Source organism: Macaca nemestrina, chromosome 2 (genome assembly GCF_043159975.1).
Source record: "Macaca nemestrina isolate mMacNem1 chromosome 2, mMacNem.hap1, whole genome shotgun sequence".
Classification (NCBI taxonomy): Eukaryota; Metazoa; Chordata; class Mammalia; order Primates; family Cercopithecidae; genus Macaca; species Macaca nemestrina.
The window spans coordinates 49,491,416-49,563,504 of NC_092126.1; positions in this window are offsets into that span (position 1 = coordinate 49,491,416).

Sequence of the window (72,089 nt, forward strand, 5' to 3'; positions counted from 1 at the left end):
AGCAGGCTAGGTTAAAGAGTTCCATCTTTATTATAAGGGCAATAAGTAGCCACTGAAGGGCTTTTAACTGGAAAGTGTCATGTTCAAAAAACCGGTTATCTTCAATTAGCTTTAATGATGATGAATATGTAGCCATTGTTTTAAATAATTTAGGTAATTTTCCCCAGACTCCTGCCCCTCTCACATGATAAATAATATATGCATGATTTACTCATATAGTTTTAGTAAATCATTGTATGCAAAACTATAGGCCATCTTTTTTTTTTAGATGGAGTCTCGCTGTGTTACCCAGGCTGGAGTTCAGTGGCGCCATCTTGGCTCACTGCAATCTCCTCCTCCCTGGTTCAAGCAATTCCCCTGCCTCAGCTTCCCGAGTACGGGGATTACAGGTGCACGCTACCACGCCTGGCTAATTATTTTGTGTGTTTTTAGCAGAGACGGGGTTTCGCTATGTTGGTCAGACTAGTCTCAAACTCCTGACCTTAGGCAATTCAACCCCCCTCAGCCTCCCAAAGTGCTGGAATTACAGGTGTGAGCCACCGTGCCCAGCCTCATAGCCTATCTTGATACAGATAATAATCATAAATATCTGGAGTTGAAAGGATTTAATAGACAATTTTCTCATAGTCCATTATTTAACAGAAAAAAAAGAACCATAAAGGTGAGATGCTCAAAGTCACAAGGGGTTGGTAAGAGCAAAGTGTTAGATCAGGAACTCCAACCAAGTTATTTTGCAATCATTCCAAGGCTTTTTACACTTTGTTTAGCTGTTTTAATTTCTTTAGCCCAAGTGCTTGAAACCTATCAGATTACTCAGGGGACATGAATTAGAGGATTAACCACTAAAAAGTTAAAGTGTTGCACTAAAAATAAGTAAACTCTCAAGTCGTTACAAGACATGGAGAATTCTTTTTTTCCATTTCTGTAAAAAATGTCACCGGTATTTGATAAAGAATGCATTAAATCTGTGGATCTCTTTGTGTGGTGTGGCAATTTTAGCAATATTAATTCATCCAAACTATGAATGCAGGATATCTTTCCATTTATTTGTGTCCTCTTCAATATTTTCATCAATGTTTTACAGTTTTCACTGTAGAGATCTTTCACACCCTTGCTTAAGGTAAGGTATCTTACTTTTTTGTAGCTATGTAAATGGGATTTTTAAAAATTTCTTTTTCAGATGATTCACTGTTAGCACATAGAACCACAAAGGAGACAGAATAGCCAAAGAAATCCTGAGCAGAAAGAACAAAGTAGGAGGCATCACACTATGTACTTCAAAATATACTACAAATCTATAGTAACCAAAATAGCATGGTACTGGCATAAAGGCAGATACATAAACCAAAGGAGTAGAACGAGGCCCCAGATTTGGATTTATACACCTACAGCCACCTAATTTTTTACAAACATGCCAAGAACAAACACTAGCCCAAAGATAGTCTCTTTAAAAAATAATACTGGGAAAATTGGATACCCATATGCAGAAGAGTGAGACTAGACCCTACCTGTCATCATATACAAAAAACAACTCAAAATGAATTAGATTTAAATGTAAAGCCCAAGACTGTGAAACTAATAGAATAAAATGTAGAATAAATGCTTTATGACTTCTGGCAGGGATAATAGACTTTTGAACATTCTTACCACAAAGAAGTTATAAATTCATGTGGTGACAGATACACTAAATACCCTGATTTAATCATTATACAACATATATACATTCTGAAACATCAAATTGTACTCCAAAAATATGTACAATTACAATGTGTCAATTTTAAAAAATAATAAATAAGAACATGCAAGGACATAAAAAAGCAATTTACAAAAGAAGAAATATGCTTACTTTATAATTTATTACCTCTCAAAGAATCAAACATCTATTCAAAGCTCAATGAAAACCCCTCAAAAAAGACATGGAGGAAATGTAAATGCATATTAGTAAGTGAAGAAAGCCAATCTGAAAAGCCTATGGACTGTGTGATTACAACTATATGACATTCTGGAAAAGGGAAAACTATGGAGACCCTAAAAATAATCAGCATTTGCTGAGGAAAGAGGTAAAGGAGGGATGATTAGGTGAATCATAGAAGATTTTAGGGCAGTGAAATTACTCTGTATTATACTATAATGGTAAATAAATATCATTATACCTCCATCCAATGCCAACAGTGAATGATAATGATATGTCAGTGTAGGCTCATCAGTTATAACAAATGTACTACTCTGGTGGGAGATACTGATAATGGGGAGGCTATGTATATGTAGGGGCAGGCAGCATATGGAAAATCTCTGTGTTGTATTCTCAGTTTTGCTGTGAATCAAAAACTGCTGTAAAAAATAAAGTTGCCATTGCTTTTGATGTTTTAGACATGAAGTCCTTGCCCATGCCTATGTCCTGAATTGTATTGCCTAAGTTTTCTTCTAGGGTTTTTGTGGTTTTAGGCCTAACATTTAAGTTTCTAATCCAATTTGAATTCCTTTCTGTATAAGGTGTAAGGAAGGGATCCAGTTTCAGCTTTCTACATATGGCTAGCCAGTTTTCCCAGCACCATTTATTAAATAGGGAATCCTTTCCCCATTTCTTGTTTTTCTCAGGTTTGTCAAAGATCAGATGGCTGTAGATGTGTAGTATCATTTCTGAAGGCTCCGTTCTGTTCCATTGGTCTATATCTCTGTTTTGGTATCACTACCATGCTGTTTTAGTTACTGTAGCCTTGTAGTATAGTTTGAAGTCAGGTAGCATGATGCCTCCAGCTTTGTTCTTTTGGCTTAGGATTGTCTTGGCAGTGCAGGCTCTTTTTTGGTTCCATATGAACTTTAAAGTAGTTTTTTCCAATTCTGTGAAGAAAGTCATTGGTAGCTTAATGGGGATGGCATTGAATCTGTAAATTACCTTGGGCAGTGTGGCCATTTTCACGATATTGACTCTTCCTATCCATGAGCATGGAATGTTCTTCCATTTGTTTGTGTCCTCTTTTATTTCGTTGAGCAGTGATTTGTAGTTCTCCTTGAAGAGGTCCTTCACATCCTTTGTAAGTTGGATTCCTAGGTATTTTATTCTCTTTGAAGCAATTGTAATGGTAGTTCAGTCATGATTTGGCTCTCTGTTTGTCTGTTATTGGTGTATAAGAATGCTTGTGATTTTTGCACATTGATTTTGTATCCTGAGACTTTGCTGAAGTTGCTTATCAGCTTAAGGAGATTTTGGGCTGAGATGATGAGGTTTTCTAAATATACAATCATGTCATCTGCAAACAGGGACAATTTGACTTCCTCTTTTCCTAATTGAATACCCTTTATTTCTTTCTCCTGCCTGATTGCCCTGGGCAGAACTTCAACACTATGTTGAATAGGAGTGGTGATAGAGGGCATCCCTGTCTTGTGCCAGTTTTCAAAGGGAATTTTTCCACTTTTTGCCTATTCAGTATGATATTGGCTGTGGGTTTGTCATAAATAGCTCTTATTATTTTGAGGTACGTTCCATCAGTATCGAATTTATTGAGCGTTTTTAGCATGAAGGGCTGTTGAATTTTGTCGAAGGCCTTTTCTGCATCTGTTGAGATAATCATGTGGTTTTTGTCTTTGGTTCTGTTTATATGTTGGATTATGTTTATTGATTTGCATATGTTGAACCAGCCTTGCATCCCAGGGATGAAGCCCACTTGATCATGGTGGATAAGCTTTTTGATGTGCTGCTGGATTCGGTTTGCCAGTATTTTATTGAGGATTTTTGCGTCGATGTTCCAAATGTCCATCAAAGACAGACTGGATTAAGAAAATGTGGCACATATACACTATGGAATACTATGAAGCCATAAAAAAGGATGAGTTCACGTCCTTTGTAGGGACATGGATGCAGCTGGAAACCATCATTCTCAGCAAACTATCACAAGAACAGAAAACCAAACACTGCATGTTCTCATTCATAGGTGATAATCGAACAATGAGAACACTTGGACACAAGGGGTGGGGGGAGGGGGGAGGGATAACATTAGGAGATGTACTTAATATAAATGACGAGTTAATGGGTGTAGCACACCAACATGGCACATGTATACATATGTAACAAACCTGCACGTTGTGCACATATACCCTAGAACTTAAAGTATAATAAATAAATAAATAAATAAATAAATAAAGTCAATTTTCTAAAAAGTTATAATTTTGGCAATAGCATTACATTTAGGAATTTGGAAATATTTATGGAATTTTAAGAATATACAAATAGAATGAATTATTTCTTCTGCCTTTGATTTTCATTGGACTAAAATGGATGATATATTTTTACACCTACATCTCCTTAAAAACAACATCTCTACATCAGTTAAAGAAAGCATTGTGATGACCATTTTCCAACTTTGTCTTTAAAATGTTACGTGTTCATAATCTGACTCTTCCTGTACATCTTTTTCAGAACTCATTTCCTAGTCTTGAAGGGAATTGCCACAGCCCTTAAGTGTTACTCTACTGCCATTTGTAGAATACCTGATGTGACTGAATTGACTTAGATTGGCATTTTACCTGTGCTGCCAAATAATAAGAACTAAAAGACACTCTGTTGAGGAAGTTGCTTTTTAATTTTCCTGGAGTAACTAAAAGCCCATGGCTGTTGCTGGTAAGAATGATAGAAATATATCCATCTACAAATATAAGTATAAGAGAATTGAATATATCAAATAAAAATGAAGGAACATTAGAGTACCTTACAGATCAGTAAATGAGAAACTATAATAAAGCACATGCCGGCACATATTAAGAAAGTATTAGCCATGTGGACATTTTCCTGCAATTGATATGAATTTGATGTCAATACAGATCCAAAGAATGAAAAACAATCTCAGTCTCTAATGGCAAACTGGAAACTAATGGAAATAATATTTGTAATGTATGTTAGAACTTCTAAATATCACAGTTGCATTTAGCTATTTATCTTCTAATCTCATAAACACAAAAGTATAAACTATAATTAATTGTAAACAAATGAATCAGTCTACGTATATATTTAACATATATAGTATAAATATTTTTAAATTATATATACTACATATTTTAAAATATATATTATATAAATATATATTTATATTAACTATAATATAAATATATCTAATATAAAAATATCTAAATATATATTTATATTTACTATAATATAAATATTTATATTTATATATTATATAAATATATATTTACTATACTATAAATATTTATATATATTTATATATATAAATAAAATATATATCTAAAAATGGAATATCCACCTTTAATGGTGCTTTAGGTTATATACTATACATATATGTAGTATATTGTGTATACTTCTACCTAAAATAATGACTATATGTGTGTGTACATAATATATAAATAGAAAATGTACATCTCTTTGAGTAGGGATCTTTCAGTTAATCTACGTGTTAATGAAATATCCACTTTTACTGGTGCTTTAGGTTATATACTGTATATATCATTATATGTAGTATATATATATCTCATCATCACTATATATCATTATATATATTGTAACCTAAAGTATGTAACGTATATATATATATATATATATATAGTATATAACTAAAGCACCAGCAAAGGTGGATATTCCATTAGCCTGTAGAAATCATTTCAAAGTAAACTTGAAATAACAAGTGATTCTAGTGTTTCAACATCGTATGGTTCATGATGATAGGTTCAAGAATAGGTTACACCCATCTGCACATTGGACATGCTTTTACAAATGAACATTCAATACATTAGGAATGGCAAACATATTGATAAAATGTATGACAGCCAAATCTGAGAGAACAGGGAGTTGACCTAGGATAAGAGGTGTAGGAATTGCAGAAAGAGAACCATCCAGTGTAATTCTAACTTTGGGTGAGAAAGCTGTCGATTCCTCATTTTCCTTATGTGTAAAATGGTCATGATCATAACTATCTCACAAGTTTTATGTGAGAATTAGAAATTGTACACACCCACATACAACACATGATGTCTGGCATTGTATCTGGTACATGGTAGGCATCTAAAACATGGTAGCCTAATTACCATTATTAATATTATTTTTGGATTACTGTTATTGTCACTTTAAGTGCCACAGATCAAAGTTCTCATTCAGTTCATCAATACAATGTTTCTTTCAGAATGAATGGTAGATGATATGAATATTTAACTGAAAGATTACTACTTGAAGAGATGTACATTTTCTAATTATATATTATGTACACACATATAGTCGTTACTTTAGATAGAAGAATATACATATTCTATTCTACTAGGATTAAAATAAATGATATTATGCTACAGAAGTGTGGTTACCAATTACTTGCTTATTTCATAAGGAAAAATATAATCTGCCACAGTTGTTATCTGAAGTTTGAAAACTTTCTGTGAAAACTAAGAAAGTGTTCTTCATTTCACAACAATGAATAAAAGGTAGTTAACTTAAAAGAAAAAAACAAAAACAAACAAACAAACAACAACAAAAAAAACGCTTCAAGCATATTATTTCGTGGTGGCCCTGGAGAGTATTGGACAGAAAGTTCAAGATAAACTATAAAAAGCAGTGTGAAGAGAGGGGGCTGGTGAAAGGGGCCAAGGGGCCATGGGGCCATGTGAATCCATGTGGAAAAATGATCGGTGCTGGAGAAGGTTAAATTCTCAGTCCCTGAAGTCTCGCTGTTGTGGCTACAGCCCAAGAAAGTTAATGAAAGAAAGGAGCACTGACAACTCCTGCTGCTTCGACAGGAGCTTACCACCTCATTACTGGCCAGATTCTTACAACCAAAAGAAAAGAATACTTCTGCCAAGAAAAAGAGTAAGAGCTAGAGTGAGAGAGTCATCCAAGCAAAGCATTGCTGATATTGGGTGAGGATCAAAGTAATATCAAACAAAGGGAACTGGACAAGAAATAGCTGAGCCAAGAGCTATGACCAGACTAGACAAGTATCCAAATCCTAAGCAGGAGACATGGAAAGGACAGTTAAATCTCTTAGTCCTCCCTGCAGCACAGGAAAAAGTAAATGAAGTGACACCATCTGCTCACTTTCCCAAAAGAGAGAGTTTCAACTCCTCATGGTTAGCAAGGCAAACACTTTCAGAAACATTATTCTAATTGCAAATGATTAGAAATGATTCCTAGAAGTGAAGACTTAATTCACAATGTGCCTGATTAATGAACGTTTTCTGCACATCCCACTGCACTTTGAGCTTACTTTGAAAGTACTGGCTAGAGACAGTTTCTGAGGCTTTGAAATTATCCTCTTAAAGATAATACGATGCTACACTTTTTTTCTCTGTTTCTGTAAGCATACAAATACATGATTTTTTTTTCCCCTAAAGCACCATAGGAAATCACAGTGTTCTTTCAAGACTAGCAAATGTAGTTTTTATTTCAGGTTTGGCGAAGGGGGTTTTGGGGTGTGTGTGTGTGTACCAAACTGGAGATGTGAGGGGGGTACAGATCCACTAAAATTAAATGTTAGAACATAAATTTAAATGTATACAGTAATACCTTCCATGGAGATATATTTCTTGCTGTAGATTTAGATACTTAACTCCTAGTGTCATCTCTGTTTAAGGAGTAAATCATTATTATACCAAATTAAAGACTGACAATACCAAGCCTTGGTGGAGAAATGGAGCAAACAGAACTCTCATACATTTTGGTGGATGTAAATTCAGAAAGCTGTTTAGTAGTATCTAGCAAATCTGAACCTAAACCCTCTCTGTCCCAGCAATTACTAATTCATTATAAGCATAAACAAAACATACATGTTTAGGTACCTCAAAAGACATGAACTAGAATGTTTTTTAGCATTATTAATCAAACTGGAGACAATGCCAATAGAAGACTGGATAAATGAACTGTGGTATATTTTCAAAATAGAATACTACACAGCATGGGTTGGCAAAATATGACCCATGAACAAAATCTAGCCCATCACCTGCTGTTTTAAATAAAGTTTTATTAGAACACAGACTTGTTTATTAAGTTATATATTGTCTACTGTTGCTCTTATAACATGTTACAAGGGCAGAATTGAGGAGTTGTGATAGGTACCACACAGTCCCCAAAACACAAATATTTACCATATTTACTTTTTATAGAAAAATTTTGCCGACTGCTGCTCTCTGGCAAAAAACATAATGAGCTATTGCTATAGTTAACAACATGGATAATCCTCACAAACAATATATTGAGTAAAAGCAGCCAGATATCATGGTGAACTTACTGTTTGATTTCATTTATATAAAATTCAAAAGCATACAGTTAATCTATGGTAATGGATATCAAAAAAAATGATTACATTTGTTGGGGGATTAAGGTCTAAAAGGAGCATGAGGCACCTTCTAGTACTGCCTTTATATGAATACTGGTTTCATGACTGTGTTTATTTGTGAAAAATGACTTACAACCTGTGAACTTTCCTATATATTTCAAAAACTTTGCCTAGAAAAGTGAAAAAAAGAAGTTAATCAAAGTAAAAATGAAGGCAATTTCAATTCTGTTGATAGTTACTTAAGATATTTTCAAAATTTTACCTGTCTCTCTTAAAGGTTGTTTCTACTAATGATAGAAAATAAATGTTAAATAACAAGAAGAGAATATAAAGCCATAGATATTAAAGACAAAGCTTATTTTAAAGTTGAGAGTTATAAACTGAAAATGGACACCTTACAATGCATGCCTACTTAGCTTTATGTAACCAAAATATATAGATGCTACTTTTTGCCTACAAATAATTTTTGAAGTTTTCTACCTGTTTGGTAAACAACAGAGAAAATAACCCTCTAAGGGCCAGGCACGGTGGCTCACACCTGTCATCTCAGCACTTTGGAAGGCTGAGGTGGGCAGATCACAAGGTCAGGGGATCGAGACCATCCTGGCTAACATGGTGAAACCGCGTCTCTAGTAAAAATACAAAAAAAAAAAAAAAAAAAAAAAAAGAAAAGAAAATGAGCCAGGCGTGGTGGCGGGTGCCTGTAGTCCCAGCTACTCGGGAGGCTGAGGCAGGAGAATGGTGTGAAAGTGGGAGGCAGAGCTTGCAGTGAGCGCCACTGCACTCCAGCCTGGGTGACAGAGGAGACTCCGTTAGAAGGGGAGGGGAGGGGAGAGGAGGGGAGGAGAGGGGAGGGGAGGGAAGGGAAGGGAAGGGAAGGGAAGGGAAGGGAAGGGAAGGGAAGGGAAGGGAAGGGAAGGGAAGGGAAGGGAAGGGAAGGGAGAAGGAAGGAGGGAGAAAGAAAGAAAGAAGGAAGGAAGGAAGGGAGGAAGGAAGGAAGGAAGGAAGGCAGGAAGGAAGGAAGGGAAAGAGAGAGAGAGGGAGGGAGGGAGGAAGTAAGGAAATAACCCTCTAAGTTGTTCAGTCACTACATTTCCTCCAATAAAACACTTAAACAGTAAAAACAACAGGTTGTTTTTCATGTTCTTTCGTTGATTTCACTCTACCATATGTCACTTAAAATATTTAAAGTTATTTAATCTTTATTTTCTTTCTCAGATTTAATTAAAAGATACCTTTTAATTTATTAATTCTAATTATGCACTTTTATTCTTCTCATTGACTAGGTGAGTAGGAGTAAGTAAAGTACATGACATTTCTAATTTGCATTACTAGAAATTGCAACTCTATTTAGAATTACTTACCTTTTTAAATTATGAAGTGACACAGGTATAATCAAGAAAGATCAACCATTTTTGGAAATCCTTATGAACGGTTTCCATTTGTGCCCTCCCTCTCTCACTTATCTTTCCTCTTTATCATTGAATCTTTAATATTACTAAGAAATGTCACTTAAAATATAGCAGAAGCAACTAGAAAACTTTTTTATGGAATCAAAAATCAAATGACAAATTCTCCTTTAATCAATTTTATTGTGAAGAGAGTGTTAGAAAAGCAGCTCACAGTTGCAGATGTGTATCTGATTTCCTGAGATTGACTTGGTTTGTTTGTTTTCAACTTTTAAAAAAATACAGCCAGGCGCGGTGGCTCACGCCTGTAATCCCAGCACTTTGGGAGGCCGAGGCGGGTGGATCACGAGGTCAGAAGATCGAGACCACGGTGAAAACCCCGTCTCTACTAAAAATACAAAAATTTAGCGGGATGCGGTGGTGGGCACCTGTAGTCCCAGCTACTCGGGAGGCTGAGGCAGGAGAATGGGGTGAACCTGGTAGGCGGAGCTTACAGTGAGCTGAGATCGCGCCACTGCACTCCAGCCTGGGCGACAAAGTGAGACTCCATCTCAAAACAACAACAACAACAACAACAACAAACAGCTAGGACTATAAATACAATTTCTGTACATAAATAGTGAAATTGAAAAGTGAAATTCAATGTCCTAAGTCCTTGAAAATCCATAAGTTCTTCTAAAATAAGGTGTTCTGATACTAGATTGTTTAATGAATCAGTAACATGTCAGAAAGAAAATCAAATAATTATCCAATCTTGTGGAGGAAGAGTACTTAGATTATGGCTGGAAGGGTTTAGGACAGCTAGAAAGTTGCAAGTACTTCCACAACATGATCAGAATAAATACACACACACACACACACACACACACAGTGGCAGATGTTCAAATACAGAAACCTACTGAATGCCACATAGTTTTTGAAACTTGTAGATTATCTATGTTTTCTTTTTCTCATCCCCCTAGAAAAGAACTCACACTTTTAAATTGAGTTCTAAGCCTTCCCTTTTGTAAATACTCTCTGTTATAATTTGCTCTCCTAACTATGAATTCCAAGAAAGCAGAGATAACATGTGTTTGCTCAATATTATGTTCCCAAGACCTGGCATTGTACCTAAAACATAGCAGGAGGTCGATGAATATTTATCGTATGAAAATAAATAAAAGAATGAATGAAGGCAGACAAAATCAATCCTAAATAACTGCAGATGAGAAAAACTTCAAAAAATGTAAAATCAACCAGAAGTGAAATAAACAGCAAGGACAGGGAAAGGGAAGTTTTTGAGTTGCAGGTCTTGTTTATTCATCTTAAACCACAAGTTAAATTCAATTAGAAAAATTAAGACACTAATGTTAGCAATGGCTGTTTCAAGATAATAAAGTTAAGAACAATCAATGTTCTTTATATTCGTAGATGTCTATCAAATATTCTACAATAAAGTTTATTATTTTATATTCATAAAAAGGGAAAATAAAGAAAACAAAACACTTATTTTAGCAAATATTTACTTATGGTCTAGTATATGCTAGGCATTGCCCAGATGTCTAGATATGGATATGAGAAAGACAAGGTTCCTGCCATTCAGAACCCAGATGTATGCAGAAGACAGACAGTAAAATGAAATATTATAAGCAGTATAATGAGTGCTACAATCGGTGTGTTCATTAAGCACTAGAGAGAAAGCAATCATCTGTGCATATATATAGCAGAGTGGAGAGGCCTGAGAAGATTCACAAAGCGGGTGAGCTGTAAACAGTTTTCTTCTAGATTATATTTAAAGAAATTATTAAATGAACTATTATCTTTAGTAAAACTGATCTTAAAACCACTCCGTTACATTTTTTAAGCAAAATTACAAGAGCTTGAGAACATAACTATAAATAAACTAATCATTTATAATTTAAGTAATAATCACAAGCATGAAGCTAGAAAAGTACTAAGTGATGGAAAGTATTTATAAGTGGAGGAGAAAAGGGATTTTCCCTTTTTTCAGAGAACACCAATTTTAATAAAAAATGAATGAGCTTTTATAAATCAGTAGCTCCAAAATCTTTTCCTTTCAGAAAATAATAACTCTTTTTTAGTGATCTCTTATAATAGAACAGTCTGATAATCTCACAACTTTGCCAGAATCAGAAACTAAGAGGTAAGTACTGAATTTGTTCATTCAAACAAAAACAATAAAACAGAATGAGGGGAAGAAAGAAGCCTATGTTTTCTTTATTTGTCCTGCTTGTATATATGTTTTTAAAAATCCCACGATAGTGGATTAGTTTAGAATAATACTTATCTCCTCTTCCTCCTCTGGAATCTTTGAAATCAGTGGTAGATGTGCACACACACACACACACACACACACACACACACACGCACACAAAGAGACTGAGTATGAGAAGAATAAAAAGCATCAGTGTTTTGAAGCCAAAACTGCATTTATATCAATGCCCATTTCAAATACACTCAGTTTGAAAAAGTAACCTTTTTGAATATTTAACTGGTTAATGAGTTAGGAGACTCTTGATTTTAGGCAGTGACTTTCTACGTTTTAAGTGCTTAATAGGAAAATCTTTAAGAATGATTTTTACTATAAATCAATTTCTGAGTTTTGTGTAGGTTTCAAACAGTAAAACAAAGGCAATAAGATGAAGTCCTCATTGCTCAACTGATTAAAAATAATGTTTAATACTTATTTAGTATATAAAAGCTGTGGCTATCCAATATACGAAAGTGATCAAGTCATCTTGCCCAAGGACCCTATTATTGAAATGTGTCTGGTCTTACTCTCAGAACATCTGAGTGATTAAAGTTCAAATAAGCTATGAATTGGAGTTTTTTCGAGAGTGAAGAGTCTCCAGTGGCAGGGAGTGTTTTGGAAGGATTATCCTCTCTAAATTTATTTGGTAGGTATTGGGCACCTTCCTTATCATGTATGCCACCACATGAGACATCTGCAAGATGTTTACCAGATAATCTATACCAGATAACAGGTATATGTTATCAGATATATTAGAGGAAAAATCATGAAGAGTGTGAGAGAAGAGATTTTAAAGGAGATGAACTGCATAATTATATACTTATTCTATAGAACCAAAAATAAAATAGATTAAAACTAAATAAATAAAATAATATGCATAACAATATCTACCCAACTAAGGGTAAAGATAGTGTAATAAAAATACTTGGGTCCATTCTTCCAGGTTCAACTATAAATTAAACTTATCTATCAGATACGCTACCAAAACCATTTTTATTGAAACATTATGTGATTTGCAGATGAACCATATTCCCCAGCTCTTCTTCTAGTAACAGATTTTCCAAGATGTGTTTAATAATCTGAATTCCAATGAAGAATACTTATAGCAATCTGCAACATTGAGGAAACGTCTACTATGAACCTTATTTTAGTTGCCTATTAGGAGAGGATCATTATTAGACTTCTACTCTTCAGAATTTCATGAAGAACAGGTTCTTCTATTACTCCAGAATATCATGAAGAACAGGTGCTTCTGTAATACTTCTAATACAATATTACCCTAGTCTCCGCTCCCCAAACTTAGAAGAATGAACCAGAGGCCTGGACATAAGTATATGTCATAAAATGCATTTTTTAAGAAAATCAGGATTTCAAGTAAGCTACATTTTAAAATAACTGCCATTTTTTTTCAGAGTGAATTGGAAAATCAACATGCAACAAGAGTGAAGATATGAAATTTAGGAACAAAGCATTAAGACCTGTGCCAGAATTGTAGTTTAAAAAAAAAATTAATTAGCTGTCACATACCAGAAAAATGTTCATAAAGTAAACTAATCTCCAGGCAGGGAGCAAGTCTTGAGGGAATTCCCTCTCCCACTCTGCTCCATGCATCAAGAGAACTATTGGTCCAGATCCTCATTCAACAGGGACCTCATCTGCCCTCCTTTCACTCCCTAGGTTCCATCATTGCTATGGGGACTACAAAAAGGCATTATAAGGTAAGGTCACGTATTAGCTATTCCCATTTCTAGTTGTCTTTATTTTTATCACAGGTACATATAATTATGAACGTTGTGCTGTGGATTTTTATTGTAATTTACAGCATAATTTTTTCATTGCTAACTTGAAATAGTAACTATTATCACAATTGCAGCCCGTAATCATGATGGACAGCTTCCTACTGTAATTTATCTGCCCCAATCTCTTGGTTTCATACTAACCTCAGGTTCCGTTTATTATGCACCTGCTACATGACAAGGGTGAGGATAAAGTTGTGAGAATGTAGGCTTATGAAGCTTATGTTCTTCATGGGAAGATGGAGAAGATAAGTGAATGGATAAATAAAGATTTTGTGATAGGAATTCTGAAGGTAACAAAACTGTGTGATGCTATTCAGCATAGAAAGTAACTGAGTTGGGAGGGGAGGAAGACACTCCTCAGACTGAAACATCAGAAAAGCCTCCCTGGAATGAAAAAGTGGACTGATTTCGAAGTGATGAGGAGGAGGTGGTTATGAGCTGATCTAGAGAAGGTGGGGGCAAGCAGAGAGAAAATCATGAGTGTATTGGTCCTCACTGCTGATAAAGACGTACTTGAGACTGGGAAGAAAAAGAGGTTTAATGGACTTACAATTCCACATGGCTGGGGAGGCCTCACAATCATGGCAGAAGGCAAGGTAGAGCAAATCACATCTTACATGGATGGCAGCAGACAAAGACAGACAGCTTGCGCAGGGGAAGTCTTCTTTAAAAGCCATCAGAGACTTATTCATTATCATGAGAACAGCATGGGAAAGATCTGCCCCCATGATTCAATTACCTCCCACCAGGTCCCTCCCACAACACATGGAAATTCAAGATGAGATTTGAGTGGGGACACAGCCAGATCATATCAATGAAAAAACCCTGGGGCAGCTCCATGCTTACTATGACCTAAGGATAGACAGGCAGCAAGTGAGTGCAGAGAGCACTAGAAAGCTTGACATGAGATTTAAAGGAGAGAGAGAAGGGTCACAGAGAAATTATATAGGGCTTTTAGGCCTGAAATTCAAAATGTGATGAAGTTATTGATGTATTCTATGCTCATGTATGGTGTTATCTAACTCATCTCTCTGACTGAATGTGCAGAATAGATTATAAAGGGAGCCCAGTATGGAAGGTAAGGATAATTAAAAGGCTCTGGAGAGGTCTAGGTGCCTAGGTGACCCATGTTGGAGGTTTGTACTGAAGACAACAATAGAAATGGACAGTGTGCATCCAAGTTACTGGTTAGAGAGCATCCTTTCTTAAGGCTTTCATAGATCCCAAAGCCCTTGCCTCGTTTTTTGCAAATATTGATGGTAATAAAGAAGGGAAGCAATTATCAAACAGCAAGGAAATACACAGTATATTTTATTTTTCTCAAAAAAATGTATTTGAGTTAAGCAGTTTGTAAATGTTTATCCTTTCTTCCTTGTAATGCTGTGAGATATTAAGGAGTATTTATTTTAGAGATGGATTTTTTCATTAAAAAATTATAGTAATTATAGATTTGTGGTTTAATTTTTACTTGATGAAACAAAATTTCTTCAAATAACACCAATACACAAGAAAAATTAAGCAAATTCACACACACTCAAACACACAGAGAGAGAAAGAGAAGAGTTGTGGACCTCATTTTTATTCCTATGTCATGAAACAGCCATTATATAACTTTTAATTTATGTTTATGTGGGCTTGAAAATTTAAACTTTAATTCCTTAGATGAAAAAAACTAAAAATTATTATTTTGGAAATATTGGTGTTTGTGAACATTTGGCCTTTCCATTTTTTCATAAATTCAAAGAAAATATTTTAGCAAGAAAACTAAATTAAAACATAACAATTTATAAATATTCTACGAAGATTTCAAGGTGCAATATGTTCCAAAAATAAACTGTAAACAACCTTGCCATTACAAAGCTGACTTTTCTAAATCCAAACTCTTGTTCTCTATCTTCTACCAACTGAATAAATGAAAGACATATTTAGCAGTGTCTGTAGCTATCATATTCTCATGCTTTCAAGAAACAAAGTGTGATAACACATGAAAACACAGCAAAGCAATGGAGTAATGAAAATTTGGTGGAAAAAGGAATTAGCTATTCTGGAAAAGCTAGAATAAGAAGATAGGAGACTCTCGTATTCAGTTTATGAAAAGGTGTAAGATGAAAAAAGTGCCCCTGGGTGCATTGGTTTAAAATCATGAAAACAAACCATTTACATGTAAAAGGCAAAAATAAGTGTGTATCCTAGAATAAACTTAAGTCCAGCCAAAAATAAAAATTTTTCTGTCGACGTTTTGTATCATATACTCATTTTATTACACACCATCTTTTTTCATACTGTTTATACATTCTAACTTGGAAATAGAAAAAGTATGGAAACATGATAGGCAAAATCCTGGAGAATTTAGAAAGTTTTCATTTGAAGAGATAAATAGCAACAAAAAATGTTATAATAATAAATTATCATCTTGCAAACTAATCTTAAAGGTAGCAGGCACTCATCAGTAGCCTTTGCCACCATGAGAGCTAATATTATCTGTGATGGTAAAGCTTACTGGGATTTCTCTAAAGGAACACAGTTGGGACTTGTTCCTAGCAAAATGCAGTATGCTCTGTGAAAGGTAGGGGTCCCTCCAAAGGGGATTACATCCTGCCAAAAAGCTCATTTGTATAAGCATTCCCTCCTCCCAGGCTCCCCAGCAATTCTCCCCTTTGCTTGGCACCATGCAGCAGCATCACGTGACTTTTTGGATTGGCTGATTGAGTTCATTGAACATACAGCCTTGGCAGTGGCAATTATCCTGGCAGTGTCAGAAGCCAGGAAACATATACCAGTAAATGGATCTCATTTTAATCACTGTACATAGGGTTTGCTTGATTTATCCCATATCATACCAAGCTCTAATGTGGCAGCCAAACTCTTCACTCAGTTGCCATGCTCAACAAAATGGTTAACGTTGAACTTCTATTACCTTGCCAATGTATAGTTTTCTGTGGTTACCTTTTCCTTTTTAATTGTTTTTCTGTCATTTTTGTTTCCTTCCCACTTAGGGTTCATTAATAAGGTTGAGAAAGTTCAATTTTGTTCAATTACTACAAACTATGTAGGAATGAAGATGTTTCTGTTTGAACCACAAACTACTTTTAACAACATTTTAAAAGAGAAACTAAATATTATTATTCCAAAAAAAATTAGGAGAGTTTCTTGCTCTATTAGTTTTTCATATAATCTGAAAATTGTGGCTGAAAATTTTTATTAAGTCCCTTGGTGTCTCAGTAAGTGCCTGAACAGAGATTGAAAAAAGAAAGGTCACATTGACACTTAACATACTGTCATGTTCTTTTCTATGCGTCCACTTGGCTAGGCTATGGTCCACAGTTACTTAACAAAACATTAATCTATGTGTTGCTGTGAAGGAGTTTTGTAGGTGTGATGAAAGACTATAGCCAGTTAATTTTAAGATAATCTTAGATAATATAGGGAGCCTTATTCAATTAATTGAAAGGTCAAAATTACCACCAAGACTTCTCTCAGGAAGAAGAAATTCCACCTGTGAACAGCAGCTTCACTTGACGTGCAAGAGCTCTAGCCTCTCCTAACAGATGGCCTGTCTTGTGGGTTTCAGACTTGCCTATTGAGCCCCCAAAATTACATAAGCCAATTCCTTATAAATCTCTTTATACATATGTGCGTGTGTGTGTGTGTGTGTGTGTGTGTTTATATATGTTTGTGTATATATATATATATATAGTACGAGTTCTACTTCTCTGGTTGAGCCTTGCTTGACATGTATTTGTGTAACTAGAAGTGAATTACTATTATAATAAATACATAAAAATGCAAAGTGGCTTTGAAATTGGGCAATGAGAACATGCTGGAATAATTTTGAGCGACATAATTATTAAACACTACCTAGATTGTCTTAAACATGCTATTAGTAGAAATACAGATACCAATAACTCTGTGATTAATTACTCAGAAGAAAATGAGGAACATGGAAGAGAAAAGCTAAATCACCTTAGAGAACATCTAAATTTTCATGAACAGACTTGTAGTAAATATATGTATATTCTAGGTACTCCTGGTGAAGGATCAAGAGAAAATGAGGGATATCTTATTAAAAACTATCGAAAAGCGGATTCTCATTACATAGTAACAGAAATCTCAGCAGAATTTTGTTGTGAAGTGATGTGGAAAGCAGACCTTAAAAATGATGAAATAAGACATTCAGCTGAGGAAATTTCCAAGCAAAGTGTTGAAATTGTGACCTAGTTTTTTCTTCCTGCTTATTATAAAAGGCAAGAACAAAGGGCTAAATTGAGAAAAGATGTGCTAAACACAAAGAAACTAGGTCTTGATGATTTAAAAAATTCTCGATCTACCAAAATTTCAAAATGCCCTATAATTAAGAGATTTGCCATTGTAAATGGAAGTTATAGTGGAAAAAAAAATCAAGAATATGGTCAAGCAACCTTTAGATAATATCTCAGGAAGGTTAAAAAGCTAAGGATTTAGCCTCAGAAAGCCTTCTTGAAAATAATGTGTGTGATTCATTGATTCCCTCAGTCAACTAGGCAGAAGCCAAAAATAGAGATGGGATCTTTCAGAAAACATCTCTGGAAAAGAACGTTGTCTACTGGAGTGAACCCCCATGACATACACAGAAAAACCCCAAAATTCTTGAGAATTTTTGTACCAGGAGGAATAATGCCAACTTAGAATTGAAAGAGAGAGAGGATAAAATGAAAGAAGTCTTCCTGACCCCCAAAATTCTGAAGGCAGGAAAGAGGTGGTAAAATCACCCAGCAGCAAACTCAGGATATCTTCATAAAAAATATATGATGACTCACAGGGTAGATCTTCAAGGGACGAGGATGAAGCCTCAAACACGGACTGCAGAGGCTGGAATTGCAAACCACAGACAATCATTTCCAGATTTGAAATCTAATGTAGTTTGCCTGGCTAAATTTAAAAGTTGTATGGGGTTGATGACTCATTATTTTCTTATATTTTCTCCTTCTTTGAGGAGAAAAGGAATGTTTATAACTACTCTCCTACGCCAGTCTCACTATTGTATTTTGAGAGTAAATATCTTGTTGTCTAGTTTCATGGGTCTACAAATGGAGAGGAATTTTATGACAGAATCCAATACACTGAAACCTAATTTAAATTATTTTAATGATAATGAAATTTGGGACTTCTGTGCTGACGAGATTTAGATGAGATTTTGGACTTTGAGCTCATTATATAATAGGTTGTGATTTTATGGACTTTAGAGTATTTTGCATGGGAGATTAGCTTGAATTTTGGGGGTACAAAAGATAAACTGTGATGGACAAAATAATGACTTCCCAAATGTATCCTAATACTGGAAACTGTGATTATGTTGTTTTATATGGCAAAAGGAATTTCACAGTTGTGATTAAGTTAAGGACCTCAGGATACATGTATTAGCTTGGATTATCTGGGTGGGCCCAATATATTCACAGGGGTCCGTAAATGAGAAAAGATAGGGAAAAGAGTCAGAAGGAAATATGTCCATGGAAGAGGTCAGAGTGATACCATGTGAGAGATGTGAAAATAATTTAATTCAGCTTTTCTAGCTTTAAAGATAGAAGGAGTCTACAAGTTTAAAAAATGTTGGCAAGCTGGAAGCTAGAAAAGGCAAAGAAACAGACCCTACGCAGAGACTACAAAAAATAATTTAGTCCTGTTCTAAAAAGTTTATTTTTACCCTGGTGAGACTAACATCAGACTTTTGACCTACAGAACTGTAAGATAATAAAGTTGTGTTGCTTATGTGTGGCAAAAAGGTATATTGATTCATTACCCATGGCTAATGGTTTGGCTGGATAGTCAAGTACTTAAAAAGAGACACAACTGCAAATTTGGTTACAACAAGGTCTTGGAGAGAGAGGTATGTGAATAGAACTCTCTTAATGGACAAAGAATATAAAGATATTTATGTTTCATATGAATGCTCACCAAAGGGTGATTTCACCAGACAATGCTTTTAATACGTAGTTTATAAGATGATCTGTTCTGTGGATACCAATGAGCCTCTTTCCCCCCTCATTTCTCTGATTTCATATAGGGTTCATGAACAAAGCGGCCATGGTTGCAAGGATGAAGATTATGCATGGGCTCAGCAATACAGACTTGCACTTACAAAAGATTACATGGCTAACGTCAGGTATAAGTGCCCAATCAGCCATCATCAGAGACCAGCGCTGAGTCTCTCATATAACACCATTCACTAGTATGATCAACCAGCTGATAGATTGATTATATTGGACCATTTCCATTCTGGAAGAAGCAGCATTTTGTTCTTACTAGAATAGACACTTATTTTGGATATGGATTTGCCTTCTCTGTCACAAGGCTTCCAGCAAAACTACCATCTATAGACTTATAGAATTCCTTATATGCTATTATGTTATTTTACATACCATTAATTGTAATCAAAGAACTCACTTCATAGCAAATAGGGTACAACAATGGGCCCAGCCTCATGGAATTCACTAGTCTTAGCATCTTCTCTTATTTTGAAGCAACTGGCTTGACAAAGTAGTGGAATGGCTTTCTGAAGGCACAGTTACAGTACCAACTATGTAGCAACAATTAGTTGGAGCTAGGAGAAGTTCCAGTCTTCTGTGTATGCTTTCAATTACCTTCCAATACATGATTCTCTTTCTTCCATAGCCAAGCATCTTAGTCTGTTTTGTGTTGCTATAACAGAAAACCACCACTGAATAATTTTATGATGAGCAGAAATGTATTGACTCATAGTTCTGGAGACTGGGAAGTCTAAGATTGAGAGGCCAGCATCTGATGAGGCCTTTTTGCTGCATCATTCCATGGTAAAAGGGAAAAGAGAGGGTGAAAGAGACAGTAAAAGTGGGTCAAAATTCTCCTTTTATAACAAACCCATTCCTGTGCTAACAGTATTAATTTATTCACTCTGCACATATGATCTAATCACCTCTCATTAGACCCTACCTCCCAACACTGTTATATTGGGAATGAAGTTTTCAACACATGCTTTTTAGGAGACACGTTTAAAATACAGTTCCAAGATTCACAGGTACAGGAATCAAACAAAATAAATGGAAGTGGCATTACTCACTATCACCATAGTGATACGTGGGCAAATATTTTGGCTATCTATCCCTACAACTTTATGCTCTACTGGTCTAGAAGTCTCAGTTCCAAAGGGAGAAATGCTTCTGCCAGGAGACAAAATAATGATTTTGTTGATATTGTCATAGGGCCACTTTGGGGTCCTTGTATTTCTAAGTCAATATGCAAAAAATGTGGGACACTCTACTGGCTGATGTACAGAGGAAATTGGATTGCTGCTACACAATGAAGTTAATGGAAATAGATGTCTGAAATACAGGAGATACCTGAGGGCTTCTCTTATTCCAGCCATGTCCTGTAATTAAATTCAACAGAAAACAACAACCACCCAATGTAGGCAGGACTGCTAATGGCCTAGACCCTTTAGGAACAAAGATTTGGGTCCCCAGTGAGCCAAGAATTATGATCTGATGAGCTCTTGCTGAGTGCAATGGGAATATGGAATAGGAAGAAGATAATTGTAATTACCTGGTGAGACAAACACAACTAGTTGGAAAAACAAAGATTATATTATGAGTATGTCTTCCTTATTTTGCTACAAATGTTTGTGTGTATATTATTCAAACTTTTGTTTTGCTTTTATCACCCTCTTGTTCCTTCATTATCTATAAAAAGTGTATCAGAAAGCTAACTTTCAACTTTCTCTCACAATACGTAAGTTGAAATATATCAAAGAAAAAAGAGTGAATATTCCCAAAGGACTTTACATCCTCTTTTAAGGCAAGGGTTAGTTTGTTCTGGGTTGAACCCAAGAAAGTTTCATCACGTTGGGCAAAAATATGACTTTGTTATTGTCTCTATTTAAAGGTTAAATAAGGTTTAAGATATGTCTTAAGGAGATAATTGCCAAGTTGACAAGGAGTGAACTGTGATGGCTTTTTTGGTGGGTCTACTTGGCTAGCCTATAAGTCACTAGTTATCCAGTCAATACAGGTATTGCAGTGAAGGTATTTTGTATGTGTGATTAAAGTCCACAATCAGGCGAAAGTGAACATACTGCAAGAACTGAATAACGCTGGGTATTTTCTGTAAATTGAGAAATTATACTAGCTATCTGGAATGCAATTTAAAGGAAGGTGAGCTGAACTGCTTTAAGTGACTTCATGCAACCCTGATTTATTGCTTCATGGGTTGAATGTAATGTGGCTTTGAAACAGAGTAGTAGAGAATGGCTAACATAAGGTATAGGCTGCAATTATTAAGATGAAGAACAAAGTGGTTGAGTTCAGAGAAGGGATTCACATCAAAAAATCAGAAGGAGTTGTTTGGATATAAGGACAGTAGATGCATGGAATTAAAAATATGATTTTGCTATGGAAATTTATTTTTATATAGAGCATGAAAGATAAGTACTGAAGAATAAAGTAGTAACAATATGCAATAAAGGCAGTGTACTCAATGGGTTAAAAATATTGTAAAGTAGCATGAGCAATGTGGAAGTCAGAAAAAGATGATTAAGGTAAAGTGTCTGTTAAATAACCAGTATCTGTGTGAATAACTGTGAACTATAGCCACCAGAAGAGAAACACTATCTTAGCATTTTATTGCTGCAAATGAAAAAACTAGTCTCATCTTGTCATCTTAAGAATTAGAAAACGGAAGCCCAGTTAAAGTATCATTGTCAGTGGCATGAGCTAGTTCAAGGTGGCAGAACTAATAGAAATTGTTTGTTTTTTGTTGTTTGTTTCAGTTGTGAAGCTAATTCTCAACATTCTTACTTTGAGAGATAGCATAGTATACTGGATAACAGCGCTGGCTCTCAACCCACACACACTGGCTTGAATTTGTCTTTTTTTTTTTTTTTTTTTTTGAGACAGAGTCTCGCTCTGTCGCCCAGGCTGGAGGGCAGTGGCGCGATCTTGGCTCACTGCAAGCTCCGCCTCCGAGGTTCGCACCATTCTCCTGCCTCAGCCTCCCGAGTAGCTGGGACTACAGGCGCCCGCCACCACGCCCGGCTAATTTTTTTGTATTTTTTAGTGGAGATGGGGTTTCACCGTGTTAGCCAGGATGGTCTCGATCTCCTGACCTCGTGATCCGCCCGCCTCGGCCTCCCAAAGTGCTGGGATTACAGGCGTGAGCCACCGCATCCTGCCGAATTTGTCATTTATAAACTATGTAACCTTAGTCAATGATACACTGTTTCCTCATCTCTAAAATGGAAATGATGAAAACTGTTTATTTCAAAGACTTATTGAATATAATAAATGAGTTTGTTTATTTAAAGTACTTAAAATAGTGCTAGGCACGATTGTAAATGCTGAGCAGATGCTAGCTATTATTATAAGAACAATTCTATGAAATTATAATGGATAGATTTTGAAGTTTTAGGTTACAATAGATATGGAATACTTGGTGATGGATTAAAATTCTATTCTCAATATCTAAATAACTAAAGTGAAAATATGGATTAAAGAGTAGAATGAACGAAAGACATTCATGGTCTTTCTTCATTTTGTCGAATTAAAGATTGTAGTAGGTCATCCATTTAGAAAGTCAAACACAAGTGATTTTTTAAAAAAACATGAATAATGGGTTTAGACATGTAAACGCTATCAAATAAAAGAATTTCTCCAGTAGAATAGAAGCTTAAGTCACTTGTTAAAGTTGTGTCTTCAGTGACGGTGAATTGATAAAAATACAAATAACATCTTAGGAGTTATTTCTATGATGGGAATGGTTATAAGGAAATTTCTGAGAAGAAACCCCAGATAAGTAGTAAGAAAGGGAGAATAGAAAGCAACTTTGTTTCTTCATGGAAGGATATTTAACAAGCCTGTGAACTGCTGATAAATAGAAATAATCATAGCAGGAGAGTCATTTCGGATACACTATGTGGAATGAAGCAAGGACTGGGCGCCATAGCACCATATTCAACTATTCAAATAAAGACTTGTTAAAGTAGACCAATAAAGGCAAACGGAACTCAGATGAAACCTCTCAGTGGCATCATTGACTTTTTTAGAGCAACTAAAAGTTAAATGTATTTAAAGTCCTAAGCTCTGTGATGAAATATTTTCTGGATACATTGCCGGTGAGAATGGCTTTTTGAATGGGTGGAGCGATTGTCTAACCCTAACTTAACAAGACCCCATATGTTTTCGATGTAGGAGTTGCATCAGTGACTCATAAAATATAGTTAAGGAATTAACCATTTATAGTGCTAGATACTAGGAATTTTTGTATTTGGCTACATAACATATTTCCTTTCCACAGGAGGTAGTTATGACAAATTAGAAGTCTGAAAATTTTCTGATGGTGTAAAGGCCCAGCTGTCACTGGGGAGTTAGTGATCAGATTTCATAGCTGCGTGGTCCTGTGGCGCCACGGAGAGCTCCATATGGTCACCCAAATGTTCCAGCTAAATCCACTGAAAATTTCCAGTCTGAGTTTTACTTGTAAAGAATAAAATGCTTGTATGAATTTATCATTATGTGCCTACCAAGAAGAAAAGTCTTGTTAAGTGGATACATTTTAAAAAATGGAAAAAATAATCTATCTAAGAACAACTTTGTACAGCTGTTATGCTATCCTCATGATAAACACACAATGATGCACTCCTGAGAACTCCACAGAATTTAGTCTCCAGCGATTGTAATATATCTAGGGTAGGGGGACTTTTTAATGGATGTATAGTAAATAATTAAAATCTGTGGAAATATCTTCTTATGATAAGAAACAATTTTATGAGCCACTGTTCTCTCAAAATCACCTCTGCTAATTTGTTAATGTAATTACTATGTGCTGTGACACTTGCATTCATGTCAAAGATGTCAGCTTAAGCCTTACCTAATAATAAATGACAAATGCATAATTTATTGATTCTTAAATGGCTATTTCCTTTGATATATTCCCTATAAACAATTTGCTTGGAAACACATCTGGCTCATAAAGGTAACAACTGTTTAAAAGAAGGTCAGTTCTATGTCTTAAAGTTAAAGAAAGAATACAGTAGTCCTTTATTTGTTATATTTCTATACCAGATCAGGAAGGCTTTATGTTTTGTAATTCCATTTGGGTTTTGATGATATTAACAATATAACAAAAATATTTCACTAAAGTTTCAAACTATTGAAAATATAGGCATTAACTCAAATATTCTTTTACGAAAAGTTGCTTCATTTTTAACAAAAGGATCTGGTTTACCTAATTTTTATGACACCCACTGGACTCTATGAGGTTGAATATTTGTTTTTATTGAAATTTAAATGCATGCATCTGTCATTCTGTTATTGAAAAAACTAAAATATGATTGAGGGTGCTTCAAATATTTAATGTTTCTCAATTTAAAATGTTTAGCCATTAATTCTTAATCACATAAAGCTGACATTCTTTGTGGTGGTTTTCAGATTTCCTGAATAGTTTCATTCCTCTTACTAACATAAGAAAGTATCACCTCTCATTAATTATCTCATCGTTTATGTTTCTCTGATGAAAACAAAGTATAACTTTTGAAATACACTTTAAATATTTTTGGAATTTTTATTTTGTCTGTGTACAAAGAAATGCACATAGAGAACAGATATTTTTAAATCCCTATAATAAAGAGCCAGGCCCCTTTAACTTTACATTTCACCTTGCAGCACACACAAAATGTTTAATTATTTGAGGATTAATGGAGGTAGTTTATAATTAAGCTGAAGTATGAACTGATGTCATCATCTCAGTATGATGATATACATTTTTATGCCAAAGCACCTGTTGTTTTGGAAGGAAGCAGCTGATATCATTATCTGCGCAGCCAGATAACCCTGTTTCCTGCTGCTTAAAAAATTATCCTAAGGGTTACCTAAGTTAGAGTAATTCAGCATTTACGTTTCCATACCCAGAAGAGGACAGAATGGAGAAAATGACTTCTCCAGCAAAGAAAGAGAAAATGAGAGACACACTGGGAAAGGAGAAGGGAAAGGAAAAGAAGAACATCAACATAGGTGACAAAAGTTTACTAGAATGGTCTTTGTAATTTTTCTAAGAGCATTTGTAAGTTGCAAAAGAAGAAAATAACTGAAACACCTAATTAATTTATATTAACGTCAATGAAATGTTGTGCTGCTGGAGGAAGCGGAGTAGAAAATATATACTTTATACTTTAATGCATCATGTAGCAAACTTTATTTCTAAATACTAAGAAAAATGTTTTCATTTACAACTTCAGTGTGTACGAAATCAATGCATCACTGACAAGATACCAGTGACCCAAATTTTCATTTTTTTCACATCTAGTACTTAGCCTGTCCCTGGATTTTTTTATGTACTGGTTGGCCTTTTGGTCTATTGATATACATTAGTTACGAATAAAGGTAACCCATAAACACAAATTACCATGTAAACATATCAATCAACATTCCCATTTGCCCTGTCACTTGCTTCATCCCCAAATTGGGAAGAAATCTCTAAGTGTCTCAATATAAGACAACTCTACGATGTCCCACACTGCCAAAACATGTCCAATATACATTGACTATATTTATTGATCCCATGCATGTGGATCATGTATGCTTCCATGCTCTTCTATAAAAAGTTGTTGCCTAGTCAGTGCTACCTCTTCCAGAGTTCTTCTCAACTTAGTTCTTACTGTTTATTCCTCATTGAAACTCACTGTCCTAATCAATAAAGCCCATCTTCCACATATTATTTCATATATTTTTTCCTCTATACGAGCTATCTCACATACCTACACACTAGTTATTGTATCTCCAAAGATTATTGTTGTTGATTATTGAGTTACATTGTATTCATACAAAAATATCATGAGGTAGGTACTATTACTGTATTAAGATTGTACATGAGGAAGCTAAACATTATAGAGTTAAATTGGCCCCGGTCATACAATTAGTAAATGATAGAGTTGATATGTGACCTTAGTCTGCCATATCAAAGTACGTTGTCTTAATTACTACATATATCCTTTCCAGTTTAACTTTTTCAAGTGTACTATTTCCTTTCCTTACATGAAACCTGATTTTTCTCTGAAGACTACACTTACAAAACTTGTGTCAGGATTGCTCAACTCTCACTTTCACTCTTTTTCTCTACCACTCCAACACTCCTAACAGGTCAAGGGTCATGATAGGCAGCCTCTTTGCTACCCACTGACCCCAATAGTCACACACAGTTTTCTGGGTTTTTGTTAGGCAGCTACAGGAATTCACCTGGAATAATACAGCACAGATACAGATCACACAGATACTGAGTTTCCAGTCACTCAATACTCATAACATCAATGGCCTATACTCCACACTATTTCAGCCATCATGTGGGCTTCATCATAATTGTATGCATGTAAAATTTGAAACTCTGAAACACTCCGCTAACTATGAGATCTTTCCCCTACATGTATTTTATTCTCATTCCCTACATGTATTTTATTCTCATACTCCATTTACCTTGTTCTTCAACTTCTCATAACTTCCAGTTTTTCAACCCTTTCAGAGTTGATTTATTTGATTTCTCTGGTTTTTACGTCATTTATTTCACTTATCCAGCTTGAATGCATGAAACTTGTGATTTTACATTTCAACTATTATCTTAATGCCACCCTAGAATCCCTTACCCTTATCATCTTTTCTCTCATCAATTCCAAATCTGGTTATTTATTTTACATACTTTCATTGTTGGAGAGTATCTGAAAGTCATGTTAATTGGTTCAATTACGTTTTCAGTCGATGTAATCTTAATGATACCTATTTCTCTACCCCTTAACACCACACTTTTTCGAAAGTTGAAAGTATCTTCAGATACTTCGAACAATGATTTTAGCCTGCCATGCTTTTAAAATGGATTTTTCTCTTCAATGTTCACACACCAACTTGCAGGTACATTTTAGGTCCTCATTGTCTTGATTTCTAAGCAACATTTGAGCCTTTTCATTACTTTATTAAACTTGTATGACATTAACAATAAAATATCATGGTACATGTCTATAATGCACATATTTGTATTTTTTTAATCCCCACTGATGGTTTCTCCTAATCTTCAGGTAGTATTTTACAGATAACAGATGCAAACCTAATACAAACAAGAAAATCTCTAAGCATTTTCTACCTATTGCTGATGAAGGGATTTTACACAGGAAGTGTCATTATTGTGCAAATGGGAGTTTTGTTTCACATATTTCCATAAGAGAGAAAAAAATTTTCCCAACATAGAGGCTTCAAAAATCCATTAATAAGTAGAGAATTCAAGATACTCTTTTAAAAATGTAAAGTACAATAACATTTTATGTTTCACTCATCAGATCAAAAATTTTGTAACATACTGTTGATAAGAGTGTGAAGAAATAAGCATTTCATTTGTAATCTTGTACAACCTCTGTGGAAAGCAGTAATCTTTCAAAATTAAAAATGTATGCAACTTTGGACCCAGCAAATCTAATTTTAGGTAAATATTTTTAGATGTACATATCCCTTCAACATAATGGTGTATGCGCAAGGATATGATCTGCAGCTTTGATAGCAATGGGAAGACACTGGAAACCACCTAAAAGTCCACAAATTATTGGAATAATTAAATATAACAGAGTATTGTGCCACATTTGGAAAGAATTATGTGGCTTTTATGTAATGATATATAAAATTTTACAATATATTTTAGGAGAGAAAACATAGTGCAAAAGACTGTACATCATAAATTCTTCTCATTTTCTCTCTCTCCTTCCATACACACACACACATACACACACACACACACACACACACACTGGGGGAGAGAGAGAGAGAGAGAGAGAGAGAAAGAGAGAAGGAAAAAAGGAGCAGGATGTTTCATTATAGCTTAACAGTAAGAGTCACAAGATGGAAGGTGAAACTATCAAATGGGAGCTGGAGCCACGGAGCAGCCTCAGTTCTGTGAGAGATGTTGCCGAGATAGAGAAGTATCTTGTCCTCTCTCCCTTTCTCCAGTCTGACAGCCTGTTACCTGTGCATTCCACTGGCTAAGTCCAGTAGGAAATAAGCTCACATGAAGACTTGGAAAATGAAACACTCAGGGATCACTCCACTGGATATATAAAACAGAAATGGATTGGAAAGTAAACAGGCCAGTTAGCGTTTCCTTTTTCTTAGCAGCCATTCTCATTTATAATATATAAATTATATATAATAATTTATACCCATGTATAAATTACATATAATAATGTCATGTTTTATCTAACTTGAGGCAACCATTCATTATATAAACTGAAATCCTCTTGCCCTATCTCCAGCGTTGTATCTCTCTCAAATACAGAATCTACAGAAAATTTCTGTCCAGGTGTGGCACCTTATGGGGCCTGTTGACACAATGACTGAAAATGTAAATTAAGCACTATTAACACTCCTTAAACAAAATAATAAGGGTATGGGGGGAGGGACTTAATTACATATATATGGGAAATATACTAAAATATATACTGAAACACATGTGTCTGCCTGTATGTATACACATATGCACATACACATACACACACACCTGCATACCAAAGCTCACAATCACAGCTGCGGAAGTCCTCAGTTCTGGAGATAATTATAAAGGTGTGACTAATATTCATCATTTCTTTTCCCTCTACTCATAACATATTACTGTTACTCTCAAATCAGTTCGTCAGTACTTTTTATTTTCAAGAGTGTCTCAGACCTTAATTCCAGAAGATTTTACCTTTATTTGATTGGCCTCTATAATTAGCCAGGAAAGTAATGTGATAAATTCTAGGGAATCCTATGAGTTCCAAATGTAGTATTTCTTGCTATTATTTTACAGCAACAACCCAATTTTTCCTTGATAAGTTGGGACAGTGAGCCCTACTAATGCTAGAATTTCTCCTCCGACTGTTAATTGAGAGGCATAAAAGGCCATGCCTCTGAAAGTAACCCCATGGGAGCTTTAACTTCTGGATCTATTGCATCCCATAGTAGACACTTAGAAAAGTTTAAAGAAACTGAAAGAAAAATGTCTGTGAATGAATTATTAGGTATAATGGTGAGAGGAATTCTTCTCACTTCCATTTCTTAAATGCAGAAACTCTGAATGCTGGCTGTGAGAGAACGAGCATCACATAATAGTGGCAGATTCAGAGCATAATACCACATGTCATAGGAGAAAACTTCAACTTCACCTGGTTTCCCATCAGGTACCATAACTGTCTTCAGTGGGCTATCCACCAGGCCTGCTGCTTCTGGGTATTGGGGTTTGTAGTTAGGTCAGAGAAATTCTCTGACCCTAGCTGTCAGCTTACTTTTGCACTTCTCTTGCAGCAAAATATGTTCCTAAGTCAGAAGCAACGTTGTACAGGCTAATATGATGGTGCATAGGGAATTCTCTAAGTCCATAGGTGGTGCTGCTGACAGGAGTACTGTGGGCATGGAATTCAAATTCATATCAAAAATGAATATATCAGTAAGGAAAAATTACCTTTACGATGGAAAAAGTTCAGCGTCATCCACCTACCACAAGTTGATTGACGAGTACCTACAGAGAATCATGCCATAAAACACTCAGTGCAGTTCAGAAATTAAAGACTTATCAGAGACAATGTAAGGTCAACCTTGATAAGAGAAAGTATATGCTGACTTTTTTGATATTCTAGGCCTGCTCACCAACAATCTTCCAATTCCGTTCTTTTCAAGTCCCTGACCAAGGAGAACAAACATTAATCATTGCCCACAACTCAGTGTAGAATTTTTCCTCATTTCTCCTTCCACATAAAATGAACAGCTACGTTTACCATCAAGGTCATCATAAGCACAAAAAAAGCTGTTGTCCCACTCCCAAATGTGACTTGTAAAGCCAATGAACTTCAAATGAAGTATAACAAGTAAATTCTGAGGAAAAAAAGTCAACCATGGGGGAGGTTGACCTTTACCACTATCCTCTAGGATTACCCCTAAGTGGGACTGTAACATGGCAGCAGTCCACCTGCAGCCTGTGCCAGCATATTGTACAAGTTCTCTGTAAACCAACCATTTCTCTCTCCATCAACAGGTCATAGAAAGTCTACATGAGGCCATAGCTGTTGGTTAATGGAGGAGCAGCATTACAGAAAAAGTAGATGTCATACAAGTATAAGCCACCTTTTCATGTTATTTACTGGTGCTTTCAGGATTGGCTCAAGCAGTTGCTCAAATATTGTATGTCAATATCATTTCATAATGTACTGCTTCTGAACATATGCAACCTTAACATAAGATAATTTTCAGGTTTATTTCTGTTAAATTATAATTCTAGAATTCCGCAATTTGGACCATCATAATTGGAAGACCTCAGTTATGTCTGCATCTCTGCTACTACAGAAGATACTCTTTTATGGTGCCTGTAACATCTCTCTGATTATTTAATCGTGACATAAACAAGGAACTCAAAGCTGTGAGCCTATACTTGTCTTTCTGTAAGTTCATCAAAGTGTCAGAAGCAACCATTTCAAAAACAGTTCTTGAAATATTTACTGTGACACTGGTAAGGAGAGGTTGCTACTTGTTTTCTCAAACATTGCCTTTGACTGGCACTTCATTCAGTAAATAATAAGCTCACTTAAGCAATTTAAACCATTGCATGCCAGCTATTAGTAATATCTCATTTTCCACCTGCAAGGAGCTCATGTTTGTGTTTGCACTCAAATGGGAAGAAACCCAATCTAACAAGCCCATTTTGAAAAGCTAACTCATGGGATTAATCCAATAATAAGAAGTTTGTCAATCAAAGTTCAATCAGAAAAATAAAGTCATAAACACATAAAATCAATGTGATAACATAGATAGGTGACAGAAGAAGCTGAGATTCAAATCATGGAGTAGTGGAGAAATTCAGAGATTAACAACGGCAGAAACTCCTTTTTGCTTTAGGCTGAAGTGGCAGAGAGATAGGAAGTACTAACAGAATTCAGGGGCTCATGTAAATAGAAGAATCTGAATTAGAAGCATCTGGAGCAAAAGAAGAGACATGACAACTTCCTCTATGCTATGTGAGGTGTAGTCATTGGGTGAAAGCACTCTGATATCTCCTTTCCACTTGTTTCTTATTATTTGACAGAACCTCCAATGGCCAAATCCTAATCGAAAAGAGCTATCGCTGGAGCCTGGGAAGTGCAACCCATAAGAGATCTGCCCACCTATAACTCAGCAGAGCAGGAAGGCGGGCAAAGATACTTAGGAGTAGTGAAAGTCACTTCCCTTGTCACATCTAGGTTTTGAGACCAACATGTAAAATAATAATCTGGAATGGTAAAAAATCATCTTGGAAATTCCTTAAGTTGCCCATAAGGTGAAGAAAGGGTCTTTAAATACAAGAAGCACACCAATATGGAGATATACTCATGCCACAAGTGTTCCTAGAAGAACAGAAATCAATGAAACAGAAGTATAAATCTGTGCCCTCTCCCATCCATGCTCTGGAATATATGCAGATGGAGTAAAATAACAGAGACAATCATTGAATTTTTTAAAATGCGTACATAGCCCAGCATGGTGGTTCACGCCTGTAATCCCAGCACTTTGGGAGGCCGAGGCGGGTGGATCACCTGAGGTCAGGAGTTCAAAACCAGCCTGTCATGGGGAGGGGGGAGGGGGGAGGGATTGCATTGGGAGTTATACCTGATGTAAATGACGAGTTGATGGGTGCAGCACACCAACATGGCACAAGTATACATATGTAACAAACCTGCACGTTATGCACATGTACCCTACAACTTAAAGTATAATAATAAAAAAAAAAAAAAAAAAAAAAAACCAGCCTGGCCAATCTGGTGTAACCCCATCTCTACTAAAAAAATACAAAAATTAGCTGGGCATGGTGGTAGGCTCCTGTAATCTCAGCTACTCAGAAGACTAAGGAAGGTGAATTGCTGGAACCTGGGAGGTGGAGGTTGCAGTGAGCTGAGATCATGCCATTCCAGCCCAGGGTGACAACAGTGAGACTCCGTCTAAAACAAACAAACAAACAAACAAAAAAATGTATACATGTATGATGTGACTCCACTATTCTTTAAGTAGTTGTATGGGCAAAACTTAGAATTGATAATAAGACTCTGAGGCAAAAATTGACCAACCCACTTAATCTACACCAAATTGTATGAGGTAAGAGATGGGGACCTAGCGTAGATGGAATAGACTAATGACATTTAAAATTTATAATAGTAGTAAGCTTGATTGAATTTTTTATAGGAAAAAATAATATATAATTTTTCATAAATCATCCAGTCTACTACATCTTTGAAGATAATAAAAGTGCTACTAACAATTACACCAGGAAATGTGCCAGACAAACTCAGAAACGTCACATCCAAGTTATGATAATCTGTGAATGTAATTCTTTGGATTAGGGAACTATGAGGCTAGTCTGTGCACCAATGATGTTACAAAATTATGTTAATTTTCTTAGATGTGACAGTGGTGTCATGGTTATGTAGGAAAATATCCTTATTCTTTGGATATGTATGTCTACTGAAGTATTTAAACATAAAGTATCATGATGCAGTCAACTTTTTATTGGATACTTTAATAAAAAGAAAAGACGCGTATGTGTGTGCATGCATGCGTGCATGCGCGCGTGTGTGTGTGCATGTTTGTGCACAGAAAGAGAAAGAAAGATGGAGCTAGCATGACAATATATTAATGGTAAGTTAGATAAAGGGTATTATGTTTCCATTGTTCTATACTTTCAACTTTTTCATGGGTTATAAATATCCACTCCCTCTCAAAATAATATTGCCTAGGGAAGTAAAAGAGGACAATATGGTAGATAATAGGACAATAGATAACAAATATTTGAATATATGTTTGTGGGGGCAATCACGTTGATTCCTAGCTCCTACCACACCTCTAGTGATTCAGATTTAATTGATATGAGATGAGATCAGAACCAATATATATTAATGCCTCTCAAATAGGGTTGAGAACCATTAGCTTTGACAATTAATTATACACTGGTGAATTTTAAGCCACACTCACTGTTCTTACTCCTCTCGTGCACTATATTTCTGCATTTCTAGCTGTCTGATCCATCATTTCTTCCATAGAACTACCCAGCCCCTCAAACTTGCAATGCCTAGAGACAACATTATCGTCTTTTCCTACCATCTCTGTTTCTTCCAAACAGTTTTTATTTCTTTGCTTTTCTATTTTATTTTACTAAAGACACCTAAATTATTCCAAGTACCTGAACTAAAATGCATCAAGTTATTCTTTCTCTACCTCTCCCACCCAACCAGCATCAGATGCTGCCATGTCTTCTTCTCAATTGCCTTCTTCATCACCACCACGCAAGACCTCATTATCTCTCTCACTGTACCACTACAAGAGTCTCGTGGTTGGTCTCTTACTTCTGTTTTATCTCTTCTTCAATGAATCATATGCCCTGAAACCAGAGTAAGCCTCCAAAACCACACCTCAAAAACAAATAAACAAAAACACCAAACTTTGGATTATACCCTAATACCTACTAAACTAAATGAAAATTTCATTTTCTACCTTTTAAAATCCCCCATCATATTATCCCAACTTAATATTCCAAGCTTATTTTTCATAACACCAATTACATCCCTTATATTTGAGTAAAAATTCAGACCTGCATTTTCATGATCCACATCCATATTGAAATTATTCTTTGTACGTTAATGCTTTCCTCTCTTAACTTTCTCTTTAGAAACTAACTATTCTTTAAAGACAAAGGCACTCCTTCCTAGAAAAGGTTTCTTTTATCCTGTTTAATAAATTGCCAGAGGACTTCATTTATATCAACTCCACTTTCTCATCTTTACTGTTGGAAAACTGAAGTTTTGCATAAGAGAAATACCATAAAAGTTCAGTGAGGTACAGCTCAGTCTCTACCAATAATTTAAACTCTAGATTTTGGAAAGAATAAAAATGGGAGAAGTTGTTTGGAAGCCAGAATAGAAGGATTGTAGAAACTGACTAGTAAATGAAAATTAATGCTTCCTTTTAATGCACTAAACCATCTTGAAACTGTTTTAAAGTAACTTGAAACTGTTTTTTATTAAAGTTTAAATTGATAAATGTTCCAAAACAGGGCACATAAAGCTGCAGCTATCTTGTGATTCTATCTTATCATTCTAATGTCAGTGAAGAACCAAACTAAATGTCTTCTCTCATTTTTTATGTCACTATAACCTTTGGATAAAATTACAATCTTATACTAAAGAGCATTTGAATAAAAAAAAAGGCTGCCCATATTAAACACACTATATAAAAAATTATATGTAATGAATACCTGTATAATATAATTATGTGAATACCTGCTAAGTGTAAATATGCTATTGTGCTTCAATCTTTAATCCTGTGATTGTTTAAAATATAAAGAGAAAGGAGAAACAGAAATGTTCCAATGCTTTATCTCAAAGGAATACGAGATATGTAGTTTCCTGTAGGATTTTTGAGGCTGTAAAATATGATGTGTTGTTTCTTTTGGCAGCACAATTATTCTTAACATTTGACATTCCACTCAAAATAAGAAATATTTTTATTTATATTCTCTCCATATTTACGATTTAATTGAAAAACATGTCAAGAAAGTAACAAAATCATACAGAATTCAAAATGCAAGGTATAAAAGTGCAAAAGAGAAAAAAAAAGCTGTCATCCAGAAATGAAAGAAGTAATAGACCAAAGAGAAAATCAGTGATTAAAAATATTCGTATTCCAATCACTTCTTGTGATGTAAAAGACAAATATTAAAAAATAAATGAAAATCTCTATTGTAGAAGTGAACAGAAGTAAAATTATTTTATCTAAACAAATTTGTCATAGGAAATGAAGTATCTAGAATAAAAAGAATTTCAACAGAAATCATGAAAGTCATAATAAAATTCTTCTAAAAATGAATTAATATGACTATAATATATCAGGACATATTTTTATTAAACGTATACCTCACAATATATCACATTATTTCTATTTACTACTTAATTAGTTTCCTTTGTAAAATTATCTTTAGTGAGTTTTATATATCTATTTTAAAGGCATAAACTTTTAAATTATGTATTTATTTTCTTAAGTGAAAAGTATTCTCTCAGTAGTAAGAGATAAGTTTTTATACTTTACGTAAATCATAGCATACAATTTCCATGGTTACCTAAATAAGTTTTTCTTTTCTTTTCTTCTTTTCTTTTCTTTCAGATACTAATTTTTGTTTTGCTTTTTTCCAAATCACTGTTCTTTTCTGTTGAGAAAAGTTTGGCATTATAGTGAGTTTCTAATTTTTTTTTTCCTAAATAAATATCATCATCTTTTCCTCTACAATTTTCCTCAACTACAGTTAGGTTTGGTTTGTATGCATACTTCTATAACATACCAAATAATTTTTTCTTTTAATTTCTTCAAAAGACTCTAATTTTTGTCTTATTCAACATTCCACTATCAGTCATTGAATATATTTCAGGCTCCATAATCATCAAGTTTCTTATAACATAAGTTTTAAATGCTAGAATCTCTAGGAAGTAAGTTAATTTGACACTGAAAAACATATTTTATATATGAATAAGCACATACTCCCTAAGTCATTCATTCCTTTCACTTACATACCCACATCCTTTTAGTCAATAATCCTATTGGCTCTGCTGTCAATATGTCTACAGACTGCATCCACTTCTACCTATCTCTAATGTAGAAGTAGATGTAGAGATTATCAGCAAATGTAGAGATGTTAGAAGTGGATGGAGTCTGTAGACATATTTACTCCTTTCTAATGTATCATTTCTCACCTGAGTTATCATCACGGTTCTCCAACTGGTCTCTTGCCTCTATCTTTGCCCCACCTTTCCTCTCTCTGCTCTTCCCCTCTTTTTATAGCTTATTACCAAATACTGTCAAGCTATAAATCAAAATTATCTCCATTCTTCCCATTATACTCAGAGTTAGAGCCAAAGTTTTGTCATTTGCCTAAACTGCGGTCCATGATCTGACTCCCATTGCCTCTCTGACCTCATCCCTTACCAATCTTCCCTTCACTCTTTCTTCTTTATTCGCACAACTCCTTACTTATTCGCTTACTCTCTCTGTAGCATACCAGACTTGACCCTCGCTTTAGCATCTAGAAGGATAACCCAAAGTGTTTTATCCTCATCGAGTTCAACAGAACATGATATGTCACTACAATAGATTTTTTTTCTCATATTTGTTCAGAAAATAGGCATTGAGCTCCTCTATTTGCCAGATACTCTGCTAAGTTTATGAAATTCAAATGTGCAAAAAGAAGTCAGTTTCCACACAGAGCAAACAATCTAGCAAAGGAGATAAATGCTGTGATAGAGATAAGCAAAGGGAGCTATGAGTCCAGAAGATGATATATCAGTATACACTGTAGACACTCAAGCTTCAGAGAAGAGTTCAGCCCTGAAGGATTTGCAAATGTTATAATGGTTAAGAAGGAATTCAGAGGGGATTTCAGTCAAGGAATAAACAAAGTCACACAATTAGTAGAAGATGGGATCAGTTTGGAGAAATGCAAGATAGGTCCTGACATTTTGAGCTAGAGTGCTAACTAGAGATGTCCAATAGACGGATGGATACATGAGTCATAAACTCTGGACAGAGATTAAAAAATAAAGTTGAGATATAGATTTGGGTGTCATTTCAAAATGGCTTTTACAAATTAATTTTAAGGTAAATTAAATTGAGTGAAGAGTCAGATCAGAAGAGATTGCTTAGTGAATCAAACTAAACATGATTATAAGAAAGGAAATCCTAGGAAAGAGCCCCAGGGACCATCAGAATTTAAGGCAAAAGCAAGGAAAAATGGACCCATAAAGTAAGGTGAACATTGGTCAATAAAAGAAAACCAGACAGCAATACAGAAGAAGAAAACATGTCAACACTCTCAAGTGATAGAGAGAAAGCAGAGGTGTAAGAATTCCATTAGTTGAGGAGTTTTTGCTGGTCTTAGCTAAAAAGATTGTTCAGTAGTTTGATTGCCTCTAAAGCCAGATTATAACTCTTGATGTGTACATAGGTGATGTTAATAGGAGGAGGCAGATACTTAACGATTGCAAATACAGACTTGAGGTGGTGGGCTATGAAAGGGAATAAAAAATAGAATGCTCACTGAAGGCAGATGTGCAATAAAGGAAGTTTTTTAAGGTGCAAGAAACATATGGATGCTTAAATTTGAATGAAAAGGAGCCAGAGAAAAAAAATTTTGTATAATAATAACAATAAATAGCATTTATGTCATGTTTACTTTATGAACAGCTCTATTTTAAATACCTTATCTGAAATAAATTATTCAACACTAGAGTGAATTTTTATCCTCATTTAATAAATAAGAATACATAGGCAAAGACACGATTAAGTAATTTTCACAAAGTTGCACAGTTAGTAAAAAGTGAGTCAGAATTTCAAACCAGGAAATATGGCTTTAGAATTTTCTCTTTCTCTCTCTCTGACGATATAGTAGATAGATTAACTTCAAGGGATCATTTGACAGAATTAAGGACATGATTGAGATTGAAGATAGATAATGAGTTTAAGATAAAATAAGCTGAGAACACACACCACTCTTCTCATGGAAGAAACATGTTACTCCCAGGATACTAAGTATGGCTCTCCTCATTTGGAAGATTCAAGCAAAGAATCCAGTTAATTAAGTTAGGGGAGAAGCCAGATAAGAAAATAAAGTAGCATACGTTTGTGTAATAATTCATGGATTATTATTATTATTATTGTTATTATTATATAAGGAGCAGATACAGATTAATGGGAGTAGGTAGAATTTTATTTATCCAATCAGGTATACAGTCTAAAAAAATAAAGCTCATTGTTTTGGTGGCAAATTACATTTTTTTAAGGTAATTTAGCAGGATTCAGGATCCCCAGAAATCAGCACAGTTGGTAGGTAGCTACACTCGGAGTCATCTTAAGCCCAAAGGAGCAAAAAATCCAAGGAACAAGAATGAATAGGGGTTGGCATCCCATTGTTCTGTGGGCTCATGTATTGTATTCGAATTTAATCATCTAAGATATTATCTTAATATCATTAAAATATTTATTTTAAAAGATGATAGATTGAGTAATTGATTTCACAATTGATTTTACAATTAATCTATGATCTTTTAAAATAAGTATTTTATAATACCAAGTATTGTGATGGTTAATATTGAGTGTCAACTTGATTGAAGGATGCAAAGTACTGTTCCTGGGTGTGTCTGTGAGGGTGTTGCCAAAGGAGATTAACATTTGTGTCGGTGGACTGGGAAAGGCAGACCCACCGTCAATGTGGGTGGGCACCATCTAATAGCTGCTGGCACTGCTCAAATCAAGTAGTTAGAAGATAGAAAGAGCAGATTTGTTAAGTCTTCTGGACTTCATTTTTCTCTTGTGCTGAATACTTCCTGACCTTAAACATCAGACTCCAAGTTCTTCAGCTTTTGGACTCTTGGACTTACACCAGTGGTTTGCCAGGGACTCTCCAGCCTTCCACCACAGACTGAACACTACACTGTTGGCTTCCCTACTTTTCAGGTTTGGGACACGGACGGGTTTCCCTGCTCCTCGTCTTGCAGATGACCTATTGTGGGACTTCACCTTGTGATTGTGTGAGTCAATACTCCTTAATAAACTCCTTTTTATATGTACTTCTATCCTATTAGTTCTGTCCCTTTAGAGAACCCTGACTAATACAGGTATAATATTTATTGTAAAAAGATTTGAAAAAATATGTAGAATTGCTTATAAAAATTCATGTGTAATCCCACCAAGGAGTGAAAACTCTAAAAATCTTGAGATTTATGTGTTTCTAATGTTTTACAGATACACATATGCCCATAAGATCACATAATATAGAGAATCTCTAGATCCCCTGCTATTACTTACTTATTATTTATCTTATCTGATGAGCATGGTCTAATATAATTTGAAAGTCTTTTAAAACCTTATTTAATGTCTATTTAACATCTTATTCAAGTAACAGTCCATAATTTATTTGGCTATTTTCTATTATTTGTCATTGAAGCTATTTTAAATTTTTTTACAAATATAAATAAGCCAGAAATGAATATCTCTACAATTAAGATTTTATTTTTAATTTTTATCAGATATTTTCCCAGAAGAAAACTATTAGATTAATAAATTTGAGCTTTCAAAAGTCCTCAATGAATTTTTCTAAATCTTCGTATAGAAAAATTGACAATTTACCCTCCACCAGAGTGCATGAGAGAGACTTCTTCACCTATTGAAGGAGGAGACCATTTATTATCTAGAGAAAAAACAAACAACTGTATTGATTGTTTGTGAATGGGAGAGATGTACTTATTTATGTATTATAGTCACTCTAAGCAAAACAAGAGGCTAGAGGAAGTAGTTAAAGATTTGGCAGAGTTTCAGAATGGGGAGATTTAGGGATTGGATGAGTTTCATTTTTGGGAGCATGGTTACTGGAGTTTGGCTGTTGTCGATCAACTAATGTTCAAATGTGTGGCATTGTTATCCGTTGTCTGACTTTCAGAGCCATGGATATGGATGCAAAGCATCTGAGTAACCGAGGTAAGATTAACCTCTATTCTTCTTTGTTACCTGACCAAAGTTTAGGATTCTGATGAATAAACTATTCATTTTGTCATTGTTTGAATTTTGAAAGTATAAAATTTTTATTTTACATCCTATGTCTAACATAACTGAGAATTATATTTTAAATATTTGTCAAAGGTAAAAAATAAATGAGATCTCATTGAAGTTATCAAGTGGATTAATAATGAGGTTTAATTTTTTTGTATGTTTCTTTTGCTAATACCTATAATGTACAAGTGTACTAGGGGATGCTAAGACAAAGAAGACCAGTAAACATTTACAGGACAGTTAGAAAATCTGGAAAATAATCAGACAATTGCTATAGAATGTGCTGAGAGTTGTCATGGATCTAAGTTAAGGTCGGCAAGTGCAGAAGAAGGGCATGCTTCTCATGAGAGATAATGCATGAGCTGAGTCCTGAAAGCCAGAGCATCAGCTACAAGGATTCAAAATGGAGAGAATGTGTGAAACATCTGAGAGTTCTAAATATTTCCACACAGACAGAGCAGAAAGGGTAATCATTAGTGATGAGACTGTAGAGGAAAATATGAATATATTTGTAGTGTCACACCAAGGGAAAAAAAAGTGTGAAGATTCTGTCAGACTATATAGTTGACTATATAATTGCCTAGCTGATAGAATGTGTGAGATGCAGAAGTAAACAGAGTGAAATCATTTACATTAGGATGACTCCTAGTTTACTGATGTAGACTAGAGAGGAGATGCTGCATGCACAGACATAGGGAGCTGGAATGGAAGGAGACTTCAGGCAGGATAGAGAATAAATTCAGTTTGGGACACATTGCATTTGAACTGCCTGAGGGAAATATAAATGTAGAAGAGAGGTTTTCTCCTCTCTACCCTTACCTACAAGTCCCTCCTGCTAGAGTCCCTTCCTTGTGCCTTCTCACTCCCCAAATTCTAGTAGGTTAAGCTATAGTCAAAGTTTAACCCATTAGTCATAATAATCTTTGTCTACCCGAATTCAGTTGAAACATTTGCCTAAAAACTATTTAAATGACACTCATCCAGATGTATGAGTTTTGCCCTTTCAAAAAAGCTGCTCTTACCTTGTTGTATGGCCCTTGTATGAGATAGGGTCAACATATTGGACAGCAAGTCTGTTGGCTACTTGTATTTCAATAAATAACAACTAGAAATGAACAACTCATTGAGTGAGGTAAAAAACAAGTTGGAGGTTGATTTGAGGAAAGAATGCATGCTTTGGGGGAAGTATGCACTTATTACTGTAAATTGTTTAGCTCAGTCACAGTGAGTGACAGCTGAGATGTAATAGAATAGAGAAAGTGTTTTCCTAGTAAAGGGTGATGAGCTGTGTTGGGTTCTGTGTACATGGTATGCCATGGCCATATTATATCTTAATAGATGGAATCCTAGGGTGTGATCACTGCCATGGTATTGTACATTAGTGATTTATTTGCTTTTATTTGTATGTAAGGGAAGAGCACCTTCCTAGAGATTAATAGACATTGAAATGCATAGATACAAGGTTTGATTATTACTAAGATTCCCTTTTCCCCCTGCCTTACAACATAATAAAGCTTTAATCTAAATTAGGTTTTCAAAATTATACGTAACAAAAGAGGAAGACACATAAGCTATGCTGACATTCAGAATATATAGTAATTGCCCAGGAAGATGCACTATGCCTGTAGCTGATTAATCATAAGCTTTGAATATCATTTAGTTATTTTATATACATCACCCAAAAAAGTATCTCTAATGTTTTAAATGATACTCATGTAGCAACTGTCATTGCCTAACAAACGAAACAGACAGATGTGAACAGTGATAACAAAGATGTATATCTTTGTTCTAAATCAAATAGCACCTTCTCAGAGACAATAGTTTAGCAAGAAAAAAGAAATGTGAATGAATAGATTTTTTACACATTTAACACAATGGGAAAAGACTTGTATGCATGTCTGATTTTTGTGATTTGACTCAAATTAAAATCACTATGGGGTCAGGAATTAAAAGGAACCCAGTTCACAGTAGTATGGATTAGCAATTCTAAAATTGCTATCTGTGATTTTAGGATTGAGCATATGAGGGAGTAATGCTGAGAAAAATGAAAGCCACATGACTGCCAGTTGGAGAATGGAACTAGAAATGTAAAAAGAAAAAGACAAGAATAGCCTCTGTTATAATAAATTTAAATGGAAGTAATAGTATGAATGTATAGATTTTAATATATAAATAAAATTATAGCTATTGATTATATATCTAGATATATGCATGCCTATATTTTGTAGTTCTTTATATTAAAAGGGACTAAAAATAAAGATGCCTGTACAGCAATGAGCAAACCTAGTTCTCATATATTAGTTTCCCATTTTTTGTAGTCAGTGTTTCTTAATTATAGTAAATTATACATAAAAATCTATCATCTTAGCCACTTTTGAGGGTACAGTTCAGTGATGTTACGTACATTCACATTGTTGTACAGAACTTTTTCATTTTCCCAAACTGAAACTTTTTACCTATAACACACTAATGCCCCATTTCCCTATGCTACTCAGCCCCTAGCAACCATCATTCTACTTTTAGATGTTAGTTTCTGTATACTATACCCTACTAACAGAAGCGGGAGCTCCATAGAGAAATGAATGAGTCCACAGCTACGGCAGAGGAGTATAAGACCTGTCTGGAACATATCATTGTGATATAAAGAAAGGACACTTTAAATAAAATAATAGTAATAGAGCAAAAGGACACTGAAGACAGATTGAAGGGTCTCTCACTTGACAAATTTCAGACAATTTCATGAAAATGGATAATGGGACTAAAAGAATCTTCCTGAAATAAAATAATAATCTATGATTCCATACTAATATATGTATGTAAACAAATATATACATATATGTATAGAGGTCCTCCATGAGGGTCCCACCCCTGCAGCAAACTTCTACCTGGACATCCAAGCATTTCTATACGCCCTCTGAAATATAAATGGAGGTTCCCAAACCTTAATTTTTGACTTCTGTGTACCCTCAGGATCAACACCACATGGAAGCTGCCAGGGCTTGGTGCTTGCACCCTCTGAAGCAATGGCCTGAGTTACACCTTGGCCCTTTTAGCCCTTGATTTAGTTCTCAGCTAGAATGTTATTGGTGTAAAGAAATAGTACTGACTTTCATATATTGATCCTGAAATGTTACTGATGTTACTAGGTCCCGGAGCCCTTTGGCAGCAGCGTCTTTAGAGTTTTCTAGTTATAGAGTCATATAATCAGTAAAGAGAGATAGCTGGACTTTTAATCTTTTTATTTTTTTATTCAGATGCCTTTTATTTCTTTCTCTTGTCTGATTACTCCATCAAGGACTTCCAGTACTATGGTAAACACAAGTGGTGGGAGTGAGCATCCTTGACTTGTTTCAGTTCTCAAAGGAAATGGTTTCAGCTTTTGCCTGCTCAATATGCTGTTGGCTGGATTTGACATAGATGGCTCTTATTATTTGGAGATATGTTCCTTCAATGATTAGTCTGTTGAGGGTTTATATTATGATGGGATATTATATTTTGTTGAAGTCTTTTTCTACAATTATTGATATAATCATACAGTTTTTGTATTCTAATATTTTATATGGTGAATTACATTTACTGATTTGCATATATGGAAACAACCTTGCATCCCACAAATTAGCCTACTTTATCATGGTGAATTAAGTTTTTGATGTGCTGTTGGGTTGAGTTTGCGAGTATTTTGTTAAGAATTTTTTATGTCTATGTTCATCGGGGTATTGACTTGTAGTTTTCTTTTTATGTTGTGTTTCTGTCAGATTTTAGTATCAGAATGATGCTGGTTTTCTAGAATGAGTTAAGGAAGAGCCCCTTCTCCTCAATTGTATGGAATAGTTTCAGTAGAATTGGTACTATTCAGTAGAATAGTTCAGTAGAATTAGAATAGTTTCAATAGAATAATCGTTGTATGTCTGGTAGAATTCAGTTGTGAATACATCTTCCGTCTGGTCCAGGGATTTTTTTTTTTTTTTTTGGTTGCTAAGTTTTTTATTACTGATTCAGTTTTGAAACTTCTTGTTGGTCTGTTCAGGTTTTTCTTCCTGGTTCATTCTGGGAGGTTGTGTGTTTCCAGGAATTTATCTATTTCCTCTTGATTTTCTAATTTGTGTACATAGAGGCGTTAATAATCATCTCTGAAGATCTTTTGTATTTCTGCAGGATCAGTTATGATGTCATTTTTGTCATCTGATTGCACTTATTTGAATCTTCACCTTTGTATTTTGTTATTCTAGGTAGTGGTCTATCAATAATAACAAGTTCATGATTTTATTGATCTTTTCTATGGATATTTACATCACAATTTCATTCAATTCTTCTGTAATTTTAGTTATTTCTTTTCTTATGCTTTTGTTGTTTTTTTCCTAGTTCCTCTAGGTGCAATGTTACATAGTTAAAATGAGATCTTCTAATTTCTCGTTGAGGACATTTACTGCTATAAACCTTTTAACACTGCTTTAAATGCATCCCAAAAATCTTGGTAGATTGTTTCTCTATTTTCAATAATTTGAAAGATTTTTAAAATTTTGCCTTGATTTCGTTTTTTCACCCAAGATTTATTCTGGAGCAAGTTGTTTAATTTACATATTTTTATGAAGTTTTGAGAGAACTTATTGGTACTGATTTCTATTTTTATTGCACTATGGTCTGAGATTGTGCTTGGTATAATTAATTTTTTGAATTTACTGAGACTCTCCTTATGACTGAGCATGTGTTCAATCATAGACTATATTATGTGTATATGAGAAAAATATATTTTGTGGTTTATAGGTGGAATATTTTATAGATATTTATTAGGTCCGAATGGTCAAGCATTGAGTTTAAGAATTTATTTGTTAGTTTTCTGCTTTGATGAACTGTCTAACATTGTCAGTGGGATGTTGAAGCCCTTTACTGTTATTGCAACTTTCTAAAAATTTGTATAGGCCAAGAAGAACTTGCTTTATATATCTGGGGGCTCTAATATTGAGTGTGTATATATTTAGGACAGTTAAATTTTCTTACTGAATTGAGCCTTTGATCATTGTGTAATGTCCATCCTTGTCCTTCCTGATGGATGTTGGTTTAAAGTCCATTTTATCTGATTTAATAATGGTGACCTGCTCTTTTTTTGTTTTCCATTTGCATGGTAGATCTTTCTCCACCCCTTTACTTTTTGCGTATGGGCCATCATTACATGTGAGATGTATCTCTTGAATACAGCATACAGTTAGATCTTGCCTTTTTATCCAGCTTTTCACTATGCCTTTTAAGTGGGGTGTTTAGACAACTTACATTTAGGGTTATTATTGGTACATAACATTTTGATCCTGTCATCATGTTACTAGCTGGTTGTTTTGTAGATTTGATTGTGTAATTGCTTTATATTGCCTGTGGCCATGTCCTTAAGCTGATTTTTTGGTAGCTAGCATCAATCCTTCATTTTCATGGTTAGCATTGTCTTAAGGACCTCTTATAAGAGGGTAATAACTTTCCTTGGTGATTGCTTGTTTGAGAAGTATCTTATTTCTTTTTCGTTTATGAAGTTTAGTGTTGTGAGATATGAAATTCTTGGTTGGAATTTCTTTTCTTTGAGGATGCTGTAAATAGGCCCCCAACATTTTCTAGTTTTGTGGTTTCAGCTGAGAAATCCAGTGCTAGTCTAATGGGTTTCTCTTTGTAAGTGACCTGATCTTTCTTTCTAGCTGCCTTTAACATTTTTTCTTTCATATTGATCTTGGAGAATCTGATGACTATGTGACTTGGTGATAGTTGCCTTATATAATATGTCACATGGTTTGTCTGTATTTCTTAAATATGCATATCAGTTTCTGCAAGACTGGAAAAATTTTCGTGGACTATCTACTTGAAAATGTTTAAGTTGCTTATTCTCTCTCCTCTCAGAAATGACAATGAGTCATAAATTTGGTTTCTTGTTGTGGGCTTTTTCTTTGAAATATATATTTTTTTAATTACTGATTAAAAATTTTTATTTGTTATTGGTCTGTTCAGGTTTTCTATGTCTTCCTGATTCAGTCTTGGTAAGGTTGTATGTGTCCAGAAACTTATTTATTTATTCATTTATTTATTTAACATTGTCTAATTTGTTGGTGTATAATGTTCATAAAAGTTTATTTTCTTTTGTATTTATGTGGTATCAGTTGTAATTTCTCCTCTTTCATTTCTGATTCTATTTATTTGAGTCTTTTTTTTCCATATGTAGACTAGCCAGAAGTTTGTCAGTTTTGTTTACTTTTCTATAAATCAGCTATTTGTTTTATCTGTTTTTCTATTTTTACGGTCTTTTCCATTTTTGTTTTCTCTAAAAGTTATTGTTTCTTTCTTTCTGCTAACTTTGGACTTATTTTGTTCTTTTATCAGTTCATGGTGGGGGGGTTGTAATGTTTAGTTACTGATTATAACTTGTCTTCTTTATTTCATGTAGACATTTATAGCCATAAACTTCCTTCTTAGTACTACTCTTGCTGCATCCCATAACTTTTTATTTCCATTTGTCTCAATATACTTCTAAATTTCCTTTGGTTTCTTTTTTAACTCAGTAGATATTCAATAATATGTTACTCAATTTCTAGTAAGATAATGACCATTGCTATAATCCTTTTATATTGAATATTCTGACACATTTTATGACATAAGAACCATTCTTCTATAAATTAAACAGAAACTAAACTACAAAATATTTTTATATTTTTATTTTATTGGTATAAAATACTAACACCACATGCAAATCAAAACCACAATGAGATACCATCTCACACCAGTTAGAATGGCAATCATTCAAAAGTCAGGAAACAACAGGTGCTGGAGAGGATGTGGAGAAATAGGGACACTTTTACACTGTTAGTGGGATTGTAAACTGGTTCAACCATTATGGAAAACAGTATGGCGATTCCTCAAGGATCTAGAACTAGAAATACCATATGACCCAGCCATCCCATTACTGGGTATATTCCCAAAGGATTATAAATCATGCTGCTATAAAGACACATGCACACATATGTTTATTGCAGCACTATTCACAATAGCAAAGACTTGGAATCAACCCAAATGTCCGTCAGTGACAGATTGGATTAAGAAAATGTGGCAGATATACACCATGGAATACTATGCAGCCATAAAAAAGGATGAGTTCATGTCCTTTGTAGGGACATGGATGGAGCTGGAAACCATCATTCTCAGCAAACTATCACAAGAACAGAAAACCAAGCACCACATGTTCTCACTATAGGTGGGAATTGATCAATGAGATCACTTGGACTCTGGAAGGGGAACATCACACACCGGGGCCTATTATGGGAAGGGGGGAGGGGAGAGGGATTGCATTGGGAGTTATACCTGATATGAATGACGAGTTGATGGGTGCTGACGAGTTGATGGGTGCAGCACACCAACATGGCACAAGTATACATATGTAACAAACCTGCACGTTATGCACATGTACCCTAGAACTTAAAGTATAAAACAAAAAAGGATTATAGTAATAAACTGCACCAACTCTGAATCTTAGATATTTCACAAAGTACTAAAATGAGTGGCAGCTGCTCACATTTGAAGATAATGCTCATGTCATTAACCAAAGAGGTCATTCTAATTTAAAGTTGTATTAATAGAAGATTAAACAAAATCCAGAGCATCATGCTAAAAATAGCATTATTAAATTGTAGAAATTTTTATCATTACAAATGTGTTTGACACAAATCAAACATTTTCTGTTTAGTCATTACAAAATAAGTGTTAAGTTTTAGGACCTATGACAAGAAAGCCTAAAATTTAGCTAGAATTTATTTATATTTATATGAGATCTGGCTCTTAAAATTGAATTTCAGTGATTTTAAGGTCATATTAATATTTAGTATTCTTTAAATATTTTTACTTTTAAAAATATAATTTAGACCAGGTGCAGTGGCTCACGCCTGTAATCCCAGCTCTTTGGGAGGCTGATGCAGGTAGATCATAAGGTCAGGTCACGATTTCGAGACCAGCCTGGCCAATATAGTGAAACCCCGTCTCTACTAAAAATACAAAAACGTTAGCCAGGTGTGGTGGCGCATGCCTGTAATCACAGCTACTTAGGAGGCTGAGACAGGATAATTGCTTGAACCAGGAGGCAGAGGTTGCAGTGAGTCGAGATAGCACCACTGCACTCCATCATGGGCAACAAGAGTGAGACTCCATCTAAAAAAAAAAGAAAAAAAACCCCATAATTTAGTTCAAAATGGAGCTGGGTGACATATTGAGACCCCATCTCTATAGAAATATTTTTTAGAATTTAAAATTTAAAAACCTAAAAATAATTAACTTATGAAACTTACAAAGTATGCAAAATATTTAACAGTCACTTCATAAAATAATATATACAAATGGAAAGTGTTAATAAAGATGTTGAATAACTGAAACTGTCATGCATTGACAACATGGAAGAGACACTTTCAAAAACAGTTTGGAAGTGTCTAAAAAAGGCAAACATAACATGTAGCATATATGATAAAACAATCACCTATGCAGCTATTTATCCAAGAAAAGTGAAATTGCACATTAGGAAAAGACTTGCATTTATAGTTTTTTAGTAGCTTAATTTATACCATAAACTAGAATCAACTCAAAAGACCATCAACTAATGAACAGAAAAACAAAACTGTGGTACATGCATACTGTGGGATTTTACCCAGTAATAAAGAGGAAAAAGCTAGTGAGACACTGTAGCAACATAGATAAATTACAACACCATCTTTCTAAGTGAAAGAAACCATACACAAAAGACAACATATGCACTATTTCATTTATATGAAATTCTTTAAAAATGGCTAACTATATTAACAGAAAACATATTGTTTACCAGAATTTAAAGTCACGGGAGAAGATTGACTGCAAAGAGGAATGTGGGAACTTTTTTGGATGATGTCATGTTTAATATCATAATCTCGTTGAGAATTACATGACTATGTACATTTGTTCAAAACTTGTCAAGTACTACCTCAATAAACCTTACTTAAAATAGCTTATCATGGAAATAATGTAAATAATTCTGAAATGATGGATATATTTTATTTTTTGTTTGATAATCATACTACACATGTGCAGAAAGTGCAGGTTTGTTACATAGGTGTATACATGCCATGGTGGTTTGCTGCACCCATCAACCTGTCTTCTACATTAGGTATTTCTTCTAATGCTATCCCTCCACTAAACCCCCACCCCCTGACATGCCCCAGTGTGTTCCCCTCCCTGTGTCCAGGTGTTCTCATTGTTCAACTCCCACTTATGAGTGAGAACATGTGGTGTTTGGTTTTCTGTTCTTGTGTTAGTTTGCTGAGAATGATGGTTTCCAGCTTCATCCATGTCCCTGCTAAGGACATGAACTCATCCTTTTTTATGGCTACATAGTATTCCATGGTGTATATGTGCCACATTTGCTTTATGGAGTCTATCATTGGTAGGCATTTGGGTTGGTTCCAAGTCTTTGCTATTGTGAACAGTGCTGCAATAAACATACATGTGTATGTATCTTTATAGTAGAAAGATTTATAATCTTTTGTATATATACCCTGAAATGGGATTGCTGGGTCAAATGGTATTTCTGGTTCTATACCCTCGAGGAATCACCAGACTGTCTTCCCCAATGGTTGAACTAATTTACACTCCCACCAACAGTGTAAAAGAGTTCCTCTTTCTCGACATCCTCTCCAGCATCTGTTGTTTTCTGACTTTTTAATGATTGCCATTATGTGTCTTCCTAGATGTTCATCAGAACTCATTCTTTCTGTCTAACATAGTACTAGAATTACAACTGGAGGCCGGGCGCGGTGGCTCAAGCCTGTAATCCCAGCACTTTGGGAGGCCGAGACGGGCAAATCACGAGGTCAGGAGATCAAGACCATCCTGGCTAACACGGTGAAACCCCGTTTCTACTAAAATACAAAAAAAATTAGCTGGGCGAGGTGGCGGGCGCCTGTACTCCCAGCTACTCGGGAGGCTGAGCCAGGAGAATGGCGTGAACCCGGGAGGTGGGGCTTGCAGTGAGCTGAGATCCGGCCACTGCACTCCAGCCTGGGCGACAGAGCCAGACTCCATCTCAAAAAAAAAAAAAAAAAAAAAAAAAAAAAAAAAAAAAGAATTACAACTGGAACGTTGTTGCCTAACTGGAGACTGTTTTTCTCAGGTTCTCTGCCATGGTCAGGTGATTGAGCTCTATCAGTAGCATGTTAATGAAAATAATATTTGCAATGTCTGTTTCGCTTTATTAAAAGTATTTACCTTTGGTCTTCACTGTTTGTCCCTACTCTCTGGAATGGAGATGACTAGAAAGACCTTAAAAACTATGTATGTAAGATGGCATAGTTAATGCTGGCTTCTGTGAAATAGAACTACTAACTCATCACGATTCATATTTGCCTGATTTTTCTTAAGAAATGATTTCTTTGTTCTTTAAGCCAAAGAGTTTTGGGAGTTTCTATGTTATTACGTAACCTGTCTTACTCGAAAATCACTTTTTTTAATGGAAATTTCTCCTTTGATAGTATGAACTCTCAAATAAAGACTAAAAAATTCCATCACATTCCACTTACTAGGATTTGAGAAATAGCATCTTTGTCCCTTCATTCTATTTTTTAGTAATAACGTCTATCCTCTTAAAAATGTGTATCTTCCTTTGATATTTACATCATGTGTTTATGTTAGCACCTGCTTTTCCTCATCAGAGAGAACTGCTAACCATTCTTTTTTCTTCAGTAATGAAAAACTTTTTCTATGTTTAGGTTTGACATCAACGTAGTCATCTTAAAGACTTGATGGATGATGTAACACCTTGGTTTCATGACCTTATTTCCATTTTTTAATTAACAAATGTATTTATTTCAATAGTTTTTGGAAAACAGGTGACTTTTTATTATATGGGGGGAGGGGTGATTTCTGAGACTTTGGTACAATTATCTTTTAAACACTATCTCTGCCTCCACTCTGAAAATTCTTACTATTCTCCTAGTTTCCAGCGATTTTTGTGCCTCAGCCTCCCGAGTAGCTGGGATTATAGGCTCTACCACCATGCCCGACTACTTTTTGTATTTTCAGTAGAGATGGGGCTTCTCCATGTTGGCCAGGCTAGTCTCAAACTCTCAACCCCAGGTGATCTACCCATCTCAGCTTCCCAAAGTGCTGGGATTACAGGCCTGAGCCACAGCACCCAACCTAACCAACATATCTTGATCTCTGAAATCATTAATTCATAATTCTGTCATTTATTTTCTTCACTTCCTCCATTGTTTGCTCCATTATTGGTGCTACACCTGTTCTATCTCATGGAGATCACATTGTATTGGCCACCTTATGCCTTCATGTCCTTTATCATCCCAGTTTAGAACTGAGGGTCCATCATTTCAATCACTCTCTTGCTTCTTCCCCAATCTCTCTTGCTACCTTTTGATCTCTTAATTTTCATATAAAAATATTTCCACCTTGCATAGCCCCATTTATTCATGCAGTAGGTGAACATTGATTAAAGCAATCAACTCAACAAATTATTACCATTTAAGCTCCACCAGTTCCTGACACATTACCCACTAATTCTACTGCATGCATCTCTCTACTCCCTCTGCTATTGTGGTAAGAGTAGCAATGGTGGTTAAGATGCTTTGAATAGTTTTTATCATACCTGCAGTAAAATATCCTGACTAATGACCATTCTCTTACATATTAGTACATTTTCTGTTGCTGTCATAGAGTCTAACATAAAAATACGTTGTACATTAGCATACATTATACTTGCTCTATACATTTTCAATTTCTATGCTGCATATTGCTGATTCAAATTTCAAACATTTAAAATATAAACTGACATAAAAAGACACCATGTAGAATGTCAGTGGAACAGATTTAAAAATCTATCAGAAAACTTTGCAAGATATATGCAAAATATGCATGAAATAAAATGAATACTAAGGGACACTAAAGAAGAAATATTTAATGAACACAAATGTTTATATGTTGTCAAGAAAACTCAACATCATAAAGATTTCCATTCACCTTAAGTAAGTTTTAAAAGTACCTACTATCTACAAATTTAATGTGATTTCATTATATTTTAAGAGAAAGGAGAATTATTAAACTGACCCAAAATTGTATGTGAAAAAAATAGCAAGAAAATTTCATAAAGAGTATTGATTGGGAATTAGATACCCCAATGTTATATGATACAATAAAGCTACTATAATTTAAAAATTTTAGTAGTAATGTATCATTGCTCATATGTAGTCAAAAGAACAAAATGTTTACATAAAGACACAAATGCATACAAATATTTAGTATTTAAAACAAATGAATTTCACATTAGTGGGTGTGTTAGTCTGTTCTCACTCTGCTGTCAAGAACTACCTGAAATTGGGTAATTTATAGAGAAAACAGGTTTAATCAGTTCATGGGTTGGTGGGCTGTACGAGCTTCTGCTTCTGGCGAGGCCTCAGGCAGAGGTGAATCGTGGCAGAAGGTGAAGAGGAAGCAAGAGCATCTTCACAAGGCTGGCAGAGGTGGGAGAGGCAGGGCTACACACTTTTACAACAACCAGATTTCATGAGAGCTCACTCACTATCACAAGAACAGCATGGGGAAAGTCCACTCCCATGATTCAATCACCTCCAACCAGGCCCCTCCTCCAACAGTGGGATCAAAATACAACATGAGATTTGGGTGGGAACACAGACCCAAACCATATCATGGGGAAAAGACAGTGAATGGAACAACTGACATCAGAAAAAAAATTACTGTATCTTTACATTATAACTTATAACCGTTGAGTCATAGTTCTGGAAAATTATTTTACAGATATTCTCAAAAAATGCATGAAATTTAAAAGGTTATGAATACTGCCATTGAAAATAGCCTAAGACTAGAAACATTACACTAAGAGGGAATCAGTAAAATAAATTATTGTATAGTTACTTAACAGAATACTACAGAAACATTAACAAATTGAGAGGATTCCTAATGTATTGACTGAGAATTTTCCCAAGAAATATTGTAAGTAAATTAAGTGATTCAGAGAATGATGTACATTGTATGCTATCATCTCAATAAAACTATTGCTAATATCTGTGGTGGCGGGGGACGGGGAATTAAATGACTTGGATATAAGGGCATAAGGGAAAATTTCATTATATGCCACTAAGGAATGAGATTCATGAAAAACACTTGGATTTGAAATTTTATACTATGTAAATATAAACATAAATATAGCTTAAGTCAGAGAATAATAATTTTTTTAAAAAACAAATGTTTTTGACTCACTGTTTATATCATATTTAATAACAGAGATTCTGTAAATATATTACACATACCCAGAGATACCACGGGGTCAGAGAAAGGTGATGAGACAAATGCGTGTAAAGGCATTACTTTGAAAATGCATTACAGACAAATGCATTACTTTGCAGAATGCTTGGCACATGGCAGAACTTCAAGAAATGTGTCCTCATCTTTATCTTTGCATTGTACTTGATAGTTTCTTTAGTAGCTGCTTTACAGAGTTTTCCTGAAACGTGATCCTGCGTACTTTGGTGGAATGCAAAACAATTTGAGGTGGCACATGAGGTGCTTATATGAAGTATAAAGAAATGAAATTATAAAGCATTCATTCAGAGGATCATTATCTTTCCAGTCTTTATTATTAATGTAAAATTTAACATTATCGTGTTTTGTCATGTCTCTAAAACTTGTCTCAAGTTTGGGACCTTTGAAAGAAGCAGTACCTAGCTAAACTTAATAGATACATTATGTTTACCATCTATATCTATTTTACTTTTATCTAATATTAAAAAGAAGTGATACAAGTCCTCCAAGCATAAAATCGATTTTTATATAAGCTCACTTTAAAAGTTTGTGTCAATTAAAGAAAAATAAGTAAAAAAACAAAACAAAACAAAACAAAACAAAACAAAAAACAGTACAGGTAATTTAGGGTTGTGGCAAAAAAAAAAAAAAAAAAAAAAACATGGAAGGGTACACAAAGTTTTACAGAAAAATGTAATTTTTTAAAAATTTACTTTTTCCATGAAGGCTTTCTAAATGACTCCTATATGAAATTATTTTTCTTTTCTATAAATTATTAAACTCATGCCTGTATTTCTCCTTTATTTAATCAGTCTTATGTTTTCTACATTGCCTTTTGACAATCTTTGGTATTGTGTTTATTTACTCATTGAATAAGTATATATTGAATATATATATATTAGATACTTTATTGGGGTTTTCACAGAAGTAAACACAGGGTTCACAACATTTACAAACAAAATTTTGGAGAATGACTTTGTGATCTACAGCATACTTTACAGGAACTGCGTTTCATTAAGAAATAATACTAAAATGGCATATCATACCCAATTGTTCCATTTGTTCACCATAATCTGATTTTAATAGCCGTGCAACATTTAGTCAATCTGCCTACAAGCAACCCATCATTATACAAACAAAAACCTTGGGAAACTGCATTTTAGTTCAAAAAACAGATTATAAACCACAGACAAATTAAATCACATATTTTACTTCTTTTTAAATGTGTATCAGGATAACAGAAATCAGAAGTATGAAGGAAAAGGAGAGAATTTCATTTTTAATAGATCTATTTCAATGAATTGTTTTCTGTGACAAGTTTTTTAAGGTTATGTGTCAAAATTTTATCATTTTTATTATCTAAATTGTGTGTATTCTCTTCTGTTTCAGTTATGTGCTTAACACAGCAAAACTTGAAGCAGTTTTCTGAGTCCGTGTGAGATTTCAGCATTTTCTAATGGAAATTAAACCTAAAGTGCATCTACTGGACATCTTTTGTACATGGGTACATAGTATACATATATACCCATTATTAGTAAATTTTCTGTTGTGAAGTAATGCATTTACATGCATTTGTCTCATAATCCTCCTCTGACCCCATGGCATCTCTTGGTATCTGTAATATATCTACAGAATCTCTATAATTAAATATGATATCAACAGTGGGTCAAAATCATTAGTTTTTAAACAAATTATTATTCTCTGACTTAAGCTATATTTATATTTGAATGGGTTACATAGTCACATAGAATGTGAATGGGTACATGGGTACATAGTATATATATACACACATATATATGTGTGTGTGTGTGTATGTATATAGACGCACACACACACATATATTCCCATGTACAAAAAGTATATATATTTGCATATACATATAATACATTAGACATTTTGATAAAGGCATATAATGCACAATAATCACATCAGGGTAAATGCAGTATACATCAACTCAAGAATCTATTATTTATTTGTGTTACAAATATTCCAATTTGTACAGAAATTGTCTTTCTGTACCTGGCTTACTTCACTTAACATAATGTCACCCAGTTCCATCCATTTGTTGCACATGACAGGATTTCATATTTTTCGTATGGCTCAATAGTACTCCATTGTGCATATGTACACATTTTCTTTATCCATTTGTTTGCTGATGGACATTTAGGTTGCTTCCAAATCTTTGATACTGTGAATAGTAGTATATGGGAGTGCAGATATCTCTTTGATGTACTGATTTCCTTCCTTTGGGGTATATACCTAACAGTGGGATTCCTGAATCATATAGTAGCTTTAATTTTAGCTTTCTGAAGAAACTCCACACTTTTCTCCGTACTGGATATACTTATTTACATTCCCATTAACTGTGTATGAGGGTTCACTTTTCTCCACTTTCATGCCAGTATTCATTATTCCCTGTCTTTTCAATAAAAGCCATTTTAACTGGGGTGAGATGATATATCATTGTAGTTTTAATTTGCATTTCTCTGATGATCAATGATGTTAAACACTTTTTCATATACCTATTTACCGTTTGTTTGTCTTTGTTTGAGAAATCTCTATTCAGATGTTTTGCCCATTTTAATCAGATTATTAGATTTTTTTGTATTAAATTGTTTGAGCTCCTTATATATTTTGGTTGTTAATCCCTTGTCAGGTGGATGGTTTGCAAATATATTCTCCCATTCTGTGGGTTGCCTCTTCACTTTGTTGATTGTTTCATTTGCTGTGCAGAAGCTTTTAAACTTGATGTGATCTCATTTGTCAATTTTTGCTTTGGTTTCCTGTGCTTTTGGAGTATTACTTAGGAAATCTTTGCCCAGACCAATGTCCTGGAGATTTTCCCCAATGTTTTCTTCTAGGAGTTTCATAGTTTGAGGTCTTAGATTTAAGTCTTTAATACATTTGGTTTGATTGTTGTATGTGGCAAGAGACAGGAGTCTAGTTTCATTATTCTGTATATGGATATCCAGTTTTCCCAGCGCCATTTATTGAGAGACTGTTTTTTCCTTAGTATATGTTCATGACACCTTTGTCAAACAGGAGTTCCCTCTTGGTGTGTGGATATGTTTCTGGGGTCTGTTTTCTGTTCCATTGGTCGATGTGTCTATTTTTATGCCAGTATGATGCTGTTTTGGTCATTATAGCTTTGTAGTATAATTTGAAGTCAGATAATGTAATTTCTTCAGTTTTGTTCTTTGTGCTTAGGATGGCTTTGGCTACTATGGGTAATATGGTTTGGCTCTGTGTCCCCACCCAAATTTCATTTCCAACTGTAATCTCCTGAGTCGAGGGAGGGACCTGGTGGAAGATGATTGGATCGCAGGGGTGGTTTTCCACATGCTGTTCTCCTAATAGTGAGTGAGTTCTCACAAGATCTGATGCTTTAAAAGTGTTTAGCAGTTCCCCTTCTCTCACCATGCTCCCTCTCCCGCCACCTTGTGAAGAAGGTGCATGAATCTCCTTCGCTTTCTGCCATGATTGTAAGTTTCCTGAGGCCTCCCCAGCCATGCAGAACTTTAAGTAAATTAAACCATATTAAAAAAATAAATTACCCAATCCCAGGTAGTTCTTTATAGCAGTGTAAAAATGGACATATACATTTTAGAATTTTTTTTATTTCTGTAAAAAATGTCATTGGTATTTTAATAGGGATTGTGTTTAATCTGTGGATTGCTTTGGGTAGTATGGAAATTTAACAATATTGATTCTTCCAGTTCATGAACATGAAATATCTTGCCATGTTTTGGTGTCCTCTTCAAATTCTTTCATCAATGCTCTGTAGTTTTTGTTACATAGATATTTCACATCTTTAGGTTAATTCCTAGGTATTTAATTTTATGTGTGGCTGTTGTAGATGAGATTACCTTTTTATTTATTTTTCAGTTTGTTCAGTGTTGGCATATAGAAATGCTACTGATTTTTGTATGCTGATGTGTTCTGCAACTTTATTGACTTAGTTTATCAGTTCTAATAGTTTTTTTCGTGGAGTCTTCAGGTTTTTCCAAATATAAGGTGACATTATATATAAACAAACAAAGATAATTTGACTTCTTCCTTTTCAATTTGGATCCTCTTTATTTCTTTCTGTTGTCTGATTGTTTTGGCCAGGACTTCCAGTACTATGTTGAATAACAGTGATGACAGTGGACATTCTTGTCATGTTCTACATTTTAGAAAAAATGCTTTCAGTATTTTCCCATCTAATATGATACTAGCTGTGGATCTGTGTCATTTAGGGCTTTTATTATATTGATATACATTCCTTCTATTCGCAGTTTATTGAGGGCATTTTATCATGAAGCGATGTTGAATTTTATCAAATACTTCTTCAGCATCTACTGAAATTATCATAGGGTTGTTGCTTTAATTCTCTTAATACAATGTATCACATTGATTGATTAGCATATATTGAACCATTGTTGCATCTATGGGATATATCCCAGTTGGTCATGATGAATGGTTTTTTTAACGTTTTGCTGAATTCAGTTTATAAGTATTTTGTTGAAGATTTTGCATCAGTTTTCATCAGGAATATTGATTTGTAGTTTTTTGTTTGTTTGTTTGTTTCTGATGTGTCCAGTATTCTCTTCTCTTCTATTTTTTGTAATAGTTTAAGTAAGATTGGTATTAGGTGTTCTTTACATGTTTGATACAAATTCAGCAGTGAAACCATTAAGTTCCAGGCTATTCTTTGCCAGGAGACCTTTCATTAAGGCTTCAATCTCATTATTTGTTATTGGCCTATTTAAGTTTTGGATTTCTTCAGGGTTCGATCTTGATAGGTTGTATGTATCTAGGAATTTATCCATTACTCTAGGTTTTCCAATTTATTGCCGTGTAGTTGCTCATAGTAGTCTCTACTGATGCTTTGAATTTCTGTGGTATCAGTTATGATAGCTCCTCTTTCTTCTGATTTTACATATTTTGATCTTCTCTTTTTTTTTAGTCTGGTTAAAGTTTTTTCTATTTTGTTTACATTTTCATAAAAGCAACATTCTGTTTTGTTGATATTAGTGTTGTTTTTTCTTTCACTTTCATTTATTATTATTATCATTATTATTTCTGCTCTAATTTTATTTATTTTATTCAAATAATTTTGTGTTTGGTTTGCTCTTGCTTTTCCAGTTTTCTAAGATGCATCATCAGATTGTGTATTTGAAATTTTTGTACTGTTTTATGTAGTTACTTAATGTTATAAACTTTCCTCATTGATTAATTCCATTGTATCTCAAAGGTTTGAGTGCATTGTGTATCCATTTTTATTAGCTTCAAAAAATTTTTTTAATTTTCTTCTTAATTTCTTTATTTACCCACTAGTCACTTGGGGGCATATAGTTTACATTCCCTGTGTTTGTTGTTTGTACGTTTTCCAAAGTTTCTCTTGTAATTGATTTCTGGTAACATTCCATTGTGGTCACAGAAGATGTTTGATACAATTTTTTTTTTTGAATTTTTAGAGACATTTTGTGGCCTTAAGAATGATCCATGTGTTGAGGAGAAGAATGTGTATTCTGCAGCTCTTAGATCAAATGTTGTGCAACTATCTATTAGGTATACTTGGCCTACAGTACAGATTAAGTCAAAAGTTTCTTTGTTATATCTGCTTGCTGAAATGACCCCTTTATCATTATATAATGCCCTTCTTTGTCTCTTTTTGTAGTTTTGTCTTGAAATTTTCTTTGTCAGATACACGTATAGCTACTCCTTCTCTTTTTTTGGTTTTCATTTGTGTGAAATATCTTTTACCATCTATTTTCAGTAAAATATTTGTGTCTTTATAGGTGATTTGTGTTTCTTAACATATCATTGGGTCTTGTTTCTTTATTCATTCAGCCGTCCTGTGTCTTCTGATTGAGAGTTTAGTCCATTGCTATTATCGTTCAATGTTGTTATTGATAAGTAATGACTTACTACTGCCATTTTATTATTTGTTTCCAGGTTGTTTTGTCATCCTCCCTTCTTTCCTGCATGCCTTCCTTTTTGTAAAGCTGATTTTCCCTAGTGGTATGTTTTAATTTATTGTTTTTTGTGTGTGTATGTATCTGTTGTAAACTTTTTATTTGAAGTTACCACAAGGCCTGCAAATAACATCTAACTTATTATTTTAAACAAATAACAACACCAATGGCAAAAACAAACAAGCAAAGAGAAAATCAATAATAAATCTACACCTTAACTTCATCTTTCCACTTTTTAACTTTTTTGTTTCTATTTATATCTTATTATACTGTGTCTTGAAACATTGCTGTAGTTATTATTTTTGATAGGTTCATCTTTTAGTCTTTCTACTCAAGATATGAGTAGTTTACACATCATAAGTACAGTATTATAGTATTCTGTGTTTGACTGTGTACTTGCTATTACTAGGGAGTCTTGTACCTTCAGATGATTTCTTGTTGCACATTAGCATCATTTTCTTTCAGATTGAACAAATCCCTTTAGCACTTCTTGTAGGACAGGCCTGGAATCAAGGAAATCCTTCAGCTTTTGTTTGTCTGAAAAAGTCTTCATTTCTTCTTCATGATTGAAGGATGTTTTTGCTGGATATCCTATTCTAGAATAAAAGGTTTTTGTTTGCTTTGTTTGTTTGTTTGTTTATCCTTCAAAATTTAAAATACGCCATGCCACTCTCTCCTGGCCGGTAAGGTTTCCATTAAGAAGTTTGCTGCCTGATAAGTATTTGAGTTCCTTTGTATTTTGTTTCTTTTCTCTTGCTGCTTTTAGGATCCTTTCTTTATCCATGACCTCTTGGAGTTTGCTTACCAAATGTCTTGAAGTAGTCTTATTTGGGTTAAATTTGTTTGGTGCTCTCTAACCCTGTTGTACTGAATATTAATCTCTTTCTCTATATTTGGAAAGCTCTCTGTTTTTATCCCTTTGAGTAAAGTTTCTACCCTGATGTCTCTCTCTGATTCCTCTTTAAGTTCAATAACTCCTAGATTTGTCCTTTTGAGTCTATTTCCTAGATCTTTGAAGATTGCCTCATTCTTTTTTATTCTTTATTCTTTTGTCCCCTCTGACTGTGTATTTCCAAATAACCCATTTTCAAGCTCACTAATTCTTTATACTGCTTGATCAATTCTGCTGTTGAGAGATACACATTCTTCAATATGCTGATCAAATTTTTCAACTCCAGAATTCCTGTTTGATTTTTAGAAATTATTTCAATCTCTTTGTTAAGTTTATCTGAATGGATTCTGAATTCCTTCTCCATGTTATCCTGAATTTCATTGAGCTTCCTGAAAACAGCTATTTTGAATTGTCTGTTTGAAAGATCTCATATCTCTGTCATTCCAGGATTGGTCACTGGTGCATTATTTACTTTGTTTGGTGAGGTCATGTTTTCTTGGATGGTCTTGATGCTTGCTGATGTTCATCAATGTCTTAGCATTGAAGAGTTAGGTAACTTTGTAGTCCTCATAGTCTGGACTGCTTTGTACCCATCCTTCTTAAGAGTGCTTTCTATGTATTCAGAGTATATTGAGTGTTATGATCTAAGTCTTTGGTCACTTCAGCTGTATCTGCCTTAGGACTAGCCCGAGCCCAGCAATTCTGTGACTCTCACTGACTCAGAGGTACTGCTTTGCTGGTCTTGGGTAAGATCTGGGAGAATTCCCTGGATTACCAGGCAGACTCTGGTTCTCTTTCCTTACTTTCCTCCAAACAAACAGAGTCTCTATCTTCATGCTGAGCTACCTGGAACTGGGGTGGGAGTGGCAGAAGCACCCCCTTGGCCACCACCATTGGTACTACTCTGGGTCAAACCTGAAGGAACAACAGCACTAGGTCTCACCCTAAGCCTGCGGTGACCTCTGCCTGGCTACCATCAATGTTCACTCAAGGCCCAAGGATGCTTCATTCAGCAGGTGGTGAATCCAGCCAGGCATGTAACCTTCTTTGCAAGCTACTTCCAGCTATGGGCAGGTCCACAAATGCCATCTAGTGGCCAGGCCCTGGAGTCAGGAACCTTAGGAATCTACCTGGTGCTCTATTCTACTGCAGCAGATTGGGCACCCAAGCCACAAGTTGAAGAGCTTCCCGTTCTTCCTTCTCCTTTCCTCAAGCCGAAGCAGTCTCTCCCTGTGACCTACACTACCCCAGGCCTGTGACCAATACTGTCTGGGTCCCACTGATGTTTACTCAAGGCCCAGGGACTGTTCAATCAGCTTGTGGTAAGTGTTGCCAGGACTGCCTGGGTCTCTTCCTTCTGGATAATAGGCTCCCCTCTGGCCCAGTGCAGGTCTAGAAATGACATAGAAATGCCAAGGCCTGGAATCAGGATCCCCAGGAGTCCATTTGGTGCTATATTCCATTGTGGCTTGGCTGGTACCTAAGTTTCAAGATGAAGTTTCCTTTACTCTTCCCTCTCCTTTTGTCAAGCAGAAGGAATCTCTTCCTGTAGCCACCACAGCTGGGAAAGTGCTGGGTCACATGTGAAGCCAGCACAGCAAGGCTTGTTGCAAGGATTTCCTGGCTACCACTGATGTTTATTCAAGGTCCACGGGCTCTTTGGTTAGCAGGTGATGAATCCTGCTAGAACTAGGTCCTTTCCTTCAAGGCAGTGGGCTCCCTTCTGGCCCAGCCCAGCATATGTCTAGAAATGTCATCTGGAAGCTAAGGCCTCTAATGAGGGCCTCAAGCCTCTATCTGGTGCCCTATTCTACTTTAAATGAGCTGGTATCAATTGCAAGACAAATTTCTCTTTACTTTTTCCCCTCCTTTTCTCAAGTTGAAGGAAGAAGGCTCTCCCAGAAGCTGTGAGTTGCACTCCCTGGGGTTGGGGGAGGGCTAATGAATGCATTCCCTTGGCCAGCCTGGCTCGTGCATCCCATGTCCACTGGCTCTAAGCCCAACACAGCAGCAGGACCTGCCCAGAAATTGTAGTCCCTGTGACCTAGACTGCCCTTTAAGTTTATTTAGGATCCCAGAGTACTTTACTCTGTGATTTACTAGTTCTGGGTTAGCTAGAACTCTGGTTCTGACCACTGGGATAGATGATTCCCCTCTAAGTAGGCCTGGTCTAAACGCTTTCTCCATGGGTGCTGACTGAATTCTGCCCCATGTTGCTTTCCACTGTGACAGCGCAGCACTGAGCTCCAATGCAATGTCCCACAATTACTTTTCTCTCCCTTCCCCAAGCACACAGATTCTTTCTCCTTGTCATGAGGCCACTGCCAGGGAATGGCGCAGGCTAGTTTAGGCAATACAAGACTGTCTTTCCTACTCTCTTTAGTGCCTCTTTCTTTAATATGATGTTAAAACCAGGCACTCATCTAATCACTCATCTAATTTTTGGTTCTTATGAAGGTGTTTTCTTGTGTGGATAGTGTTTAAATTTGGTGTTCCTGCAGAGGGAACAATCACTGAGGGTTCTATTTGGCCATCTTGCTCTCCTCTGCTATATTAGACACCTTAGGTACAATAGTAAGGTCAATGCAAAGTCACTGGTCCTTGAAGCATTTACTGAAAGTTTGACTTGTTGCCATAAAACAGTAGCTACTCTTTACCACTAATGCACTAGCATTCAAGACTAAAAAGCATCTTCCTTAAGCAGCAACTACGGGCATGTAGTCCCTGGAATACTTTGCCTAAGGCCACTGTCTCACATATCATATGGGACAGTAATTGTAAAGAACATGGTTGTTTTTCCGTACCTCAACACAGTTTTCCTAAAGACATTAACACATTTTAAAGTAATGATGTCATGAGATATTCATAATGTACATGTTTCCTATATGGCCATGTATATGATCTTGAAATAATTAAATTATTCTAATTTCATCTCTCTCATTTTTCTTCATCTCTCTCTTTTCTTCCTTCTTTCTTTCTCTTCCCTTATTTAATTCTTCTTCCATTTCATTTCTTTCTTATTCATTTTCTCCCTTCCATCTTTTCCTGCCTTTCTCTTTCCTTTGTTCTCCAAGTCAGAAATATTGTTCTTCCCCATTTAATCAACCCAGAAGCTCAGTGATATTAAATAATTTTCTTCTTATGCCATATCAAACTGAAAAGAAAGAGAGAAGAGTTTCAAAATTTAATTTTCTATGTGGCTATCTTAAATCACTACTTGTTCAGAAAGATCCCTTTGAAATATTTAAGTAAGAAAAAAAAGTCCATTTTTCTTGGGCTATACATCAAACTGCAGCTATCTTTCTATAGCCCCATTGTTCTCTCTCAAATGAAGTCTGTAATAACATGATGATTATATTAATATTTTGAAACAGCATAATACAGTCAAATGGACAGTATAGTCCTTGCCAGCAGATAGTAGTATGACACTGACCCCTTTTCATTTTCTGTTGATTGACAACTTTGTGCTCTTACATGGTTATTTATAATCATGTGGAAAATTATTGCAATGATGCATGTTTACTTGAGGAACTACCAGAATTCCTGTGTAATTTAATCCAGTTTGGAGGAAACGTAAACCCATTCTAAAAATCAACAAGCAGTAAATATTTAAATAGGAAACATATATGTCTCTTCTGGAAATACGTTTTGAGTAACTATTATGAACACAAAACAGTTCTAAAAGTTTTGAATTCCAACACAATTACTGTTAATAATTGTTTATTTTAAATATGTTAATAAAGAATAATTTCCTAATATGAAAAAAGAGTAAATGATTTAATTTTGATTCTTTACTATTATAGCAAAATGTTCAATGTAATAAAACCTGTTGGATTTTTCTACAATAAATATGGGCACCCAGTCACCAAAAAAAATCAATTGTTATTGCTGTTCTTTTGAATTTTAATATTTCTGAAGGTTAAATAAAGGCTTTTGTCTGATATGACAGATTTTTCCCACAGCAGGGCAAAATTTTGAGAAATCTGGATGCATGATTAGAAGCCATAATCTTTCCCACACATCAGGTACAAATAGTTAAATTATCTTCATGAATATGAGATTATTCATGCAAAATAAACAAATTTAAATGTGTATACAATTACCTGTAATCTGGAAATGAAGTACATATTGCTCATGAACTGTAATTATTTGCTCTCACACATAGAGATTTTTGTGTGGTAACTGATGTCTCCTATTAGAAACAGTCTGTGAACTGCCATTATTAAAACTCACCAGTTTTTATGGTAAAATGGCAAGAGATCCTTTTTTGTTCTTAAGAAATTCAAGGTTTTGAAATCTATTTTCTCTCACCACAACCTGCAGAGACTTGATTTTATGGGCAATTAAGATAAATTTTACTCAATTATAGAAATTATACTAACTTAGAAAGCATGATGTATTTTTCATAATTTTCTGTCATTTTTTACCCCTTCGATACTAAAGGCTTCCAATCTCCTACTAATGGGTTTCTTTTAATGCTAATATTTCAATTTTTTGGCTATTCTGAGGAAGTTTCTCTAGTGATAATATCATTTAAAATGTAATTTTTGCACTCAAATATTTATTTTATTTTCTTGAACTATCAAGTGTTCACGAGAAGCTCATAGAATCTTTTGTTTCATGGACCATAAATAAACCCCAATCCACCACTTCAGCACATTTCTAATTGTAATGCACCGTGTAATGTTATAGGCCATTATACAGATGTTTTCTGTTATTGTAAGGTGGCAGACAGTGACACTGAAATGTCTGCTTGCTTTAAAGAGATTGTATGAACTCAATCTTGACTCTTAATGTACTAGCTTTTTTTTAACTATCGAAACCCAAATGCATTCAAGTGTGTTTGCCCTTTGAGTTAGCTAATATGTTTGAATTTTTCAGCATAACAACTCAATGAAAGGTATGACCTTGTTTTTCTTAATTAGATACAAATAAAAAGATAAGGATATTTCTCTGATTTGTACTTCACTGTATATCTTTTCTGAAGAGATTCAACAATTGATATCAATCACATTGTTCATATAGAAAGTTCCTAAGTTACAGTCTTTGGGTTTATGATTATAAACAATGCTATTCTCTTTTTCAATGTAATAAAACTAGAATCTGAATTTTTTAGGTTTTTTTTTTTTTTTTTTTTTTTTTTTTCAGTATGTGGTTGTAGTTCTCTTTATGTGGAATGGATGAACCCTAAGTACAGATGGAGGTATATTCATTTAAACTACATGGTACACAATTTTGTTTCAAGACTAACATTTCCCTTGGAAAGGGAAGTTTATTAGATCTGAATTTCTTGCCTACAGATCCAAATGTTAGATGTGAATAATCTACCTTTTGTAGGATAGAGAAAGAATCAGACTCACTTTAAAGCCAAAATATACTGGCTATTAACTTTCAGCCAAAATTAGAATGCTCCCCCAAAAAGAATATAGACAACACTAAGAAGTCTAAGGAGGCTCTGTGTTGAGTGTTTTCATCTATAACAATAATAATATTGATGACATTCTTATGATATTAGTAAGTATCAGGAATTACACTGAATATTTTGTAGATACCACTTCACTGAATCCTCAAAACAACATGGAGAAGTAGCAACTAACATTCATTCAACATTTAACTAGGTATTTTATTTTAATTATTGCATTTAAACCTCAAAATACATTCAAGATAGTACTATTATTATTTATTTACTGATGAGAAAACCGAATAGTTGTGTAATTTATCAAAGATCTTTGTAGTGGCTTTCTACTGCCACATAACAAATTACTACAAACTTAGTCATTTATAACAGTGTCCATTTGTTAGTTCCCAGTTCTGTTGATCACAGTTCCAAACACAACATGGCTGGGTTCTCTGCTCAGTGTCTTGCAAGACTAAAATTGAGGTGTCATTTAGACTGAGTACTTGTCTCAAAGTTCTGTGGTAGAATCTGCTTCCACGCTTATCAGGTTCTTGGCAAAATTCAGTTCCCTGTGATAGTAGAATCCCATTTATTTGCTGGATGTCAGTTGTGGCTGCTCTCAGTTCCTAGAGGGTACTCACGTTCTTTGCCATTTGGCCCCCTGTATCTTTAAAGTGAATAATGAAGAATCTCTCTTCTGTCAAATTCCTCTCATAATTCAGACCTCTTTCACAGGAAGACTCTTGTCCCTTTTAAGACTCACTTAATTAGAAGGATAGTCTTTTCTTAAGGTCCATGGTGTCATAGAACAACCTAATCACAAGAGTACTAACCCATCACATTCACAGTCTTGGGGACTATATAGACTGTGCAACAATGGGCAGTAATCTTGAGAGACATCTTAGAATTTGCCTATCAAGGTCTTATAGTAAATGGAAAGCAGGCATTTAAAAAAAAAGTCTCAATTGTCAAAGCTCTAGCTTAGCCATTTATCAATTTTAGAGGGGTTAGTATAGGAAGGAACCTCTAGGTTCTTCAGAGCTATCTCAAAGTGAAAAAGAGATTTCCTTTTCACCCTGGGAAGCTCTGGTTTTTTTCTTTTTCTTTTCTTTTTTTTTTTTTTGAAACAGAGTCTCACTCTGTTGCCAGGTTGGAGTGCAGTGGCATGATCTTGGCTTGCTGCAACCTCTACCTCCCAGGTTCAAGTGATTATCCTACTTCAGCCTCCCTAGTAGCTGAGACTACAGGCAGACGCCACTACGCTCAGCTAATTTTTGTATTTTTAGTAGAGAGAGGGTTTCACTATATTGCCAGGATGGTCTTGATCTCTTGACCTCATGATTTGCCCAGCTGGGCCTCCCCAGTTGCTGGGATTACAGGCATGAGAAGCTCTGCTTTTAATTTCACTTTTACATGTTGAGTTCATTTATAAAATTTCATTTGAAGAAAAGCTCAGCAGTTAGTAATTTTGAAAAAACTGTTGCTGGATACACTATTTTTAATACTAATATTACGTGATTTTTAGTAATGAAACTGTATGTATGCACAAAAGTATAGATTAATTTTTAGGAATAATTTACATATAATGTAATGCAAAACTGTACCATGTACAGTTCAATAAGTTTTGATAAAAGCATAACACCCAAAACCCTGTAAGGTAGAGAGCATTTTCATTGCTCCAAAAATTCCCTCTAACCCTTTTAAGTCAATCGTTTCTCCCCTATGCAGAGGCAACCTGTGTTATTTATACTACCATATTTTAGGTTTTTCCATCCTAAATCTTCCTATAGATAAAATCACACAGTGTATATTCGATTGTGTCTTGCTGCTTCTTGCTTCTCAATGTCTTTAAGATTTAGCTATGTTGTTGCGTATGTCAGTAGTTCATTCATTTTTAATATTTAGTAAAATTCCATTATATGATATGCCACAGTATGTTTGTCCATTCTCCAGTTGATGGGTATTTAGGTTGTATTAGCAGTTTTTGGCTCTTATAAATGAAGGGTGATATGGTTTGGCTCTGTGTCGCCACTCAAATATGTTGATTTTAAATCCCTAATGTTGAGGGATGGACTTGGTGGGAGGTGATTGGATCATGGGGGCAGACTTCCCCTTTCCTGTTCTCATAATAGTGAGTGAGTTTCCATGAGATCTGGTAGTTTAAAGTGTGGAGTTCTTCCCCCTTTGCTCTCTCTCTTTCTCCCACTCTGCCATTTGAAGAAGGTGCTTGCTTCTCCTTCACCTTTGGCCATGACTGTAAGTTTCCTGAGGCCTCCCCAACCATGGTTTCTGTATGGTCTGTGGAACTACGAGTCAATTAAATCCCTTTTTTCCATAAATTACCCAGTCTCGGGTAGTTTTTTTATAACAGTCTGAGAATGGACTAATACAGAAAATTGGTACCAGAGAAGTGGGGCATTGCTATAAAGATACCTGAAAATGTGAAAGCTACTTTGGAACTGGGTAATGGGCAGAAGTTGGAACGGTTTGGAAGGCTCAGAAGAAGACAGGAAGATGAGGGAAATGTGGAACGTCCTAGAGATTTGTTGAATTGTTGTGAACAAAATGCCGAGAGTGGGATGGTTAGTGAAGCCCAAGCTATGGTGGTCTCAGATTGAGATGAGGAACTTATTGGGAATTGGAGTAAAGGTCACTCTTGCCGTGCTTTTAGCAAAGAGACTGGTGGTTTTGAGCTGTGCTCTAGTAATCTATGAAACTTTGAACTTCAGAGGATGATTTAAGGTTTCTGGCAGAAGAAATTTCTAAGCAGGGAAGTATTAAAGTTGTAGCCTGGCTGCTTGTAAAAACCTAAACTTATTTGCATAAACAAAGAAATTACCTGAAACTAGAGCTATATTTAAAAGGCAAACAGGTGATAATAAACTTTTGGAAAATGTGCAGCCAGTCTATGCAGTAGAAAAGAAAAACCAATTTCCTGGGGAGGAATTCAAAGCTGCAAAACTTTACCTAAGAAAAGAACAACCAAATGTTAATAGCCAAGACAATGGGTAAAATGCCCGCAGGGTATTTCAGAGACCTTCACGGTAGCCCCTCCCATCACAGGTTCAGAGGGCTAAGATGGAAATGGTTTTGTGGGCCACACCCAGGGCCCAGCTGCCCTGTACAACCTCAGGACATGGTATCTTGTGTCCCAGATGCTCTAGCTTAAGCCGTGACTAGAAGGGGGCAAGGTACAGCTCAGGCCATTTATCAGAGGGTGCAAGCCCCAAGCCTTGGTGGCTTCCATGTGGTGTTGGGCCTGTGGGTACACAGAAGACAAAAGTTGAGATTTGGGAGCCTCCACCTAGATTTCAGAGGATGCAAAAAAATTTCTGCCCGGAGGTCCAGGCAGAAATGTACTGCAGGGGAGGAGTCAAAAGGAGAACCTCTACTAGTGCAGTAGAGAGGAGAAATGTGGGGTTGAAGTCCCCACACAGAGCCCCCACTGGGGCACTGCCTAGTGGAGCTGTGAGAAGAGGGCCACCTTCCTCCAGACCCCAGAATAGTAGATCCACTGATAGTTTGTACCATGCACATGGAAAAGCTGCAGGCACTCAATGCCAGCCCATAAAAGCGGCCACACAGGCTGTACTCTGCAGAGCCACAGGATCTGAGCTGCTTAAGGCCTTGGGTGCTCATCTCTTGCATTACAGTGGCCTGGATGTAAGACATGAAGTCAAAGGAGATTATTTCCATGCTTTAAGATATAATGACTGGGCCGGGTGTGGTGGCTCATGTCTGCAATCCTATCAGTTTGGGAGGCTGAGGCGGGTGAATCACTTGACGTCACGAGTTCAAAACCAGCATGGCCAATATGGTGAAACTCTGTCTCTACTAAAAATACAAACAAAAAACAAAAAAATTAGATGGACATGGTGGCAGACACCTGCAATCCCAGCTACTCATGAGGCTGAGAAAGGAAAATAGCTTGAACCCGGGAGGTGGAGGTTGCAGTGAGCTGAGATCGTTCACTGCACACCAGCCTGGCAACAGAGTGCACATCTCAAAAGACAACAACAACAAATATATATATGTGTGTGTGTATATATATAAATATATAATGACTGCCCTTCTGTGTTTTGGACTTGCATGGAGCCTGTAGCCCTTTTATTTTGATCAATTTCTCTTTTTTGGAATAGGAACATTTACCCAATGTCTGTACCTCCATTGTATCCTGGAACTAACTAAGCTGTTTTTATTTTACAGGCTCATAGATGAAAGGCACTTGCCTTGTCTCCGATGAGAGTTTGGACATACATGGACTTTTGAGTTAATGCTGGAATGAGTTAAGACTTTGAAGGACTGTTGGTAACACATGGTTAGTTGTGAAATGTGAGAAGGACATGGGATTTGGAAGGGGGAGGGTTGGAATGACGGGTTTGGCCCTGTGTCTCCACTAAAATCTCATGTTGAATTGTGATCTCAGTGTTGGAGGAGGGGCCTGGTGGGGAGTGATTAAATCACAGAGGAGGACTTTCCCCTTGTTGTTGCCTTGATAATCAGTGAGTTCTCACAAAATATGCTTGTTGGAAAGTGCGCAGCACTTCCCCTTTTGCACTCTCTCTCTCTCTCCTGTTACCATGTGAAGAAGGTGCTTGCTTCCCCTATACCTTCTGCCATGATTGTAAGTTTCCTGAGGCCTCCCTAACCATGCTTCCTGTACAACCTGAAGAACTGTGAGTCAATTAAACCTCTTTTCTTCATTAATTACTCATTCTTGGGTAGTTCTTTATAGCAGTGTGAGAACAGACTAATACAAAGTGACTATGCATATTTGTGTACAAGTTTTTTTTGTAGCCATATGTTTCATTCCTCTTGGGTAAGTACCTCTGAGTGGACATTCATCTTCTTAGCAATTTTGTGGAATTTGTCTTGGCAATTTTAGTTTGGTTTTCAGTGTAGAAATTGCGGACACCTTTTATTACATATATCATGAATATTTTATATATTTTGATGTTATTACAGACAGCACTGGTTTATCCATCTTATTTTTTCATTTATTCATTGCTAGTATGCAGAGTATACAACTGATTTTTTTTTTTCAAATTTTAAATTCAAGGGGTATATATGTACTTTTCTTACCTGGGTACATTGTGTGGTGCTGAAGTTTAGACTTCTAATGATCCTGTCACCCAAGTAGTGAACAAAATGCCCAATAGGTAGCTTTTCAACCGTTGCCCCTTCTACCCCACTTTAGAAATCTCTAGTGTTTATTATTTTCATCTTTGCATCTGTGTGTACCTATCTGGAAGTAATATTTCTTAGAAACTCAAATGTAGGAAGGGTTTTATAATATATACAGAAGTAAAGTATATCTATAAGATAAAAGAAAGGGATAAATGGAAACCTATTATTTTAAGGTTCTTACATTATACATGAAAGATTTAATATTATTAATAATTCCAAATAGATTGTTGTAAATTGAACATGCATATTTTAATCCTTATAACAACCACTGACATAAACTAAGAGATGTAGGTTAAAAGCCAATAAAGGAAATACAAAGAGGTTTAATCTAAAATAAAGCAGGAAAAGAGGGAAAAGGAACACAGGACAAATGGGACCAATAGAAAACAAAATAATGAGAGTAGAATTACACTCAACCATATCAATATGGCATTAAATATTAATTGCTTGTATTTTAGGCTAAAGAACTGTATATAGTTTTTATTGGGATGAATTTTGCTGGTAAAAATTCTCTCAAATTTTGTTTGAATTAAAATGTCTTCATTTTTATTTTATTTTTGAAGGAAATTTTTCATTTTTGAAGGAAAATTCAAGGATGACAGATTCTTTCTCTCCTTTAGGCAAGTTAAATATGTTATTCTGTCATCTGCTGGTTTGCATTGTTTTTAATAATAAGTCAGCTGCATTTTATCAATTCCCCTCTATATAAAGTTCTTTTTGTACTTTTTAAGATACGATATCCTTGCTTTTTAGCATTTTTCCAAGATGTACCTGTGTGTGTGTGTGTGTGTGTGTTTGTATGTGTGTGTATGCACACTTATTTTGTTTGGAGTCTGTTTAGCTTCATAGGTCTGAAGATGATTAATTTTCATCACATTTTAACATATTTAGTCATTATTTTAAAAATTTTTTCTACCTCAATCTATTCTCATTCTAGAACCCTAATGACATGCATATTAGACTACAATTTTATATTGTCTAATATGTTACTAAGTTTCTG